This window comes from Gavia stellata, chromosome 9, assembly GCF_030936135.1.
Source record: "Gavia stellata isolate bGavSte3 chromosome 9, bGavSte3.hap2, whole genome shotgun sequence".
Classification (NCBI taxonomy): domain Eukaryota; kingdom Metazoa; phylum Chordata; class Aves; order Gaviiformes; family Gaviidae; genus Gavia; species Gavia stellata.
Genome location: NC_082602.1, coordinates 10,619,510 through 10,691,598, shown reverse-complemented (window position 1 = coordinate 10,691,598; position 72,089 = coordinate 10,619,510). Strand labels below are relative to the sequence as shown.

Here is a 72,089-nt window from a genome sequence, read left to right as displayed (position 1 = left end):
TCTGATCAAGTTGGGAGAAAATTTTGCAGACCAGTGCTAAACTGATTAAATTGGCTTAAGGTGATTAAGTTTACTTGCCAGCTTATGCTGGATAAATACTGCAACAATAAATACTACAACAATTAAATCATGTAAACGTTCCATGAAAGAATACACCAGTTTAAACTGTTTAAAACCTCTTAATTAAATTGATGCAACAACTTCTGGATACACAAAATTAGATTCAGTGACACAGTTCTGTTTTACAAGAGAAAACAGTGGCAGCAAAATTGCTGAGGGTAAATGGCAGAAATTCTGCTGTTAAAAGAAGGAAAGTAACCACAACAGTAAAGCAAGCAAAGATATAACCCAGTTACAGATCATGTATAGGATAAGACAAACAAAAATCTTTTAACTAAAATAATATTACTGAATTGTGGCTGTCTTCCTCTACTCTGCCATATCTGAGAAAAATTCAGTCTCTCAATACTAGTGAACTTTTCTGGGGAGAAAAGGAAAACAGATACCCTGTAAGAGTTTATTAAGATAAAAATATATGTATGAAAATATACTTTATGACAATTTATCAGTATTACAGCAGCAGTATATACTATTAGTAGATATTCCATACCAATCCTTTTGGGTTTTTTTAATAAGTTAAAAACAAAATCCTTTATTGTATTTTTAAAAGTATTTGCTTCCTTGAGCTAATTAATTTTTCTTCTGTTTGCCATCTGTGTGTTCCTATGGTCTCTGTTACTCAGTTATTGCAAAGGTCAATGCTTCAAAGATCAGGATGAAAATTTAGCAGATGGAAATCCTTTTGCAAAGGACAGCTGTTTTCATCTAGCACAAAATGGCTCCTAATTTCCAACAAATAGGATGCTTCCATATCTGCTAGCAGCAAGTGACACAGATCTGCTATTATTGTGCTGTAGGTTATATCTGAAGAGGGCACTGCAAAAGACAGAACAATCCAATTTACTCTTTATTTTCATAATAGCACCTAACATTCAAGTTCCACCACCTCCATGAAAGCTACTCTGGGAAGTGTAGCTCAACACTGAATAGAAAATTAGGTTTTGTTTTAATAATTTTTAAAAACAATGTGCTAAGACTGTTTCTCGTTAAACTAACACCTGCAAGTCATGTAAAACATCTTTCAAGAAGTCAAACAGGATGTATCATGGGAAGCCTGTATGAAACACCTCTCAGTTATTTACATCATAGAAGTGTATCAGATATTTCTAAAAATTGCTAGAAGATTCTATTTTCCATATAAGGAATCCATTTAGTTACTGAATACTTAGTTATATAACATATAATAAATGCTCATACCATTTCACCTCTTCTTGTTGCTACCTCAACTCTGAACTTCTGAGTTTGTCAGACAGCAGCTGAAGTGTTCTCTTTGAGGTGTTTTTTTTTAAGTCTCATACAAGATGAGCAATCATCATATTTCCAGAACAATCTCACTCCAATGCTGAACTGTCAATAATTAAAAATTTTACTTCCATTGAGAACTTTGCTGCCTGTTTCTATCACAATTCATGAAACAGTACCTACTAATCCATTCAGCCAGTCTGCAGGAATATTGAGGAAGATTTTTTCCATCAACTCAGACACGACATGAACATAAATTTCATATCCTCCATCTTCTACTGTCATCAAAGCAGGTCTAGATCAAAAAACAAAAAGACTCTTTCAGGTTATCTGCTATGTTTTTGACTGAAGCAAAATTTCTGAATGAAAGTAATACAATGTAATATTACCTTCCAACATAACAGCAAGAACTAAAAAAACTAAAAAAATCTCTATGCATTCATCTCTGTCAAATCTGTAGAGTGGAATGAGTTTGAGATATATATACTGAATTTACTACTCAATGTTAAAATAACTTCTAAAGCTATCAAGTAAGCCTTACTTTCAGACAACTGCAGAAAACAATGCTTTAGCACTGGTCTTTTCCTGCAAGACAGTGAGAACTGCATTATAATGGAATTAGTGTCATGTCATTTATGGCTTTGAACTTTATATATTTAAAGTATAAATGTTAATATGTAAGTATATGTACCTACAAATATACAAGAGGTAAATAAAGATTTGAAACGCAAAGTAAGGAGACAAGCTTAGGTGTATCACTTGGAATTGTATCATCTGTATTAACACCACCTAATATTGTCTGTCTTAATACACCACTTCATAGCGACTACATAATACCAAGATAGTATCTCTTGTACTATGACAAATAACCAAATGGTTTCACATACCACTAAACAAGAAAAAATCCCTCCTATTCCTAGAAACCATTTTCTACATAGCATATGGTCAATAGTATTCCTATTAGGTCTGAAATGAACCTGGTTAGGGCCTGCTGTCCCATGAGCACGGTCCTTCCAAATTTTGCTGTTTCATATGATTCAAAAGTGATATTGGATGACCAGCAACTGGTAAGTAGTAATCCTTTTTTTAGTACAGGTATTCCCTGTATTTCAAGTGTTTGTCTTCTTTCCAACCTGTTATTATTGATACCGTACCTTTTTATTGTTCCCCAAGTAAGTCCTTGCTATTGGTTTTTGCTGTGAGATGATGATACCTTAGCAGCAATGTTCAACAGGTAGTTTCTGCTTGCTTTCAAGTTTGAGTAATTTTACTAAGCCTAATCATTTATACAGCTGATGCAGCTTCTACCCTACGTATGGTCTTTGACTGCCCTGAGACTATTTACAATTCGACTTGCAAAATGTGCACCATCACAATCCTCACACTTTTTAGAAAATCTGCACTGCTCTGATCAAAGCAGGATGCAATGCTCTTATATCCTGACCGTCCCACAGAAGAAACTAAAATAGTAAGCATCAGGACATATCACAATAGTGTAAATCCTGGTTATAGCAATATTACAACAGTACCAACACAGTATATGTTAAATAAAGTAATAAAATAAGGCAAAATCATCTCCAGTGCACAACTTTTCAATGGGAGATGCTCCCAACAGGATAAAACGTGCTAACTGCAGAGATGGCAGAAATGAGAGAAGGGCAGTCACTTCAAGAGACTAGCAGAGCTGCACTATCAAATAGGACAGTCAGCTGTCAATTGACAACTGGAGACTTATTAATAGATTAATTTAGTTAGCATGATGCAGAACATACCTAACAGCACTAATTTGAATGCCTCTGAGGCATGAAGGCAAATGACTGCAAATACGCCACTTTCCCAGTAGGCAAGTCATTTGACTTGCCATCTGTTAATCTAAAAGCTACTGCTAAATTTCGTAAGATTAAGTGATCAAAAGAGGTAAGAACTCCATGTCTGATTATCTGTGGGATTATTTCAAATCTGTTGGTTTAGACAGAAACCAAGGCCCAGACAATTTGTAGTCGTTAAAGACTGCTGGCTCCTTTCATGAGAGAACGCTTAACAACAGTACACTTATATGCTCAGCTTCCCAAATAATTGTGAGCAATTGCTATTTTACCTATGAAGAAATGTATTTTGGTTTAGACAATTTATGCTGAAGTACAGGAAAATTATTATGACTTCCAGAAATACAAAATTAACGCTTTGGAAACAGTATAATTAACTTAAATATGTTTGCAGAGAAATGTGCTAAGAGATGTTGCAAAATTTAAAGCTTTCAAAACCACAGGCAAATGTGGGCTACAGATGTAACTTGCAAATTAAGTGATGCATTAAGAAAGATTAATTTTGCTTCATTCCTCATTATTATATGCTGACTACCTGTTTCTCAGTTCATACTCTGTTCTCAAAGCCATCTAAGTCTTCTTTCAGATAAGATTTACTTTAACAAGAGTGAACTGTCATGGTGAGAAAGAAAATTCAACACAGCCTTCAAAACAGAGCCTGGCACTGTTAATTTTCTTTCACTAGTGCCATAGAAAATGCAATTTTGTGATTAACTTTATTCCTTAAATGCCACTGTTTTTAATATGGTGAATTTAAATCACTGTAAAACAGTTAGAAACATATTTAAGGATATAACTAAATTTCACTAAAGGCATACATAGTTCTACTAAAATATTCCTTAGCAGCTACCGAGTAAATAGTCCTCAGTACCTGTATACAAAGCTGGTGAAGCATGACAGTGAAATGGGCTTTTCCACTAGTACAGAAAGGTTAGATTGAATCCCTGCTGAGTGTAAGCATCTGGAATTTCCTATTTCATTACTGCTACTCTTAAAATATTCATCTTTTTAAATGACAAACACTCATTGGTATAGACTGAAAAATGAATTATCTGAAGGAAACACTACCATCATACCAAATTCCAGGGAAAAGATGCTAGGAAACTGAAAATTTGGGCAAAAACAGATGTAAGAAACAAGGACCTATCCATGATATCTGAAATCTAGGAGGTGAGCTCTGAAATACAAGATATTTTTCCTTGTCTTAGTTTTCACGATTTCTTCTAGCTTGATATTTGTATTGTCCTAGCTCAAAAAGAATATGGAAATATTTACCCACATTATATGACAGCACTTACGTAAAGCATAAGTTTCTAGGATCTTGTGCATCATTATTACTATCACCATTAAAGTGTTCAGTGTTCTGGGTATCTAACATAGAGAAAAGAAAGCTATCTAAGCATATACACATGCATCTATCTTAAGCTTGTGTCTTCAGCATCTGAAGGAAAAGATGAGCTTCATTACAATCACAGCAGATTAACAAACTGGGCTCCTACATTTCAAAGGGAAAAGATGATAAAGGATGACTTCACTGACCTACAGTATTGAAACCTGAGGCTATGTCTCTTAAATACCAAGATCCTGTCATAATATTTATTTTCCTATCATAGTGTCTATTTCATATCTTAAATATTCACACTCAAACTGAAAAAAAAAACTATGTTATGTTTGTAAGTTACTACATTCCCTGAATCAAAGAAGCAAATTGAATTACAGACTAGTCCTATGTTTTAAGCACTCTGCAGTGTTTAGCATTATTACAATTACTCATACTAAGTAGAAAACAATGTGCATATTTTACTCCCAGGGAGATGCTGGTAGCTATTGCATTGCTAGAAACAGAACATACTGAACTTACTACGTCCTTATATTGAGGGATTAAAAACAATCTGAGATAAGGGGACATGAGTTCGCAAACTACAGAAAAAAATGTAATTTTCTACTAATTGTGCATACAATTTTATAAACAAGACTAACACTAACCATTGACATATCAAGCTATTGAGTAGCACAATAATGATAGGACAGCATATTTGGTTAATAGATTAATTTCATTTTAACAAGATTTGTTTAGCAAGAGAGATTTTTCCCCTGTTAAGATGTAAATGTACTAAGTTATCCTACAATACAGAATTTGGAAATACTACCAAGGAGATGCATTCTTACTAAACTAATCACAGCAAAATTTCAGTGCAAAAATGACAGACTTTTCTTTGAAAAAGTTGTGCATTTAAGTTCCATATCAAAAGATTTTCACATGCTGATGATGCAAACATTAGAAATATTTATCATTTGTCTATCACCTTTTGTGCAAGAGAGTACATTGAAGTCCTTCAGGACCACATGAGGGGTCATAATCTTATGAAAGAGAGGGGGAACATTTCCAGTTAAGAAACTTTGCACTTAATCTTCCCTCACAGGAAAATAAATAGCATATAAACTTAAAGATGCAAGACTATTTTGCATAGAAGAAAAAGACTAAGTCACTACCTTGTTAGACAAGTGGGATACTAGTATTTAAATCAAAGAAACTGTTGAGTATGCAACGATTCATTAAACTCATTATGAAATAGTTTAGCAATAATTTTAGAAATAATTTTGGTAGAAAATTTACATATTTTAGAATTCTATTACATCTATGATTGTCTCAATTAACCTCTACCTACATGTCTTTCAAGTCACTATAACAGTTAGATTTCAAAAGCCCAAGATAAATAAGAATTGAACAATTAGTTAATAATGTTGTTCCTATATCAACTGGATCTGTTTAGTTTATTTTCTCTAAGTAAATGTGCATATACATCTTGTCTCACAGTGCCATCTGCTGATAGTTTAGTATCTCTGCTCTCTATGAGAAAGTTTATTGAAAACATTTGTTAATATTATTTCTGCAAGGGTAAAATTGATTAATCAGTTTAAAAACATGGTTGTGCATTCACACAATTTCAAACTTAGGTCAAAACAAGATGCTCAAGGAGTCTTTGGTCTTCAAGCTTCTACTCCATCTTAGCTTACTGACACAGTACTGGGTAGTATTCAAAGAAATTAAGAAGTTAGATTTAAACAAAGACTATCACCTATAAGTAATGGCAATATAATACAGAAATTCAAGAACAGTTCCTTGAAAATTCATTAGAAAAATAGGAATTGCTAACCACACCTTAATATAGAATTTTATATATGGGGGAACTTAAAATGCAGAGAGTTGTAGTTTACTTCCCTAATAGTACAACTTAATTTTGTTTACCTGTAGAATCTTTTTACTTTGTTGTATGGCAAACATCTAATACATTGCTTGTAGATCATGTTCTCATCTGCCTGTAGTTCCAAACCACATTTAGCACAACCTGAATATGTAATCATAGGCAGAGAAGCCAAAACATGCTCCAGTGAAGTGTCAGCACGGAAGATGAGTTGCTTGTATTGACCAGTTGAAATGGTAAACTTCAGTTCTAAGATATGGGCTTTCACTTGAACAACTCCTACAAAAACAATTTCAATCAAATATGCATTCAGTTTTATTTATAACTGAAAGCAAAAGCAAGGGTTACAGCTGTTCAAAACCAAAATAATTATCAACAAAACTTTATGAATTTTCCTTTAGTAGCACATGCTCATATTCTTAGAGAAGATTTATGTTGTGAAAAAGCATTGTGGTTAAATATTATTTAAAATTGTATAAAAGTACTACTTCATTAGGTTCTGTGGTGGTAGATGCCAATATAGAAGAGCCTGAATAAGAGATCAAGAGATTAGAATTGTGCGAATAATTTCCAATTGCTTTTTCTTCCACACTAATTCAGAGACACTGAAAAGCATAGCTTTAGCTTAGCTTTCCACTAATTATACATAAACTAGAGTTAAATGCTGCAATACCAAACTTATTTAGTTACTTCTTAATGCTTAACACCAACCTTAGCGATCTTCTAGGTTTATCTGGGAGGGGGTGACTGTGTAAAATGTATTCTTGCTCTTCTGTAAGAAGTTTTCAATAGCAGTAGCTATTTTACTCTTGCTTTAGAGAATTCCAGGTTTGGAGAAATACTACTCAAACTTCCTGTTATTAATCACATCATTACTAGACTGGTCAGCATGGACAACAAAAGGCAGCATTTCTCCCTACGTTCCAAAGCTATCTTTGTATGGTACCACATCCCACACCTTTCTCACCTCTGGGCTCACTGAATGAAGGCCGCATTCACAGTTTGGCTGGGTACTGAGCAGCAGCCTCCAGAATAAAGTCAGATTCCCAGAATGGTGCTAACTTTAAAAACGCATTTTACTTGATGAACAGAGTGTCTATTTTGCTTAGTTATGCACTGCACAACAGATACCAGAGCTACAGATAACAACTTTACCTGAGCATTTTTCCTCCAAATGTGCTGAAAGCTTTGTCATCTGCATGAAGGATGTTTTACTTTTCTGAAACTTTTCTCTAAATTCAATTGCCCTTTTGTCATCATCAAACAAGCACTCACAGGATGACCAAGGAGTTGTGTGCAGTTCAAAATCACCCGAGACAGAACTATGTTGGACCAGAAGGTATTTAAAGTCCCATATGTGATCTGCAGAACAAAAAAGCAAGCAGAAGAGTTTACTTTGTATAACTTGGTTAATTTATAGAAAGCCAAAGTCACTTACAAGATTGACAAACAAATCAGCAAGACATTCTCATATGGTCAGCTCTGGCAACTTTATTTCAAGCCTGATGACATGGAGGGCTTTTCCTTTCCTTTCCCTATAAACTTTGCATGAGTCCTCCATAACAGTTTTCATTTCACTTGTACTGAATTCTGCTTTCAAGGCAACTCAACTTTTTCAAAAAGAAACCAGTTCTGAAATTTCTTGTCAGCTCTAAGAAGGAAAAGTTAGCAATGTCTACAAGAAAAAACCTTCATGTTATTAATCAACTTCCATCTTTAATATGTCCCTGTTTTTTATTCTTCTATCGCCATAATGCTCTGATTTAAAAATATTAATTCATTTTTATTACAGAATCAATTGGAAGATGAAAGAAAAATACTTTAAAAATGGAGATTACAGAAGAGTAATATATTTTGGGTTGTCCTTCACTTTCTTATAAGAATCCAGTATTCACCCACTAACTATGTCTGACAGCCATTTAGGCTGTGTTTGCTCAAGCTGAAAGTTGCAGCCAAAATAATTGTTTTTGGAAACAAGGTTAGAAAAATACAGATTTTTTTTTCAATGTATTCAAGTGTCTGTATAAGCATTTTATTAGCATGTTTTAGTATTTTCATATTTTGGATTAGTCTGATTTTTGGTGGTAACTTGCTAAAATTGCAAGCTCCTGAAAAATTTGCTTTCAGAAGCAGTGTTTACTGTAAAATACTCCAAAAAACCCTGAGCGTCAGTCTATTCTCATGCACCTCATATCTGAATAGAGATCCTGCACCCCCAGAACTGAGTATGGTCCAGTCCAAAGCAATATTCAGGCAGTAACACTAGAGCAACAGTGAGCGAAAATCTGAACAGGAGTAAATAAATGGGCACTTAAAGAGAGGATATGTGGAAGTAGAGGACACAGTCTAACTAGCATATAAGATCTGATTGATACCTGAATTTAACCTGTTTTTCCCATCTTCAACATTCCCCTGTTGATTAGAAAAATGGTCACAAAACATGAGTAAACTATAAGCAATCAAGTTTACAGAAGTGTATTTAATGAAATAAATCTTACTTTTTTGGTAATCTAAACCAAATGAGTGTAAAGCATTAATTGAATGTCTGATGACTGTATACTGGAAGCTTGGACTGATTTTTAGCAAGAGATGAAAAATAAATTTAACTTTCACTGGTAACAATTTTTAGATGCTCTAGAGCTGCATAGTCTTATGCACTTTAAGTATGTAGACAGTTTAAGAATTACAAGTCTCCATACCTTCTTCTACAAGACTGATGTTTCTAATCTGCTAGTACAACTAGTAAACACATACTACAGCTGATCTATGACTCCTAGCTCTTCCTGTAACCCACTCACACTATATAGCTGTTGTGAACGCTTTAGTACCATGTGAATTTATCTTTTTTGGTTATCTTACTGGGATCAAATGTTCATGGTTTGTCTGTGATTAAGTATTTGAACAGTTGAGAAATCACTCATCTTAAATTTCAGATAATCCTTTAATCATTAAAATGCCAACTTCTAGATACACAGCACGTCAAATATAAACACTTAATACTACTGAGATCTACATCTTATACTTTTCTGCTTTAAAGTATCAGAAAATGATACATTATTGTGTCTTAGAAATTACCTTTGGTATCTTCTTTTTGCAGCTACAAAAAAATTTTAAATTCTGTATTTTGAAAAGCATAATATTCTAGCATACTAAATTCTGTAAGATTTTAAGCATCTAACAGTATACACCTGCTCAGGGTGAAGTATGCACAAAAATAAGAGCAATGTAGATATTATCTAGTAAAGTTAATTGATTAATGCTTAAGTTGGACCATCTTCTACAAGTAGTTTAAGAGGTAGGTCTTGCAGTTAAATGATTTCTAGGAGTGGAGATTACTTACAAATTGAAGTGGAACTGACAGAATTCAGAGTGTCTACATTTAATAGGTAAAGATTCACTCTGAAGACGTTGAACCTTTCTGGTTTTTATTTTGTACTATATGAAAACTGGCTTTTTAGGCAGACATAATCAGTGCTTCAAGTAATACAGCATTTACCTCCTAAGTGTATCCACTGATCAGAAATATAAACTCTTTAAGTTAACAATTCAGCAAAAACCTAGTTTCACTTACTTTAAAAGAACAAAGCCAGCAATAAAACAATATTCGGTAGTAGTCACTGCTAAAACACAGGCTATGTGATTCTTGCAAGAAATGCTTTTAGTCAGTTACAGCTAGACTTGATAGCAAGACCATTAGGATATAAAGCCTGACACTGTAGCAAGGTAGAAAGCAGAGAATGAAAACCAGAAGCAGAAAAAAACCAGCAACTCATGCTAAACCAGACAATGACAAGGAAGACTCAGCAAACCTGATAACATAGTTAACATTCAAGTTTGGTTTTTTTAATAGTTACATAACTAGGCACCAGTGCATCTTGCGTCTACATTCAAGTTTCTAAATATTCATGCCTTCTCAGTCTTCTAAAGAGAGTGCATTCAAATTCTGTTGCTGATGGCACTGCTTCTGAACAGAGGAGACATGTTAAAATTGGTATCAAATATGTTGCGCCCTTCCAAGGGGAGTAATTAAAAGTTGAATGGAAAAATGTTACCAACTGAGCTTTTTAAAGATATTAATAGCATCACAAAAATCCTTTTACAGCTACCTATAGGTACAAGGACTTTACCTTTTTTCCTTTGAAGTTGAGGGCACCAGGCAGCCCCTGCTCCCCACAGCACCATCTTATAGTGTTGATCTCTGTTCTGCTCTACTGTTAGAATAATTTTTCTTTGGTTGCCACCTCTGTAGCTGTACACAGATTCTGAAAAAGTTTGAGATTATATGACTTCTACAGTAAAAAACAAACACACAAAACCCACATCCCTCAATATTAAGATGAGATCATGCTGCTATCATATTTTATGGTACAATTATAAGCCAAAAAGAATACACCTACAATTTCTTCAGGACAGAATGAAAGCAATCTGATTTCTTCAGCAACATGAATCTAGTTTGAAGGAATGCATAAAGTATACTAATTTACCTTTATCCACCTAAATACTCAGCAACTGGACACCTCCCTTTGAAACAGCAGGTATCTGAGCATCTTTCAGCTCCCACTCATCCTGACTGGTATAAGTAGAAAGAAATTGTACTCAATCTCTCAGCAACAGGCTGTCATAATTGGAAGTTAAAGTTCCTGTAACTTCTGTGGAATACACTGAAAGAAACATTTCTCTAGAAGCTTTCACATAAAACTGTAGGCATGTACAAGCACACTTAGGGGATTAGTAACAGTATATATAAATTGAAACAATTAAGATCTCTACAGCACTCTTATTGAAGATATTGCCTGTAAGTTTCAGTTCCACACTAAATCTACAGCATTTTTCATAAATAATTTTTGAACAAGAACTCCTGCTTTAAATATCTAACAGTTCTGAGATTTATGTACAATAATAAATTATGAAGATTTCTATCTTCAAAATTCTCCATTTATAATGAATAAACATGATATTGACAGTGTGGGTAAAAATTTGAATCTTACTAATACAAGCACTAAATACAAGATGATAGTGGAATATGATCAAATTTATGTGCAAAGTCAAGCACTGAGAAGCAGTGGTACTGTAAAGAAAAGATAATTAGAACAGCTAGGCAGGGAAAAGAGAAAGACTCCCTTTTCCAGGTGGGAACAGTGGTCTTCAACTGCTCAAAGCATGTTAAAAAAACCATGACAAGACACTGCATGAAATACTGAGAATGCCCCAAGATAATTTGGTTTTGTTCATTTCAGAAGGTGGAGAAGATGCTAGGAAGCCATTACAAGGCCTGGTTATGAAGAAACTGAAACAAATTATCAATCTTAACATGGAAAATTGCTTCAGCAAAAGGAATCCTGAAACAACCGCATTCACTATTAGAAGAGGAATGTGTGACAGAAGAATGAACTAAAAAAACCATCAGTACATGGACTGTTAACCATGATTCTTTGGGGAAGAGGAGTCTTTACAATAAAAGTATACAGGAAACTCAGATTTCCAAAACAAATTATATTAATGAGGTAGTTCCCTGTTGTGCCTATGCAGAAGAGATAGGAGTACTGCAGTAAGACATCTTAGTAATTTCACACTGTGCCTTTTCCAGTGTTGAAAATCAAAAAGAACTTGTACAAAAAGGCACACAAATAAGGATTACTAGAAAATATTGCACGTATTTAAGAAACCAGGAATGCTTAGCTTTAAAAATCTATTCTAAGTACGAAAAAAATAGGAAGAAATAAACAAGAAATGTTCCGAATAAAACATTAGAAAAGAGCAACACAGTTCCATTACAAAGAAAGGAAAGTAAATCCTAAACCAGTAGCTTAAAATAATCAACAACTTATTTCATTCTGAAAAGCACATGATTTATAGTGCAATCAAGTTTTCCTTTAATGACAGGATACTTACATGGAAGACAGGTGGCAGGTGAGCTTTGAATTAGTAAAGCTTGCCTGTCCTACATGACATTTTCATAAACCAGCCCCCTTTCTCAAACAGTGGTCTACGGCAAGAATGTACCTCTGAAATTTCAAGAGCCATTAAAAAAACATATTTATGTCCCTCCACCGTAACCGCAGCATCTCCCTCTTTTCAGCACTCCTGCTATACACACCTATCTTCCCTGAAAAGGATTTCAAGCCCACCTTCCTCACATTTAAGATACTCCTGCTGCCATTCCACCTCCCAACACTATATTTCATACCTGCATCTCTCTTCAATCCTCCATCTTAGTGAAGATCAGGTACCACACTATTTGGACCTGTGGAGATGCTCAAGCCATCTCACTGACAAGTCACTACATTAGTAACTGCAGTCTGTGGTGAGTGCTCATTACTTAGTGAAAACACACCAACCCCTCAGTGAGTAGGAACACTGATTATCAGTGCCCTGCAGGATTCTCCCACAGACATGTACCCTGTTGATCAGTGCTAGTGTGCAGTAACCTCTTTTTAGTGGCTGACTACAGTCATCATTTCCTTCTTGTCTCTAACTCCACTTCTCTAACTGCTATGCCCCCATGAGTGAATCATTACAAAGGTTTTACTTGTGAGTCCTATGTCAAACACTGGTGAATGGAATGGAAAACAACCAGAACTGCATTGCAAAATGACCATTTAAGTTTCAGCTATTGTTGAAGTTCTGGAGGTTGAAGTCTAGTGCCTGAACTTACCTGTTAACACAGTAATGTCGATAATTTTCAAGATTGAGTGAACCAATGTATTTGGCTGGAGCTGGTCTAGCTGCATATACTGAACACTATCCAGTCTCTGAACTTGTCTTCGTGGAATGTCTCCAAAGTGTGGAAATTCTGATGATATGTATGCCAATAAACCATTGAGAACACCACCATCCACTATAGGATAAACTTACATAAAAAAACAAAGTTAAAGGGACCCCGTTTTTTTTAAGCTTAGAAGTATAAAATTTATCAGTTGGTACATATTTACACTGACAAAACCAGAAGAGTTTCACTATAATTCTAAGGCAAGAAATTCTTGAGATGTGTAACACATGATCCAAGATTAAACTGTACTTGATCTGCCTCCTCCTGATAACATCCCAAAGTTAAGCTAAGTACAGTATTTAAAATTACACCAAAAATAGGAAAGAAATCTTCTATCATAGCTTGGTAAGAACAGCCATTCTTGATCATTTACCCCAGAACCTGCCTTAAATATCTGGCAATAATGGATATTGGGAAGACAGTAAGAAGTATGCAAGTTCATGCTGATACTTCCACTGTATTTTCCCCTTAGCCTCCAACCCTCCATGGCGCAGTTATCTGTAAAGACTTCTTGCTTAATAGCCTGCAATGGATTACTTTGCCTGAATGTATCTACTTACTCTTTAAGCCTCTAAAATTTTTGCAAAAAATGTAATCCTCATGACATCTCAGATATCTTATGGTTGAGTCCTGGGATAACTGCTGTTTCTTAAACTAAGCTCAATGAATTCAGTTTCAGAGTTCTGAATGGTAACCACCCAACTTTACCATAAACTCCACATGCCTATCTTGTCCACAGGTGTTCCTGTCATACTTTCCTCTAGTGTTTTGTACCTCTCAGTTGCTCACACTTTCATTTTATCCTGTGTATGAGGTATTGCCAACAAAATGGAGTACTTTAAATAGCTATTTTACTGTGATTTTTGTGGAAACTTATGCACTATAATCTTACATTCTTCTGGATTGAGAGCTGAGCAGTTCCCCAGGTTGAGTAACTGACTGGTAAATGTAGATTGCAGCATGATTTCTCCACACCAAATGTTCTCATACATTATTATATCTGCAACAAAAAAGCAACCTTATCAACTCATGTATCAACAATATTGAAGTGTGTCATACACAGAACCATCACATGGATAGGCATGAAAGACAGTTTGAAAGAGATCACAAAGTGATTTTTTTAATCTACCAACACCATTTACAATGAGTCAATTAAATTTTCTCAATAGTTCAATGTAATTCTTAAGTGAATTTAAAATACTCAATAGCCTCATAGCAGGCACTGTATAAGTAAAGTGGGTGACGGTACTGGGTAAATTATTATTGTGCAGCATTTCAGAACGAGTAGTAAAGTACCAGGCTTACCCAGAAACACTTTTGGTGTATTTTGAGATAAGAATGTCTAAGCAGAAAAAGCCCAGCTTTCTTCAATCTCTTTAGAATATCTACCTTTGCAACTACCTATAAGCACTTAAAGAACTCTAAGAGAAATAGGCATCTTGAACTGTAGAAGTATTCAATTTCATATTGTGTAATTTTTTGTATATTGCAAAACTTAAATGGCCAGATCACTATCAAGTTCTGGTCAACTCCAGCCCTAAATTAGATGCAATATCATTTTTGTAGTACTGCATTCTCTTACATGATGTGTTCTCTTAAAGAAGGAGGGTTTTGCTCCCATTAAGTATTAAAGAGTACAAAGGATTTATCAGGAAGAATCTTCTTTATTAACTGACACGTTATGAAGAAGGCAAACTGCAAACAGCATTTTTCTGCAGTCTATGTCAGTTACTAATTCACAACACTATCCATCTCAAGATGCTAGTGCTAAGCTATGAAGTCCTTCCCAGGAGGAAAAGTATTTCTCATCCTGAGTCTGAACATAACATCACAATCTTCCAGTCCACCTGCTGGTCCAACAGCAAAGAATTACAAAAAAGTCTATAAATCAAGTAACTAGTACATCTGTTTTTTAGTAGCACTTTTACCTTTCAGGAACAACTGTTTTGAAACACTGTCATGTTACAGAATACACCTGACTACCTACAGCACTGCTGTAGTGTCAATGCACTGCTGTGTCTCAGACCAAAGACTATACATAAGAAATGGGCAAACTTCTATGGGACAGTCGATGTTCCACTGGCAGGATGACTGAGAATTCAAAGTGATGTTAAGCAATGTAAGTGATGTAAAAAGGACACTTACAAATGCTTAGACATAGTTCCAAATTAGTGGTTACATATTGTTCTTCTTTAAACAGGCATTTTAAAGATCCACATTTTAAAAAGGCAAATAAAGGAATTCTCACCTGTTAGCAGTACAACATCCCCAGGAAAAACAGTCAGTGACCAAAATGCAGCACCACGCCACAGCACTACTTTTCTCTCAATTTCTGACTGGTCAATAACTACTATTGTTGCTACAGGAACTTTACATGAAGATTTTGGTTTAGTCTTCACCTGTATTTCTTTGATATGACAAGGATGTACTATTGTGACCAAAACATTGTACTTCTGATTCTTGCAGCAGCAATTCTTAAGCAGTGATAGTTTCTTTTGAAGTTTCTTGAACTCTGTCATCCTCTCTTGATTCACTCTCATCCCAGGACAAGCTGGAGAAGAATTCAGTTTAGCTCTCTTTGATTTCAGCTGTCTTTTAAACGCTGAGTGAAAAATATGAAAGGAATCTTCACGCTTGCGAGCTCTTTTGGAAGAGCTCTTATGAGAACTGTCTATTTGAGAGCACAATATTCCTGAGCTCAATGGTTCAATATGGATTTCATTTACAAGTTGCTCAGCAGGAACATTAAGTTCTTGAGACTTCTCTGTATTTTCCTGAGCACTTCCTTCTCGTTTTGTAGCTTCAAAGCAAACATTTTCCCCATCACCCTCAGAACTGAAAAGTTCCATGGAACTTACATAATCTTCCTTATATTCATTTTCAGTCACATTAAGGCATGTTCCAACATCAGACTCAAACTGGAAGTGATCATATTGCCTTTCTTCAGGGTTTTTGCCTGCTTCTGTTTCCGGTAATTTTATGATTCTTTTCTGCATCTCATTCCGATTCTGTGCAAAAACAGCCATCTGACTTGAAGTCATTATACTGTGAAATTCAGTATCGGTTGACAGTGCAAGGTCTGAACAATCACCTGGTTCCCCTTTTGGTTTTGACTCTTGATTTTGGGGGAAAAACATATTCAGATATTGGCTTAGATGGTCATGGGGATCACTTCTATGATTTGATTGAACACCTTGTCCCACAGACCTTAGATGTATGCTAATCTGCTTAGTACCGGCAACCAAATCAGAAATGTCAGAGCTGTTAACTTCTAAATGACTGGCTTTTCTTTCAGGAAGGTTTGCACAACAGCCATGTGATTGTTTATCCTGTCTAGCTGATTCTGTGAATTTTTGAGGAAGGTGCAGATCTGCAGCCTGATTTACACTTCCATGTGTGCATTTATCTTTAGATATTTGACAATCAGAATAAATTAAACTTTCAGTCTTTTTAGATGTGCTGGTACAAGTTACTGCCGCAGGTACAAAAGATGTTAAATATTCTTTTGCTACCATTAATATCCCCTGTTCAGACTGCTGAGAGCTGTCAACATTTGTAGGAACTGCTGTGACTATAGAGCTTTCTGCCTGAAACACTACATGGTCAGCACCATTGACTTTTTCAGAAAAAAGACTATGTATTTCACATGAACAGTGGAGTTCTCTCCATTTTTCAGCAGCAGGTGCTGAACTACTTTGCTCTGACACCTCCAAGAGGCTTGGAATACTGGGTGCTCCCACAAAAATATGAATTTGAGGTCTTTTTGACATTTTTGATTGCTGTGTAAGTTTGACTTTAAACAATATGGTTTATGCAATAAACACAACACTAAGTTTTAGTAAACGCCAAGAATTACATTTCTTTTTTTCTTAACAATTTAAAAATACCTAAAATTCAAAGCAGTATTTCATAATTAAACTGGGGAAAACACCACTTTACTACTTAAAGCCTATAAAATTAAGTGTACAAAATAAAAAGTGGAAGTTATTGTGTCAAACTTGCATAGAAAAAGAAATTTACAGTAGGGCTTAATTTCCGATTCTGATACTTGGAAACATGTAGCAGATGCAGAATTATAGTGAAGATAAATTTAAGTTTAGTTATTGAGCAGACTTATCTTCATTTATTATTGCTAATTAAAGTCCAATGTGAATTCACTATTCAATACTTCATTTTAATTCATACGAAATAAATGCCTGTAAGAAACTTTCACAGCATGATTAGGAGATAATTTCACCTCCCAGAAAATTACAATTTCAACTAAATGATTAAAAATACTAGAGCTATTTAAAATCAGTTTAAGAGTTTGCTAGAAATGCAATATTTTACATGCTGTTTTAGCATGAAAATACTGTATTAAGTGATTATTTTACGAAATGGAAGGTTTCAGGATATTACTGATATATTATAATTATTTAATAAGCACTAAGACATCAGTGAAACTTGATAAGATTATTTAGAATTAGCTTTAATTCATTTATATAGTATCATACTTCCCAAGAAGTTACTAGCACTTTCTAGCTTATTAAAAATAAGCCCACCTTACACAGCACAAAAGACCCTTTATTTTTTTAAATTTATGCTATACTGGAATTTTAAAATACTCAGCGACAGCTACAAGTGTTCATTAAAATGCAGACACCAATGTTTTGGGAATGTTGCTAATAGAAGTTCCTGCAACAGGTAATTCTGCAGAGGTAGGAAACAGAACACCAGAAAAGACATTCAGGAGCTAATCCAGCTGCAAACAGAAGAAAAAGAGCATTGAAACAAATACAGCATTGAAAAATATTTAATCTTTTCATTTAGCACTTATTAAATTAACAGCCATTTTCCTAGCAACCCACTAGGGGTCGATAAATCTGCACATTCATAAAGCTCATAGTAACATAGAAAAACTATAAACATCCTCGAACACTGATCTCTGGTATATTATAGGTGTAACTGGAAAAACAATATACAACCACTAAAATCAGATATATCACATCATAATACAAAGAAGCTACAAAACACAGTAACTGGTATCACTCAGTTTTATGCTCATTGCAAAATTAATACTACTTAAGACTGGAGCATCCAAACTTCTGCAGTTGTACCTTTAAATTTAGGCTCATAAGAATACAACTTTTAAAGGACAATTCCCATACCTGTTGAAGTTTTAAGTTATATAATTAAAGAATGGTAATATACAAACAACCAAGAAGGCAGAATTTACAGTTCAACACTAAAATAATGGATCAGGCAAGAAGGGAAAGACAAAGCAAAGTGATAGTGAGGTTGAATCCCTAAAGAAGTGATGTTAAAAATAAGTTTTGTAGATAAAAGGCTGCCCAATACATTATGTAAAAACAACTTCAGTAACAGATCCCCTGTGACAAACAGAAAATGTTACCACTACTTCAAATGAACTTTAGAAGTGTAACCTAACTGAGGAGATTAAATAATTTCTTCCATTTCAAAATGTGTAAGTCTACTGGTAGATTTTTTCATTTATTACCTTGGTTACAGGCATTACATATGGGTAGCTTTCTTAATTAGGTACTCTATAGTATAACAATATAAATGTCTCTTCATAAGGAGGTTCAAGTAAATAAAAGGTTCAAATGAATTTCAGAAGACTTCTTCCACTTACGTGCTATAGCACAGAAGAGGCTGAACAGCAGAATTCTGACTAAAGTCCGTGCCATTTCTAAAGAACCTGCATAGTATGCAGAGACTAATGAAATAAGCAGTCATTTCAAAACTGGGCTTTGGTACAGTGAGCAGCTCCTTCACTTCAATCTTTACCTTCTTCTACAAGGGCTGAACACTAACCTGTCACAGATATAAGATACTATCTTATTCCAGTCTTACTGTTCTCTTACATGCCTTTAACCTGGAAGAGATTTCAGAGGCTTTTCCTAATTCTGCAGAAATTATCAAGCATTTGTGCATCAGGTTTCAGGGAGATAGGTATCTTCATTTAAGTGAACTAAAATATGTTCAGGGAAAATAATTTGCTCACCTGCTTTCTATACCCTCAGAGTAAGCTTATAACAAACAGAGTTGTTCTAAGTTTTCTTATAAGGAAAAACTGAGATTCAGCTACACTGTAGATGAGCCATTGAATACTTCAGTATTGATGAGTTCTTAGGACACTGGAAGGGCAATTTGGTTGCTAAATAGATGAGATCATTCAAACAGTACGCTTAGAGGCCAGCTTACAACCTGGAGTTGCAAGACCTTCCAGAGATTTTGTTTTCATAGAAAAGTTGGTGCTTAAGATGCCATAGTGTAAAGTACTCAACATTAAAATAAAAAACTGTCAAGTGTCCTAGACTACTTCATGTAAATACAATGCAGGGCTTCACATACTGTGACTTTTTGCACTTTATAGCTTAAAACCAGAAAAGAGTAACAAAGGAAAACTTTTAGATAACTATATATTTTGTAGGCTAAACATACCTTTTCAATACTTGAAGTACAGTATAAGTAAGTTTAAGATCCTAGAAACGCAGTTGTGTTTCACTCTACTTCCAGAAATATCCCATATCATATTTCAGATGTATTCTTCCTAAATCAGGGTTGAACAATGAATTAATCAGTTAACACTTGAAGGAAAAATATCACTGAAGAATCATATTCAAGCAGGGGGTTTTTGTAATTCTGTCTACTCCCCCTATCAAACCATGGAAACTAGCTTTGTTTTTAATTCCTGAGCACTACTATATTATTTTTAATGAAAAGCTTTACCAATCTATGAAAACAACAAAATGTAAATCTAAGTGCATCCCAATAGCCCCAAACTTTCTTCTCAGTATATATATATACACACAAAATCTTTACACAGAGTCTGAATTAGACAAAGCTGTCATCTTGGCATACTTTTGGTCTTCATAAAATCTATTTACTATTTTTATCCTTGAGATTCAACCAAATGAAGCCATCTTACATTAAGATAAGATCTTTATCTTGTGGCCAAACAAGAGTTTTAGTTTTAGATTTAAATAAGGGAAAAAAGAAGAAATGGGAAGATAAAGATTACAGCACAATTATGTTTAATGATTTTCATTTATTATGGATTAGTTTTGTGGTTTGCTTTAAGTTATTTTGCTTGCACTACAATATTAAGTAGTATGTGTGGGAAGATTAGAATATAGGAAAAAGTAGGGGGTTTTATGTATATATATCACCGGTTAAGGAAGTAAGGGTACATCACAGAATTATATGATTAATGAAAGAACAGACTATTAAAGATAAAGGAACAAATAACTGGAAGGTTTATGAAGATGAAGCTAGGAACAGGGAAGGTTGTATACCAGAGCCTCAATGTAAGCCACTCTTCGATCAGAAATCCATAGACCACATCCCACTACCTCTCATCTTCTATGAAGGTAAACTACCTACTTGGACAGGTATTGAGATACTATAAATAGGAAAGAAAAAGACAACTACTGTGCCCCTTCCACCTTTTTTTCCTTGATGATTTTATTTTGTGGACCTGGAAGATCTTGGCAGTCTCACAGTATACTCTAAAAAAGCTAATTCCTCTTGTAACTCCAGTATTTTGGACTCAAGTTACAGCAGGCACGACACTGCCAAATATAATTGAAAAATTTCTGTGTTTTCTTCCAGAATAACTAAACTTTACACCTACATTTATAAATACACATTAAGATCTGTGACTAATATTAAGGAGTACTTTCAAATACCTTTTTTAGACAAGTACCTGAGTATTTGCTTTTATAAGCACACCTTATACCTAGGTAGCATTGACATGACAAAAACATACGAATAATAAATGGTGACTTCTTTATTACAGTAATAAAACCCCACCAATGACAAAAACCTGTGAGCTACTGATCACAAAATAAACTGAACACTGCCAAGATCTACTATTGTATACATATAGGGACAGTTGATGCCATTAAGCCACTGAACTTCCCTGAAATAGATTAAATTATATTTACAACAGGATGATGACTCTGCCAACTTCTAGTACAAAAATGAGTTTACTAAAGATGTGAGCCTCTATACAAATGTGTTCTGAATAAATATCTTGTATATAAGAACACACCTGAAATACCTGGTAAGTCACCTCTGCCTGCTTCCTGGTTCACCTAATGAGTCCACTATCGAATGACCTGCTTTGGCAATTTCCAAGTGACTTTTTAGGTCAAAGATACCAAACTCCAGTACCAGGAATCATCAGTACTTATAATCATTTAAGTCCGTAAACCTGTAAATTCTCTGTATGCAAAATTGTTTAAAGAATCTTTGCTATGCTTCTTTAGAATAGTTTTATTACTTATTTAATGAGTTTTGTTCATGAAGTTCTCTGCCTTGTTTTAAAGTCTGAAAGAACAACCCTTATCACAGATCTTAAAAAATGAGAAAAACCTATCATATTAGCGAAATGCCACTGCCACAAAACAAATCCATTTTTATGCTGTAGCTAAATTATCTGTGGGTAGGCAAGGGGTTAACTACAAAGATAACAGGAGCTAAAGCTCATAAAGATATAACTGAAACCTGAATGCACATATCCATTATACCTGTTAATTATTACACCATTTCTTAATTTGTGGAAAGGTGCTCTATTCATAATAGCCAATGAAAGCCTAGCTTTTTATCTCTGAAATGGTCAGAGTCTGATTGACGGGTCAATGATCTATTAAAAAAACAGTAACTACATCAGCAAGTTTTACATTTGCAAGACACTGCAACTAAAGTTTAATATACCTATTACAAGTAATACATTATGGTACACAGAGTATTTTCCCTGACCTAAACAGTAAGACAGGAATTCTAAATTTAAAGGTTTTTAAAATTAACAACTATGTCATTAACAGTTTGTTAATCTCTAGTGATTTGCTACACATAGGACAAAATTAAAAATAACTTAAAAAATCCTCTTCCAATAGTTAAATACTCTAGGAACCCTGTGTGATGCTACATACATACCCTTAAATTACCCTTAAGGTACCTTAGAAGTATTCATTGCTTTTATTCCATATTTCACTATTTATTAATAGTATTCACTCACCATGATAATCACTTAAGCATTAGGCCAGGTAATTTAAAGAGGGAGACACAGCTTCAGCTTCCTATCACTCCTGAATATTAGTGGTAGTCAGATGCTTAAATCCCCATTTTTGAAAGTACATCCAAATAGTTTCATCAAGTCTTTACTTTAGCCCTATACACTGAAAGTAAACCACACTAATTCCACCTCTTGGTAACAGTTTCTTTATGTCTGTTACACACTACCGCTTCAAGCTATAAACAGAATTACAGAAATAACAGACAGCAATGCATCAGAAGACAAAGGATTAGAGCAATACAATGCAAAGGTGTAACTTCTTTTCCCCTTCGGAATTCTTATACAACCCAACACTGAAGTTTCTTCAGTGTAAAAATAGTGTATTTTTTTAACTTGCAGCTTTGACTTGGTACAGCTTGATTATGAACACCCTAACCTATAAGTAGATAATAACTTGATACCTACAACATGCAAAAGCAATTATATTCTCCTTTACCTGCTGAAAAGCTGGCCCTATAGGTAACAAGTAGGTTATTCTTTAAATTCTAAATCTTAACTTCTGCTGTGAGCTTTCCCCTCCCTCATTTGCACGCTTGATTTTATACTTCTATCTGTAAAACAAACAAAATTAAAGGACTGTTCCACTGACCTTATAACAGAAGAAACTGAGTTATTAATAGCCATCTTCAGAGTATTTACTTTCAGCTCAATTCAAGCTGTAGGATTTGTTGTTTGGGGTTTTTCTATGACAATTCATCCCATAGGATGGTAGAATAGAAAATCTACTAAGACACTTGCCAATCAAAGGAAAAATAGAAATAAACCTCCGGATGCAAAATTCTGATTACATCACAGATAACTCTGCCGGCACTTGTACCATTCTGATCAAATCTTCCTTCAAAATTCAGCTTTGTCTTTTTAAAAGCCAAGTACTGTAGCTGTAAAATAACCCTGAAAAACTGAACAAACAGCAAGCAGTGTAGTAACAGTTTCATACACTCAGAATCTGAAACAACTCCAGCATGAAGTGATGAACACATTATGTTTGCATGCAACTTGTGTAAGAAAAGAGAAGGAAGATCTTTATGCCAACAACTCATGCTGGCACTGCAGGTGAATCAATATACCAGCAATGGCACCTATCCACCAAATCAATAAGAATCTTGGTCCATATATATATATGTATTAAGAATCACCCAATGGAAAATAAAAACTGCCAGAAGAAACCAAGCTAAGCAACTCATAGCTGAAGCAATCTTCTACTCTACATAAGAGGAAGGGGGTCTATCATACAGGTTTAAAAGAAGATTATACCTGTAAGTGAATGGCAGCTCAAGGAGACTTAAGTGGATTGCTTTTAACTGGACTAGTGGGAGCTAACAAGAAGTCAAGAGAATACGCATGTGGAAGAAAGTGCATGTACATACAGGCAACTGGGGAAATGGATAGGATAGGTAATGACAGGTCATTTTTGTGATCTTTTGTTTGGTGATGGTGACAATCACCAAATACCTTTTATCTGAATTTTAATACAAGATTTCAGGCAAAGACTGTAGTCCTGTCTATAACTGACCTGATTAACCAAAAGTAATTTTACTCTAAGATGGTTATTTGGCTCACATAAAAATAATGTTTCTGGAATACCATGCAGAGGCAGCTGTTGACCAGACACGGTGGTATAGCAAGAGCCCTGCTAGGCAATATCTAAATCCATGAAAATCACAAGCCTTCATTTGCCTACAGCAGTATCTGTAATGATTAGTATAAAGCTACCTCTAAATGCTATCTGAATATAGATTATTATTGACCATGAAATAATTTCTTTTAGTACTTATTATTTACATTAAATAGCAGCGATGCTAATCCATTCAGTATTTAGTTCTTGTCACTGGCTATTACCAAAGGACTACAATACCATTGGGCCTCAAGACAGGTACAGCTGGTTTACAAATGCATAAAAGCTGTATTCAGCAATATATAGGCATAAAACATGTATCCAAACTTTCTTCCTTATCTGCAGTGCTTTCAGCAACAAAACACCTTCTCTGAATGTGAAACACCTATGATTTAGGCATTGCAATAGAAACCTTCCTAAATACTCCTGCAGCATAAGCAGGGTGATCAATAATTTAAACCATACAGTCTGACCCTTTTCAAAAGCTAAATCAAAATACTGAATAAAAGGCCAGAAACACTAAGTTGTTCTTCATAACTATTACTGAGCTATTAAAATAAGTAACTAAGGCAAGCAATCAAATGGTATTGCTAACATTTAATGTGTACCTACCTGCCTGCAGGATCAAGCAAGACCTGTGGTTTCTAAAGTTGTGCGCTAAAAGGAAAATATTTTCCTTGATCTGAAATGAAGACATTTCTTCTGTAAATACAAGCTTGGATCATATGGAGGCATCTACTCAGCAGCTGCATCAGCCATTTTACTTTAAAAGGATTATTTTTTTGGAACCAACTGATGCAAAAATCTGAACACTGATAATACATTTTCAATTCAGCCACTGAGATGGTCTTCATTGTGTTTGAAAACTGGAGTAAAGGTAGTAGGCTTTTGCAATTAACTTGATAATTCTTTCCTCCCTGCCTTTGTGCCTTACGAGATCTCCTTTTAAGGAAATGTTATTTATTGATTCTTGTTTTGCAATACATAAAACCACATAATTAAGGAGATATGAACATACTGTGGCTGTTACAAACAAAAGAAGTGAAAAGTTCTGAAGAACAGTGACCCTCTGAGCAGGAAAGAAAGATAAAGGTAAAAGGTCAAAGATACACAAAAGTGCTGTGTACATTTTGAAGAACACTCATTCCCCAAACCCTTATTTTTGAGAACTGTTTAAACAACTAAACTGCTATACCTTCTGTCAATAAAGATATTCTTCCAGATATTTCAGTATATTAAAAAACTCACAATATTAGAATGACATAATCACAGCTTTTTTTTTTTAGAAAAATTGTTAAGTCTGCAGAAAATTATCCACAGGTATCATTACCAATGAAAATTTATTTTAGGACTTAAATCTTCTGATAAACTGAGGTTGATAAAACAATACAGGACCTAAGATAAAAGTGAGGCAACTGGTCAAGGAAACATGATCATACTAGCCCTATTTCCATCGGATTAACTGCCTGTAGATTTGATTTATTAGGATCAGAAGATAAAAAAACAAAGATATCAGGCTAGCATCAACTTTTATTTTCTTCTTGTAAAAGTCTTTTCTGTTTTCTTAAACTGTTGGGGTTTTTTTTTTTTGACCAATCAGGAAAATAGAACTTTTTTCTAAACCGGGCAATGATTCGCTGGGTTTTAATTGAATGGATTTCTGTAAAATCTACTTCCAGAACAGCAAATACCTTTCAGCTTGACTTAGTAATACAAATGCCAGAACATCACTATGATATTGTGCAACAGGCATCATAATACTAATCAAGTACATCTTCCTGCACAAATCCAGTGTATTTCTCAAAAAAAAGGATTATTATTTAGGCTCAAATCATGTGAGCTGGTATTTCACGTTACAAAAGTCATTGGAATCCATCTTCCACAACAACTGCATACATCACTGGGATTAACTGGTTATAGCACACAGATAGCCCTAATCAAAGGCTGCTCTCTCAATTGCAGTTGCTTTAGTGGCTGGGGAAAGAGAATTTACTCCCCCGTATTGTATGTGGCTTCCACACTATGGCAGAAAAAAATTATTTAAAATACAAAGCCACTACTATTATTTTCTCACCTTTACAAAAGCCTCACTCAAAAAAGATTCATTAAAAAAATGGATTCATAAACAAAAGTGGATATCATCAATGTTTTGGACAACAGCTTAAGTAAGACTGTGCTTGTGCTTTTGTACTGTGGGAGACAGGGTGTTGAAAAGGTATCATTCATAAGTTTACTTAGGTGGGATAAATCAGTAATTTACTCGTGTTAGTAAAATGCCTTTCACTCTCCACCACAAGTGGCTATGTTAGCAGTAGACTTTAACGAAAGCCACACTTCCTCTTTAAGGCATTTAAGGCAAGTGGGGTATTTTTTCATTTGTTGGCATCACTAAACAATTCAAGTTAGATGTCTGTTAACTGAAAACAACCAGCCACCCACTCAAAGAAGTCATACTAGGAGCACACCAGTCATCACCAGATCAAGACATGGCACCAGACGTCTTCTATTCTTTCCCCACCCTGAGCCACATTCTGCACACTTTATCTGCTTCTGTAGTATGCAACTATCTCCTTCATGGGGTATCATTAGCATCTTTTTGTGAGGTTCAAAGTAACTGGCTATGTGATATACTAAATAGCTGATCTCCCCGATACTTTCGTATCTCAGGAAGATGAAAGCTGGCTCCACACAAAATTTCTATAAATCTAAAGTCTCAAAAGGAAAGTTCGTAAGACATGCTGCTGACATAAGCATTGTATTTTAAACAAAACCCTTGACAGATGTTAACTACATGACAATACTGACTTTTATATCCAAATATCTAGTATTTCTGTTCTTGAAAATGCAAAGAAATTTCAAGGTTATTTTAGGATCTTCCTATTGCACACACTACACACACACCCCTCCCAAAGAATACACTTCAGCCTTAACAACTGAAAGAGATATGCTCTTCTGTCTAGAAGTTGAGAGGTTTAAGATTTTTTTCAGAGAAAGCTCCCTTAAGGAAATAAAACGTTCAGACTTGGGCCAAGCTGGCTCCATACAATAGTGAATAGCTCTACAGAGATCACAGATAGTTCACTGCACACTCTTGCTCCTTATTGTGGCTACAGAAGCAACATATCTACCAACTTCTTTATCAAACTGTATGAATGTCAGCCAAGCAAATGCTCTTTCGCAGGTATTATGGCTAAGGAGTAAAGTTGTTAATCTACTAGAGCACTGCAGAAAAATGAATGTAAAAATTCCAGAGTATTTTAAGTTAGTGAAAACTACAGCAAAACTTCTGGAAACAGAAAGAAAATTTCAAAGTCCTTTAGCATTTACCCAGCAAAAAATTAAGATATGATACATAAAGGAAATTAGCATTAGCTTTTTAATATATAATCCTTTACATTTCAATGGTTTAGATAGATGTTAGTTTAGCAAACTGGTTAAGCTTTAACAGAGAACAGGTGACACCGAGTAACTATCAACACAGCTGACTGAGCCAAAGGTGCCTTTTAGATGCAAATTTCCCTATTTCAAAGAGGTAACTTTTCTCTCAGACTTTAAGACAGCAATGCACTTAGACTAGTTATTCAAAATAATTTGATTGATTATACTTCAAAAAAATTGTAGATCACAATTTCTATCCTACTATGCCCATAAAAGTTAAATGAAATCATCACAATTGAACAAAATCTGTGAATAAAATGCTTGAAACATTGATTTATGGACTGTACATATATGTACCCTTTTCCAGCCAAGTATATGCAGACTTAACATGCTCACATACACCAGCAACCCACTTAGAGGAACTCACCTTTCTTCAGAGAGAAGCTGGTAGTCTAGATGATCAATCTTACCACCAAACTATGTTGACAAAACCAACAATACAAAAACATGAAGGAACCATGAAATTTTAAGTTGTGTAGCTTTCAAAGCTCCTGAAGTGTGAAGAGTTAAGGATGGAAACTAAGAGGTTTATCTATTTATCTACTTGTCTTCATGCAGAAGCTGCTCCAAGCTGAGGTAGAAGTATAAATTACTTCTGAGTATAATTCAATACGAGGAAAGACTAGAGATTTAACAAATGCTCACCTCAGTTTACTTAATACTTTGTGTACTGGAACTGTAATCCTGTTTGCAAATTCTTCTGTCTGCCAAAGTTGCAAATTTTATACTTTACGAGGATAGAAACAATATGACTGATAGTGTACACAAGACCAATGTGGCTACTAGTGTACTAACATAATTTTTATCCACATAACCATGTGAGCTGCTATACAAAGCTAAAATCACAGTAGTCTCCAGAAAAATATTTTTAAAAACACTAGAAGTTGTTTCTATATAGAACAGAAATGATAGTGTCAATGTTAGAAAAGTATCTTTTTAAGAGTTCTGTTTAATGTCCCAATACACAAATGAGTTTTGTACTAAAGAAGCTCTGAATAGTCTTTACTAACCTGCCCTTATTCTATGTCAACTGACATACTTTTACAGAAAGACAGTTACAACTACGTATGACTCATGGTACTTCAGCTTCATGTGCACACAGGTTAATTTTACCTTCTGTAAAGACCTGAAAGAGGAAAATTAGAGGTAAAATAAATTATGATTAATGCAAGGAGGTGAAGAGATACAGGGAACTTGCTATCCATTCCATATCAAACTATTCCATGTATTTAGCCAATGATTTGAGTAACTATGTATTTTACTTGCTTGTGTTAGGAAGCACAAGCAATATAAATAATCAGCTATTGTAGTATTTAGCATATAACAGCTAATGAGTAAATAACACATTGGTTTTGTCCTTTGCATAAATTTCACATTAAGACCTGTTTATATGAGCTTACTTTAAAAGATTTTAAAATTACCAGATAAAGCAGAAAAACACAAAGCTATTACATTAAACATATGACCTATTATCTCTTCTCCAGAGATTAGTAACCTTTACAACCGAGCAGAGAGAAAGGAATTTCAAAAGCAGCACAGTTTGTTCTGTCTTAGCTAATGTTCTGAGTTACCTGATGTCTCATTGCAAGGACTATACTGATGTTTGCACTATATATGTAAAGCTTTATCTTGCAGCTAAAACTAATATACCATCCAAATTAATGGCAGTTTAGAAGCCATGCTCTCATAACAACAAACATTAAATGAAATACGGCAACATTTCATGTTAACCATTATGAAACACTGGAGCAGAAGAAGAATTTAAGGGATAAATTAAAAATACATAAAAACAAACTGCTAAGCTATCACATTTGTCAGCACAAATCTAAAAAGCAACAAATGGAGATTCATTTTATGGTATGGAAATCAGATTAAAAAAATAATTGAAGGCATATTCCCCAAAATAAAGACAGTAGCCGTTCATTAAATAGAAGGTATTCAGTGACAAGTGAGAACCAAGATATTAACCTGTTAATTGAAAGCTTTTCTCAACAGGAACTTGTATGACATTACAATATATAATACAATATATTATGAACTGCAGCTGCCAACGGAAAAACCATGCAGAAAACTAAACAGTCAGATCAGAGTGAGAAAAAATTAGTAAGCGATGGGTTATGGATGGAAGGCTTTCATCATTACAGAATAAGCAAGTTCAAGTACTTGATTTGATGAAGCTGGGGCGAAAAACATCCAAAGCAGTGTCCATTCAAATTATATTCCTCATTAAAAAGACAAATATAGAAGAGGGAAGAGGAACATCATTATGTATGAAAGAATTAAGAAGTGTGTAATCATACTGTGTAGTTCTTACTTCTGTTACACATTATGATGTTACTTGATGCTCCCTTCTCAATTTGGCAAACAAGTAAGTTTTACTCCACCAGATCTCAAGGAAGTTAAAATTCTAATCCCAAATGGGAACCAGCTGTCAAGTCCCTTTACCCATGCCTATCCCTTTAACTTGGGAAACCCAGTGTTTAGAATACAAGTACTTACATTTTTAAATCCAGGTAATTTTTAAGTCTGAAGCCCTGATCCTGAAAGTTACTCTATGCACATACCATTCTCCAAGTATCCCTGAAATGACACACTATTTAATGGACTTCTCAGATTTTCACTGGGCATGTAAAAATGGAGAGAGGCTGTCCATAAGTAGCATCCTCCACTGCTGAGCAATGCAAAGCCACTTGTACTGTACTGCTGTATACAATGGTGGTGTTATGCAAAGTTTTTTTCCTCCCCAATCAGAGCCCAGCTTCTTAAGACTGTAAACATCATAAAATGAAAGACCATTAAAAAATGTCTTGACTCAAAACTTATCTTTCAAGAGCAGAAAAATCTCTCTTGCAGACAACATTAGTATTTTAAAGTGGTGAGGAAACCTTACTTGAGACTTTGAAAGAATGGGCTTTGATCTATTCAACTACTTACCTTCTATGAATCAAAATAAAGTTCAGTGGGGACTGAAGCTGTTCCCATTTAAAAGTTATCTAGGGTTTTCCACATTACATTAGATTTCTACTCTAGTTCCAGGCTCCATGATAGAAATTTGCCACCACACTTCATACTAATAACAGTACTCACGATAATTCAAGAGTAGTCTAATCCCATTATCCAAAGAAGGAAATACTGACTTTCTCAGGTCAAGAACTAGATGTCAAGAGTAGTGCTATTGGAAGAAAGCTTGTCATTGATCTTTAAGACAAGTAGCGCTTTACAAGCATTGATGGAATAAGGGGTTTGATCTTGACTGATTATCCTACTGTAGGAATGAGTCTCGTGCCTCAGAAGTCAGAGCTCTGTCCACTGGGGTTACATTGCTGCACAGAGGAAGACTGAGGAATAGCTTAACTGCAATGTCTGTATTCCCAGCAGGTCAATTAGAGTTAGCAGTCCACACAGTTAAAGATCTGATGAAGTCACCTTGGTCCATCTCATCTCCAGATTTTGTACTCTCTTATGATCTAAGATGGGAAAACAAAATAGAAAAAAACAAGTGCAGACAAAGCTCAAGAAATTACACTGCTGTAGAGAAGCTGATCTGACGTTCTCAGCAAGAAGGCACGCTCATATCTACACTGGCACATTCCGAAAGAACTCATGCAATTTTCAGTACTTACTTCCTTTGTTTGTTGAGTAATATCACATTACTTGGCATTTTAGAAATTTATAACCAAATATAGTCATAGGTCGAGTTTATTACCTTCTCTTCACCTGTCATCATCCAATTTGCTGGATGAAGACTTGCTGAAAGACTGTTTTTCAGACACATTAAACACATGGCATGGAAATAACTGAAATAAAATCTGATGGAAAAACACATATATAATGTATTTGACAATCACTCCTTCTACCCAAACTGACACATTAAAGTAACTTATGAAGGCAGCTACAGATAGCATTTATTCCAAGACAACTTCTGCAAATTCCATGAGTTTCTCATTGAGAATAAATACTGTCCATGCTCTGTAATTTCTGACCTATATTCATTCAGATATTAGGACCATAGAAGTTTGCATAACCAGCTCAGTTCCAAATGATACTTAATGTATTGTCCTCCCCATACCTTTAAGAAGTAGGGTATAAACTATCATCTGTTTTTCTTACAGGAACTGAGGCTAGGAAAGACTAAGTAATTTACTTTGGCTCACACAGTAAGCTGAAACAAGTGGGGAACTCACTCTGTGCAAATCTTTCATACTCATTCTTTAAACATTGCACTATCATTCCCCAATGTGTAATCCTTTGCCTTTGTGACAAGTCACAAAACTAATCTTTTCATTTCAACTTTTCAGCTTACATATTGAGATTTTAACATTCATTATCTCTGTGCAGAACCTACCCACACAACTAAGCCTTAATTTTCAAAACGTTAAGAATTACTTTAAAATCTAAGTCCTGAGGCAGTGCACTATTTTCTGATGTGACTTTAAGACTCATTCTGGGGAAAAAAAGGAGATGAGTGTACAATGTTTTGCCAAATAGATATATTTTTCTTTTAGTTAACAGGCCCATTAATTTCTTTGACTTAAAATAACCTTCACTGAATTAGCCATGTAATAAACAAGAATAAATTAAACCTAAAACTAAATAACACTAATGGACTTGCACTACAAGTATGGGTTCGCTGGTAGGTGAGGCGTAAAGTATACAGGGAGAACAGAACAGTGAAGGAGACTGGCTTCTTTTTCCTTCCTTCTCCTCTATTACCTTCATGAGATATTTGTCACACGAGGAAGAAGTTTAATTTCTGCTTATATAGCCCAATGTTACATTTATTTATAACTGCCACAATGCTAATGTAGACTATAAAAGCGAGATGAATATATAGCATACACTCTGTTCAAGAAAGTTGATCTCTAATAACTGTGAACAATCTAAAAGCATAAATTATTGAGCTTGCCAGTTAGTTTTCCTTTACTAAATTAAAGACAAATATCAGCTTATCTGAAAAACTGGTAAGACAAAACAAAAGAAATCAAGATAAGCTTTTACAAATTCCATGATGATTTTAACTCATTTAGTCAAATGACAGCAACGTAACACTCCTGAAATCAGAAAATCTGTTACCAACAATGTGCAGAGGCTCTACCTTACCAGTATTTCAAAATAAGCTTACTGCCAATATCCCTTGGATGCTCCTCACATCTCTGGACACCACTAGGCCCATCCCACCTTTGCTCCTCAAGATGTCTGCTGCTCCCACACCAGCACCAAGTAACAATGACAGCAACAATGCCTCTAAAAGATATTCCAAGATACATAGATTTTGTCTGTCCAGATTTTGCCACAACTCCATAAGCTGGCACTTATGTCTGACTCTGCATGGCGATACATTTAATATGATTGCCATATGGGCACCTAAACACCACATATAACGTGTCATTTTAATGAGCTCCATTTCCACAGAGGGACATTATTAATCAACCAAGTCATTTAACTAGAAGACAGACAAAAAAAGACTGGGAAAATACTTAACTTTTTTTTAAAATACAGTGTTTAAAAATTGTTCAAGTGTGCTCAAGACGGGACAATTTAATTAAAACAGAAGCATTTGTTATTCTGACCTATTCTCCCATTCTGATGTTCCTCTGGGGTAAGCTATATAACAGTGACTTTTAGCATTGGCTTTCCACATCCAATGGGCACCATGAACAATCTTGAGGTCTGTGAAAGATGGCTAAGAAAAGATATCACATACACATTTTTTAGCATCCAGCATAAACAGTGATTTTTTTTTAGGAAATCCATAATGTGTTGAAAAATACCAGCCAACATACTCCTCGACTTTTCTGATGAACAATGCCAATTTCAATTGTACCAACAAACTTGAGAGGCAATTCTTAATTCTTTTTTATCTGGGCTTCATCCACCAACATCCTTCACAAGGGATTAAGCATTTGAACATATTTTAACAATATGGATTTCCATAACCAGTCTTCCAAAGTGAGAGAGGATAAAGTTGATTTTGTTAACAGAAATGCAAACAAAAGCACTACAGAAGACTAGTATTCTCTAGTTCATAAGAGCTTTAATGTTTGTTATTTAAACAATACACACTTTGTTTATGTCAACAACTTGTGATTGTCAATTGGAGTACTGAAGCAAGAAAAAACTGGTTTGCAGTCTCTGATGCTGTGATTCCAGGCTGTTAAGATCCTAGGTGTAATTTTCAGCCAGACAAGGCCACCCAAGAGTTGCAAAAACCATCAATTTCAATTGTAAATGTTACTTTCAAACAATTATTAGTAGAAATTATGGTTTGCCAGGAGTGAACTGTCTGTTGTTTGCTATGTTGACTAAAATAGACAGCAATTCTCTAAAAAACAGTATAATTTCCAGGAAATAAACTGACTAAAGTACTTACTTTCCCTCCTAACCCAATCTAAGGGAACAAAGCTTGCACACTCATAGTGCATCTAGAGGTTTTTATGCCTGTATACCTGTCAGCTTTCCCATTATTAGCTTTTTTCACCAGCTAATTTCACATTTAAGTTAGATGGGAATTTCAAATATATTAGGTTCAATAACTGTATCATCCCCTCTTTCGTCTTTTAAACTAGAAATGATGAAAAACCAAGTGAAAGCTAAAGATTATTCCACAAAGACACAAAACAGCTGCTTCAACAGATTCTCACTGATACAGGAACTGAGAAAGAAAAAGCCTTCACATTGACCTGCAAAAGCCTCTGTCACTTCATGAAGGACCATGTTGACTGAAAGGTTACTGAAATCAGCTTAATTTGTTACTGACTTCAGTAAGCTTCAGATCAGATCTGCAGCCTCCAAAGTTATTTTGTCCTACCCATTTGAAAACCTGAAGTGGCATTACAGGAAATAAGTGTTATACAAAACATATTTTATATTTCTCTGTTATATTATCTGGCAATGCCTATTAGTAATATATTGACAGTAAAGTACCAAAACATGTCACAGAATTTTTTTGCATATCTATAGACTGTCTAAACAAGAGATGAGGACATTATCTCCTATATACATGAAGAGCTTTTTATATCTGTTCTATCACAGAGCTGAAGTAACCAGTTGGCAACCTCAGTCATCATGCACAGCAACAATATAAACAGATAGAGACAGAAGGTCTTTAAAGCTGATAAACATAAGCACCACCACTTTTCATGGCAATCAAAGCTGTATTTACTCATGAGGCAGTTGTCAGAATTTATTCAATGTTTTCTGACTTCTGCAGCAGAATGATTAACATTTTAAAAGCTCACAAAACTGCCCTCTGATACTTGCTCTGAAACATTGGTAGATTAGTCTACTTACTGAGTGTTTTTCAAGTAGCTTTCTCTGAGAGAATTAGGAACTGCTGTCAAATCTACATTCTGGAAAACAACCTAATAATTCTATTGCCAGAATTGTAAGAATAAGAACAATATCTTGTTGCAGTAGTTCTGGAAAAGTAAAAAATCTTATGATTGTTTAAATAATTTAAATATTATTTTGCTCAGTTACTGATTGTTTTTGTAGCAATGCCTCAAGTATAAAAAACAAGACTCTCATTTTAGACTACCATTTCCTAAAGAAAGTCCCTACTAGGCTAAACCTACCAACTTCCTACTTGTGCACTTACAAGTTTCACTCCCTACTTTTACAGTGCTACTGACAAGCAAAAAAGTTACTACTTACATATGAACAAGGTGTTAGCAGCTTATACTTAAATTTAGCAATCATGAAAATATTTAAATTTAATGCAAAATAACACATAAAAATAATGTTAAATAATCAGACAACAGGTACCTAAGCATCTCACTAATAACACAAAGTAGTGAAAGCTTTAAAGTCTTTATCTCAACAGGAAATAATCCAAATATCTCTTCTCCAACTCTGCAGTATTACAGAAAGCACATCTCAGATTTGCAGCATATGCAAATCTAACTTCTGCAGTCTGCCTGGAAAACCACCAAATTCAGGTTCTTTTGTATCAAGGCAAAGGGGGCAAATAAAGAAAACCTACCAGTCTGCTCTCCAACTTCGGTATGGCTGAACACAGCTGAAGCTATTTATAAAGGAAAGAAAAACTATTTCACAGACCTCAGTTAAGGGATTCATAGGTCTTCACCAGAATTTTAAATTCAGCTGGCTCCCCCTTAGTCTCCAAACCAACAGATATAAGTATTGATACCTTATGCTGCCAGTGAAATGACTTTTCATCAGCTTTAGTCTCTAACTGGTTGTAAAGAGATAACTGAAATCAAGATTTCTAGTTCAGAGTTCATTTTGTAAAAGTGCTTAAATAGACAGGTCACAAATTAAAGAAATCTTCTGGGATTCACCTAATTCATGTGTTACCTGCAATAGCATCTTATAGAGCCAGCCTCTAGCAACACTGAAGCTAGACAACTGTGCCACACTTCTCATTTCATCCCTGTTATACCATGTACTGGCTTGGCATAAAAGGGAAGAATATGATCACAAAATGTGGCACTTAAAGTATAATAACTTGGCTCACAAATTTGGAATTAAAATTAAACTCGGATTACATTAATCACTCCTTAGATTCTTCAGGCTGTAGTATATTTTATAAAAATATACATATTTAAAAGAACACATGCCTTATCAACATTAGCCCCCATTATTCTGAAGACTGAATGCTCCGACAATATTTTCCTGAAGATAAAGAAACAGCCATCTCTACTTCCCCATCCCATGCCAAAAATAATTATACATGAAGTTTTACCTTAAAGCAATGTGAAGATGGAAAATACAGTCGATAAAATTTGAGAATATCTCAAGCTAAATATCTGCAAAAGAATTAGATTGCTATTTGGTAGTATTTTAGCATCCTTTGGCACAATACGCAGGCAGCTCCAGTGCAGTAGGATCACTGTGAAGTCCTACATAATTGCTGCCTGCCTGCATACCCTCTATTTAAAAGAAACATGCACAGGATTTCAACCAAGAGGAATATGAATAGGACTACAGTTTGTATTCCTGAAAGCTTCATACCCTCCCATTTTTCCAGTAGCTATTATTCCAACCATCCACAGATCTGTTAACTTAGAGGCTTAACAGTTTTTCTTCAAGAACAGTCTGGGATAAGCCAATAATCCCATCTCTCAGCTATTTAGTTACACTACCAAGGTCTACATAAAGCAATACGGCACAACTCCTAAGTCCAAGAAAAATAAGCATTTTTTTGCAACTTCTGGTAAAATGAGGAAGGGAAACGTAGTTGCTCATATAGGCAATTCAAAGAGGAACAAGAACTTGCTTCAACTTAAATAATATTCTAAATTATCCCACTGGGCTAGAACCTCAGTTTTACAGTTTGCCACATTATTTCTGGAATCACTAGAAAAAAATATCTTCATATGTGAGCATTACCAATATTTGGACTTTATCTCAACCAATTCTTTCAGCAAAGGGTAAGAACTGCCAAATGCTTCATGTGATATGGCTGACAGCTTAAAATGAAGCTTGCTGAAACAATTGTAATTCCATTTGCAGAGTATTTCAAAATCCATTTCTGTTCCCAGAAGAAAATTTGTTTACCACAGAAAGGCATCAATTCTCTGTCCAACTTTCCTCCTGAGCACGTTGTCTAATGGATGTTCAGACTCTGAAGTCTCTGAACTGGAGGCAATCCTGCCGTTACCCTGTATTCAAATGCGCTTAGCCAGGCAAAGGGCAGAGTTATTCTGAGCCTTGTGAGGATCCCTAATTTCCAGCTTCTCTGCTCTCTCTCACCTTCTTTGGTGAGCTGGTAAGGAGACTAGGATGCAAACTGGGGACAGCTATCCTTGCTTCTGATAGAATCCAGTACAAGTACATCCTAAGAACATTTTAGCCAAATTGACAAACTTTGATAGAGAACATTAAGCTGAACCTAACCGACCTTTTAATTTTAATAAAAAATATATTTTCCACTTATGACACCACTATTAATGATGTTAGACATAGGAAAAGACTATCCTAGTCACCTACACATTCTCAAATAGGTAATACTTCAATAATATCATGGAATAAAGCAGGAAGTACTGGATTCCTGTCTGAGATCATGTTTTTCAATAAAACTTTAAAATTTGACACATAATAAATTTGACTCCACTTGCTATGAAATTGATAATTTACACCTTAAAATTGTGGACTGCTTCAGGAAGGCACAATATAGTATTTATTATTGTTCTTATATATAATAATGTGTTAAAATCATATATAAAGATGTTTTAGAAGCTTAGGAAATTTAATTGTTTGTCTCCCTCACCTATACTTCAAAGATTTTAAATAAAGACTTATACCAATCTACCACGTATACACAGTTAAATATGACCATGTTGCAGAGTCCATGAATCATACAAACAATTCCTACCACACAGGTACTAAGTTTTCTCTGCGTATCTCCCTCTTCAGATGCAGGCCTAAGACCAACATTCAATATGAAACTAACAAAGTTAGTGAAACTTCTGGTTGTAAAGACAAAAAGTTACCTTTCTATCCATCCAACGGATTTTTTTTTTTCTGATTGATGCTACTCAAATGTGAATCATCTGATGGCACCCCATATGCAATACAAGAACAAAGAAGATACAGCTCATCTTTTATTATTGCAACTACCACTTTCATACCTGCTAGTACTCATTCTAAAGCATGTGAATTTTAATTTCCTCTGCCAAATAGATTTTGCTTCAGCTGCTCACCACTTACCATATATGAATACTGCAATAGGGTATTTGACTCCTGTTCTTACTCTTCTTTAATACCCTCAGGCAGCATGGTTACTCTTGCCTCCAGAAGGGATCTGAAGCAAACACAAATATGGTAGGGACCTGCTGAGGTTGGTAAAATGCCTGTAAACTGCACACATTATTTAATTCATGAAAACATGCAAACAAAAATCCCTAGTTAACTTTTCATTTACAATATTTAAGGACTATGAAATTTACATAGTGATTTAGTTATTCTTAGCATTAAGCACACAGCTTGTTGAATATTTTGCTGAAATCCAGTCTTTAGAGAAAAAGGCTGGTGCTGCCATTGCTCCAAATACGACTGTGTGACTGAACACATGGAGAGATCCACTTTGTTCTCACACTGTCATGTCCCATACTCAGTCTCAAATACATTCACAAATGTGTTCTGCAAATATAGCCTGATACTGCAAGCAGCTGATAATTAAGTAAAGCTCATAAATCAGAGAAGCCACAGCTGAAGGCAGGACAGGAGCTAAGCATGTTAACCTTATTTTGATCTAAGTCTCCACACTTGAGCAAACTCGTTAATCATATTTTTCATTTAACCTTTGTGTCTGTGAAATGGTATTCTAACATACAGAACAAGGTGAAAATAATTATCTGATAAGGACTAATTCCCACAATACTTTCTCACCACCTTCTTTCCTACACATCTACAAAAGTTAAGAACTTGTATAGAAGTTGAGCTTTAGCTCATGAGAACCTGGAGATGACAAATCAAATAGTAGCTCAAAACTGATACAACCACTGAGAACACTGCAATTCTGTGAACTGAAAATGAACACCACAACAGAAGTTGTCTATGAACCACCTACAGCACGGACAGAAAAACATAAACCCATAAATTTGTTTCTGAAGCCCTGTGGGAACATCCAAGTCACAAACTGGCCTAAGAACAAGCTCGTCCCTCGCTTTTGTTTCCCTATCACCTACTATCAAGGATTTTTGCTCTCTAGGCTACAGTTATAAAACATGCTCATTACAGATAAGAGGCAAAAATTCTCCTTATTAGTGGTCCTTATGACAACTCCTCAGGAATCTTAGGATAGAAAAACAACATGAAAACACGGTAAAATTTGAGTATCAGTTGCCTGAAAAGTTTATGTGTATTGAAAGAGTCTGACTAAACTTCCTGCTGTCAAATACACACAAAAGTTACATTACTTTCCCACAAGCCTCACAGCACAGCCCTCGGATGTCCATAGTGGTCAGAGAGATTCCCATAGCGATAAAGCAACTTCCTGGTTACTCCTGCCCTAAGGGCACCGGTCTCCCACATGCCTAAACAAAAAAACACCCCTGTATTTTCCAATTAGCAGTCCAATCCTACAGAAAGTGAACAAATCACTTACTTCCTCTAAAACAAACCTGGTAAAAATGCTGCAATACACTATCTCCATGTTCTGAAAGCAGTTTAAAGCAATATTCTCAGAGATGCACTCAAAAGCCTGAGCTACGTAACAACCTCCCCTCAATGGACCATCCAGTTAAAAGTGACATGCTACCAATGTAACACCTGAGTAGACAAAGCAGCTGCGTTCGCATACAACAGGTACTAACTCGGAGCCTCTTTCCCCCCTTAACAGGACAGTCAGTTAAACACATGTGGATAGGCTGGGTTTTCCTAAAAGGCTCCCTTCAAAAGGGGTTTTCACACAAACTGCAATTCTTCTGAAGAATTTTGTATACTCCGTGTGGAAGTACCCTTACCGATAGCTGTACTTGCAGTGTGAGACCACGGGTTTTGCCCAGCTAAAGGGCAGCGTGCCATAGCCAGGCCAAGCCTCCCTCGCCCAGAGCACTCCAGTTCCCCCGCCGGGCACAAGGTGTCGGAAGCCGGCTAGAGGCTCACGCTTGTGCTTTAGTGGGGACTACTTGCCGCCGGGTTCTTCCCCAGCGCAGGGCAGGGGAACCGAGCACAAGCTGAAGAGCACCTCGCCAGCGAGGGACGGCGGAGCCCCGGCAGACACCAGCCCTCCGCGCGGCAGCGGCCGTTACGGTCACGCGGCGGGAGAGACGGCCCATAACCGCGCAGGGACCCGCAGCTCCGCACAGAGGAAAGGGAAGCGGTCCGGGCGGAAAACTGAGGCGAGGCGGGACCGCCCGCTACACGCCTACCTGCCCGCCCCTTCCCGCCGCCGACCTACCGAAGCCCGTGGGGGAGCGGCCCTCACGCCTAAGCCCGCACGCGAGGCCGCAGCCGCCCGCAACCAGCGCGCGCGCAACACCACCCTCCGCCCGGGAGCGCCTTTGTAGGGAGGGGCGGGCAGGCGTGCACCGCCCCCAGCGCGCATGCTCGCCACTCCCCCTCCGTCCCGCCCATAGCGAGACTCCCGCGCGCCGCGCCCCCTTCCCCTCCGCGAATCCCGCCGGGGGTGGGGCGGAGAGGAAGGGGCGCAGGCGCAGTCGCGAGGCGCGGCGTCTTGCCGCCCCCCCCAGCGCCCCTTCTGGCCCCCCCGCCCCCCTCCCCCACCGCGAGGCCGTTTAAAGGCGGCGGCGGCGGCGCCCCGCGCCTGTTGTGGCAGCAGCACCGCGCCGGGCGCCGCCACCGCGCTCCTCCCGTCTGCGCGCGTAGCGGAAGCACCGGCGGCCGCCGCCATGTACCGCTACTTAGGGGAGCTGCTGGCGTCCCGCCTGGCCGCCGGCTCGGTGCTGGCGGGCGCGGAGCCGGGCGGGCCGGCGGCAGCGGCAGCAGCAGCAGCCGGGGGGGCGGCGGCGGCAGCATGGGGCGGGGGCCGGTGCCCGCGGCGGCACTACTGCGAGGCGGCGAAGAAGGAGGACGACCCCAACTTCTTCAAGATGGTGGAGGGGTTCTTCGACCGCGGCGCCAGCATCGTGGAGGACAAGCTGGTGGAGGGGCTGCGCACCCGCGAGAGCATGGAGGACCGGCGCCACCGTGTCCGCGGCATCCTCCGCATCATCAAGCCCTGCAACCATGTGCTCAGCGTCTCCTTCCCCATCAAGCGCGACAACGGCGAGTGGGAGGTGATCGAGGGCTACCGGGCGCAGCACAGCCAGCACCGCACGCCCTGCAAGGGAGGTGAGACCCGCCGCACGCCCCCCCACCCCGGTGCCCAGGCCCGCGCGGCCGGGCCCGCAGCGGCGCTCCCCTGCCCGTCCCCTGCCCGTCCCCTGCCCAGCAGTCGCTCTCCCGCCGCGGGGCGGGCGCGTCCCGCGCCCCGCTCTCTGAGGTACCGGGGGGGCGACGCTTGGCTCCCGGCTGCCCGCCCGGCCAGCGACCGGTAAGAACCGTTCCGGGGAGGACGGGCAGCAGCCTCCCTCTGTCACCGGCGGTATCCGATCTCCGAAGGGAAGGCGGGGCAGAGCCGTACCTGTGCGGCCCTTGGGCGCTCTGCGGCCCGGGCTCCCCGCGAGTGACCTCCTGCTGAGCCCAGGGGCGAGGTCGCACGGCGGCCGGTCGCGCAGCCTTCGCTGCAGACACCGCTGGTCTGGCGTCGGGCAAGGCCAAGGGTGCGAGGGCAGCCTGTCTGATTATTCGGTGCGACCCAAACCTCAGTGGCGTTCATTGGAAAACGTGTGGGGACTCCGTGCCTGAAGTGTCAGCTCTCGAGACGGGAGCTGGAGGAGCCGTCCCTTAACATGCTGCCTGCTGTGTTCATGAAACCCGAATGCTCGCCCAGAAAACGTCTGTAGAGAAAAATAACAAGTTTTCCCAGTTACCGGCTGGATACATAGGAAGAGCCGAAAGTGATTTTTCTAGGGAAAGCTGACTTGGCACAGGTGAGGCCAACGGCCCGCCCGTGCAAGGGGACTGGGAGGGTGAATCCCACAGGAGCTGAGCAGAGCTGAGCTCGTGTGGGACCAGCTCTGATCTCAGAGGAATCAAACTCCCTTTTAGTCCTGGATAGATGGCATTTCCTTGAAAAACAAATACAGATGTCCTGCGGCATAACTTATTCAGGAGCTCTGATCTTTGTGGACAGTTAAGTATGGGAGACCATTTCAGGACTGCCTCAAACCAGAGCTTCTATAGTCTGTAAACAGATTTCTTTTTCTTCAGTATAGACCAACTTTGTGGTAAATAATGATGGTTGCAGAAAGCAAAGTTTTCTCTGTGATTTCTTATCAATGGAGACCTCTGACTTCTAGAATAGAGTAGGAAGGGTGTTCTTAGGTAAATGTGTTCTTGATAATCAGTTCAGCTGGTGTATATATATGACATGGGAATTTTTCTCTTTGCAGCACAAATGGTCTGTCCTGTTAATGTGGTTTGTAAGTTCCCAAAATCAAATATGCATTGAGCATCCTGTGATGTGTTTAATTCTTACCCAAAAGAGGCCAATTCCAAATAACTTCTGGTGATTACTTGGAACAAGAGCTACCGGCATCAGACTTAGTTGTAGCTGAAGCTGGGTATGGCTGAAGCTTACCCTGTGTGGAGCTACTATTTCTCTGCCATTGCTATAATTTCTTTTAAAGTACAGATGGTTATTACGCTTCGGTTTTGTCACTGTTTAGGTTAAGTTACTTTTTGCTGCTGCTTACAAGAAGTCCTTTTCTGTACAGCCTGTGTTAATCTTAAGATCCCTGCTTGCAAAACAAAATACAGTTCAGTGGCAAATGAAGTAACAAGATAGTATTTAACATATGATAACCTGTAATATTTCACATTAGTGTTGCTCAGAACTGAAAGAATTAATGTTTTCACAATAAAGAATTATAAAATACTCTGTACAAGAACAAACCCCACCAATTTGGTGATTGGATACCTTCTGTTCTGATACCTACATTTCTAAGTCCTCAACAGAATTTCATGATTTTTCAGTAGCGTTTCTTATGCCTGTCTGCACTGACACTGGAACAAACACTGCAACATTTATGGAAAGTTACAACTGTAAATTTCAAGGCAGTTGGAAATGACAGCTAAAGAAAATACTAAGTCTCAGCAGTTTGTCCTTTTCTTCCTGTGCCGCTCCACACCCCGCTGTGGGTTTAGGGAAGGAATTGCAAATGATATTTCCTTTCCACTCTTTTCAGCGTAGTGATCATAAATGGATTTCACCTTCTAATGCTCTCTAGGAATTTGCTTACTATCAGATGACAGATCTGGCTTTGTAGTAAATTTAAATGGGACGTGTGATAAGTGTAGATTGCTTGAAACCTGCTATGAAAACAGGTGGGAGGAAGTAAAACACTCAAACTGTAAAGAGGGGCGGTAGAGATATTTCTGCCTTTATGGTGCATTGGATCCACTGGAAATGCACCAACAACTTGAGCTTTTGTCTAAAAGTGATTTTTAAACTAGAATTCTAGTAGATTCCACAGGGGAAAAAACCCCGCAAAGCCTGGTGAAATACAACACAAACTCCATAGTAGTATGATATGGGAAAACTTGCTGACGTGAGTGTCTCACACACACTCTGTGGGTTTCAGAGTCCGATGCAAGTAATTCACGCCAGCAAGAAACACCAAGGGACATAAGGCCACCTTTTATGAGTTGGCATCTGGAAGGCTTGCAGAGCAGTAGGAGGAACACAGCTTCCAGATCATTTCAGATGCAGAACTGTGAACTTTAAGTTTGCACTTACTGAAAAGTAAAGTTTGATAAAATAAGGTTCCCCGTACCAATTTTTTTTAAGGATCTGTATTTTGTAACAAGAAAGGGGTAGCCTTTAGTTACTGCTAGGTAATCGCTGGCAAGTAGGGTTGCTTTGTCATCTCTGTCATTCTTTCAAAGAGCATTGTACTTTAAATGCTCATCTCTTGTATTTCATGAGGTTTACATGTTATATCAATTGTAATCAAATTTGGCTTTACATCTTTAAGTATATTTGCAGAAAAAGTACATGGTATGCCCATTTATTACTTACTAATAAGCTGAAGGATAAGATGCTGTTTGAAGAATATTAAATACTGTGCTGTATGCAGATTAGACAAATGATCAAAGTGCACTTTAAGATTCAAGTATGGAATGCAGGAAAACAAATGTTTTTAGGTCTTTTAAAGGCAGTCTTCCTTTACTTTTGTGCCTCATTTCTTTTTATACTCCCATACCAAAATACTTAATTAGTGATTGTATGTTACTTCTGTATACTGCTTTTGTTTATAAGGTCATTTAACCATGAACTGATGAAGAATTTGTACTGTAAATCAAACTAAAAAATCTTGATTTAAATGCTGTAAACCTGGAGACAGCTCAATTACTTGAGGAAACAGAGAATAAATAAACATTTTAATTATCTGCACTTTAGCAGCACCTTCTGTTTCTACTAAATGTTTTTAGCTTAATGTTATAGCAGTTAGATTATGTTCCTTCTGACACAGATATCATCTTCAATTTCTTTGCCTGCTTATTCTCTTCTAGGGTGAAACCTCAACCCCTGCTTAGTAGTCTAGCCCAAATCTGGAAGGGGCCAAACTTCTTAATGCGAGGTTCATCTTTAAGAAGCAAGTTTAAAACTCACGTGTGCCTGCAGATGATACTGCTGGTAGAAATGCAGCAGTTCCTTGACTGCTAGTCCTTCTGTACCTCCTTCTCTGCTGTCTTCTCTGTTGCCTGCAAGAAATAACTCAGTAGAGTGAATGCCAGAAGAGGTCTGATTTGAAAATAAGGCTTCTGACTGGATGGATGACTGGCCTGGTACAGAAATGGAATGGCAGACCACATGGGTTGGGCTGGATGAGGGCAAATTCAAGATCGGTCTTACATTTTTTGTGTAGACAAACTTCTACACCTTGGTGGGAAACTTGACTGTCGTATTTCTATTCAAGAAGTATGATGCTCTTAATACCCCAGTTCCAACAACCTAAAGCATAGTTAATAAAAATAGGAAGTTATTTAATGGCTTATCCTACTCTCCTCTCTCCCCCCAAAACAGCTGTAGAAACACAATTCAACTAGGTTGTGTCAGACGCAGTTGTCATTAGACGGTCGCGCAGGTGATTCTTCATTGGGTCAAGAGGAACTTTTCAGGAAAACTGGCACTAAGTACTGAAACACGCTTTCTTTTCAGTTTATAACTTGTGGGTTTTCTCCACCTCATTGCGAGAACCTAGAAATAACATTTCTTGTTGCATCCTGTGGTGCTTACCTATTTAATTATTGTAGAAATGAATCCTTAGTTCTACTTCGGGGCTTGCAAACCTGTGCAATTCAAGAAGGTGGTGATTTTCTTCTGGTGTGCTTCTCTTCCGTGCTTTAGGAATCTTTACAAAATGCTCATGAATATACCTGTTTAAGTGGTAGGCCTTCCAGTATGTCCAGCGTGTAAGTCCAGGTTTTAAAGACACTGTTTTCTGCAATGTAACTGTTTGCTGGAAAGGAAAATTACTTAGAAGCCTCCTCATCCCATTGAGAACATGGAGATAAGCAGTTTTCTTGTGTGTTGGAACTCAAGTTGCTTACAATCCAAACTTAGTATTTATACGGCTGGACTGATGCTGTGTGGTAGCTGCAGTAATGCTGTGGGTCAGATCACTCTTTCCCTTGCTTATGCAGTGACTTGCGTGCTAGTGGCCAGCACTAACAGGAAACCACAGCTGCTCTTGTTCACTGCACTGACAGCTGCCTAAAGAACTAAAACAAACCAAACAGGGTACAGGAAATGAGATGGCTGAATACACATGACTCTGTTGAAAAGTACTCTATCTCTTCCTACTTAAAATAATGAATCTTCATAAATAATTAAATCAGGTTCTATGAAAGGTATAAACCTGGTTAAGCTGCTTTTTCATGTGGTTGCTGACAGCTGTTTTCATTAATAGGTCAGTTTCGGAGAATAGATTAGTGAAAATAACCAATGTGCAAATGTGAATAAGCTTATTGAGTTCCTACCTGCTTAGTAGTATGGAAATGATTCCATGTTTGTTAGGCAGCATTTACTGCAGGGATAAAGCTATTAAGTGGTTTTAAAACTTTTTAAAGCCTTTTCATGTTAACCGACTGTCCAACAGGTCTGTTACCAATTAAACCAAATGAATCAGAGTTGGGAAACAGCCTAACCTTTTGTTTATGCTCACCCAAATTGCCTTAACCCAGTCTCAATGGCTTCCTCAGTTCTGAAAGGCTTTAACACCATCTTTAGTTCCAGGCTAGATTTAGTCTGACTTTCGCTTACACAGAGATTTTAAAAAACTTTGTCATACATTACTTCAAAGTTCACTATCTGTATATAAAGACAGATGATTCTTACTTTATTTGCTCAGTTGACTTGGAGGTGAATAAATCTGGTTTCCTGTATGGTGCTGCTGTGACTGGTTAGTGGAAGGAACTATTCTGCATTACAAAACTTTCCTATCTTCTGGTTTTGGCTGCTTTTCTTCTGCCTGTCAGGATTTATCCTCCTCACTTGACTACTTACGAGTTCACGTTAATGAGCTTCTTGCTGCATAAGGTGACATTTATTCATGCTATCCTTGCCACAGTTTTCCAATTGCAGAGGCCTAAGGCTGATGCTAATCTCAGTGCCCAGTCACCAAATAGCCTCTGTTGTACACATTACCTTGTCTAAAACAGTGTATATATACATCATGATGGTAACCTTACTTGCAAAAGAAGCAGCTTTACATGCAAGAGTTGGACCAGTACAACCTCATGTGTTGTCTTGGCTGCTGTGATGTTGTTTATTCCCCTTTGTAAGCAGGGGAAGTAAGAAGTAGTGCTATAAGGTATCTTCACTTCAGCAGAGCTCTGTTCATCCTGGGGTTGTATTGGTGGCTTTGCTTTTTTAAGTCATGCATGGATGAAAGTTCAGAGGTCGTGTCTTTGGCCCAGGGGTCTTAAAGGGTAAGACATGGAAATGTACCCTAGGGACCATGCAACAGACGGAACTGTAACATAGACCATCTGTAACCAGAAATAACCATAGAAACTGATCTAACTCCAAAGGAATATGAGAGTTTTACAGAAAAAAAGGTAATTAGCCAAACTGTGATAACACCACTTGCAGTGTTACAGCTAAAGCTTATACGAGTGCCTTATTTTCATAGGTTTCTGTTTTCTTATTGTAGAGCATACTGAACTTTACAATTAGTACAACTGTGGATATATATTTAAATTGCAAATTGAAAAAACAGGGCAAGGAATGGGTGTCGTATGCTTTTGCTGTCCTTTAATAAAGTGGTTGCAATTCTCAGTGAACCATATCTGTTTCGTGCTTTTACCTCTGATATTCTTGCAGGAGGCTATGCTTCGCTCTTCTGGCTACAAATCTTTTCAGTCTCAGCTTTTTCAAATAATCAGCTCATATTGTTTGTGCAGTAGCCAGCTTTGTCCTTGATCTTAAATAGTTGTTTTCCCTTGCTGCTGTTGGCTACTTGTCTATTTATAGAGAGATCATACCTCTCTCAGCATTGGGCTTTCTGGATAAACACGTGTTGGAGAGAGCAAGGAGGGGAATCTCTTGCGAGACAGTGTCCCTCCTGTTCTCTGGGTCAACCTAGCAGGTATTCGTTGTTGCATGAATTGCAACAGCTCCATCTTGTTAGGAAATAAACTCATAGGCAGAGCACGGAATTTGCCTGCTTCATGTCAGTGCTATGGTGGTTTATTGTTTTGTGGCTGCTATGGCATTTGGACTAGCCAGGGCCAACTTGTGTGTTATTTGTGCCCTCTGCACACACCCATGCACGTGGTATTAATATTGGCATGGAAGTAGTGTTACTGCATCTCTCTGTATCAGTCCTTGTTACTACAGTGTTGAGTGCAGTTTAATGAGCAACCTAATCCTTTAGGTAGGGTTGAGGTAGTTCTATAGGTGAGAATCTACTTCACAGCTGTATTCTAAGTGCATTAATGCAGGTAATATGTGCTTGCCTGGTGGTATACTAAACTTGCCATATTTGCATTTAAAACACAAGATCTTACTAATGTACCACACTTATTTTTTAATAGAGAATATTCTTGGCTTTTCTCTGCATGGAATGTAATAAATGTATATGTTCAAGTATATTTCAAGTGTAAGTACAGCTTTTTAAAAGTATACAAGAAGTATTTTCTGGTTGAGTACCTTAATGGTCACTGAACGGATACTTGTGGTTAAATCAGAATGGTGGGATGTGTCCATAGGGGAATCTCTTTCCTGCCCCAGGTTATAGCTGGCTAATGCTGTGTGGGAAGAGATAAATATTTTTATCTCCTGTCTTGGTAGTTAGTGAATTGAATTTAGGAATGTTCTTGTTTTCCAGCAGTGAATTACTCGTCTCGCTTTGTTAGGTTTGTCTGGAATTTCTTCGTCTTCAATAATTACAAGTTTGTCATTGTGCTGTTTACCACACTTTCCAAATGGTTAAATAAGGCTAAACAGTTTCCTTGTAGGGAAGGCTGAATTGTTTTTCTGGATTTGGAAAAATGTACTTGTTCTGAAAGAGCCTAAGGGTTGCTTGGAACATCGGTTCCTACTGTATTAGGTGTCAATGATCACGTAGAGTTTGGTAGTAGTATAATCACAGTCTCACTTGCTTACTTCCCAAACTTCATCTAAATTAAAAGGTTATATGTAATCCAGAGTTAAAACATTAGGGAACCAAGGCATTACAATAAATGCTGGAGCTGGTGTATGGATTTTGCTTGGGAATTTTGCTGAGTAGTTTGAACAAGGTGAGTGTCTTTACTGAAGCTCCATTAGACTCTGGATGTAATGTCAGCCTTTGGACAGGCTCAGGCAGCTGTTAACCTGTAGAGCCACTGCAGAATCCAGTGTTGCTTATTGGGAGATTAATATGGCTGTAGTGTCAGTCCTAAAAAGTTTCAAATGAGATCGTGAAATCTGTTTTGCAGAATGCTGTATGGATAGTGTAGGATAGCTGCTGCCCTGAAACGCTTGTTCTGATGAGCAAGCATTTTGCAAATAGAGGTAAGCAGAACAAATGCACCATCTTAACAAGAACTGTCATCTGTAAAGGACCCTAATGAGTTTCAAAGGTCAAAAGATGATCATAACTAGAAGAAAACACCAAAGTCAAAGCAGGACAAAAGCCTCAGTTAATATTAATAATTCAGACTGAGATGCAAATCTGTTCCAGGTTCTGGGGAATTTGAGAGACTTGCTAAGATTTGCGAGATACTTAGTGCAGGAGGAGTAGTTTACCAAGTGTTTTGCTCTGAAATGTTACTATGGCAACTTTAGTTTTGAGACTTGTCTTTGAATACTTCACGCTCATTAGTGGTGAGGGCATATGTAGATACTACCATTTAAGATCACTGCACTAGAAAATCAGGAAATAATTACACTAACTTTCCTAAATGTAGATTTTTAGGCATACTAGAAAGGCAGTAATCATCCTTGAAAAGTTGGTGGGTTTGTACACCATGTTTTCTAAGGAAGCATGATAAACACACTGAACATCACAAAACATACTGAAATCTGTACAACGTAAAATCTGGTAGGATGTGTAGCCAGTTTTCTTTGAAATCAAGATCTTTGTTACATGCCTGTTAGTATGCTCCTTAATACAAACCTGCTGATTAAAATGGTAACTGACTGCTGTTATAGAATCCAAACTACAGTCTTGCTGATGATTACTATGTTGACATTTGCTTAAAAAATACTGTGTTTCAAGAGCTTAGTTGCCTCCATTTGGAAAAGTGAAAAATAACCCATAGCATCTATCTAAGAAGCTAAGCTTAAATCATAAGCAAATTTTACTTTAGCCAAAATTATTAGGCTCAGTGCAAGAGGTAAAATCCAAAATACAGATCATAAAAAGGAAGTTTTAAAAATGTAGATGATGCAATGTGGTGATAAAGCCTTCTCTTTATACTGACCAGTAATGAAACAAAATTAAAATGAAAACATTTCCTCATCTAGAAGGCCTTGTGCATAGAAAAACAAAGTCTCTCTTAGCATACTGTTTAACTTCTTGGGGTGTGGCAAGGAAAGAGAATTCTCAGCTAGAACAAGAATTTGTATGTTTTCCAGTGAAAAGTATTTTCCATGGCAGTGAGTCATACTGTAACTTGAGGCTTTCTTCAAACTATTTTTTGTAGCTGGTTTGCTGTAAAAGTCACAAGTTTCCAGAGACTTACTGTGTGGGACCTGCCAGGGTTTAAAAAAATTATAATCTTGCTGCCTACCAGTGACTTTCATTTGCTTATGTATTAAGAAACTTAAAAAAAAAAAAACCAACACAGTATTTTATCTGTGTATATAGTCCATTTTTAGACTCAGGGTATTGAATACATAGTTACACTGCCAAAAGAGCCATACAAATGCATGGCAATACTCTCCTCCTGCCAAATTAGGAAGCTGTCAAACTAGATTTCACTGATGTCCAAATAGAATAGAAATTAAGTCTTTTATCTTTGTGCATCCCCTTGCAGATGGAATGTACAGCATTCTCAGATGCCTGCTTCTCATCAGTCCTAACAGCTAAGCACAAATAACTTCCCTGTCAAGAGGTGGGCCTCCTTTAGAGTAATTACAATTCCTGGAAAACGGTAACTGCCCAAACTGTGAAAAGGAATGAAATGTTCGTGTATCTTAAATGTTATCCACTCGTGTCACAGAAGGGAAAAAGTCGTCACACCTGTCAGGGAACCTGGAATCCACACCTTGGACTATGCCTGACACTGTAATAAAAGTTTTTAGCAGATAAACTTGAGCAAAGTGTCTAGTGAAGTCAGCACAACTCTCAGAATTGACTTAAGAAGGTAAAGCTAGCAGACTAGCCATTTCAATTCAAGCCGTTTAAAAGGTTAGAAAAGAAGCTAAATCTTTTTCAAAAATAGCAAGTCTCAATAGCAAGCTCAAAAATAGCAAGACTTAGCCTCAAGTCTAAAAGTTTTCCCTGTTTTGGTGTATGTACATGGGTGACAAATAGGCATCTCAGCTGAAAGCCTTTCAGTACTTTGTTAGTCTTGGGGCTTTTTCCCTAGTTCCCGTGGTATGAAAGTTTAATATTTATTACAGTAAAATTTATAGTAACCCTTGACTGCAATACAAGGAAACTGGAGATGTAACTGTTCTGCATGTGTTTGAGTCTTCTAGTTAAACTGCTGCTTGTTCACCTTTTCAGATCCCATCTTCAATATGATGTGCAGAAGAGGCTGCTCCTTGTGTATTTTGCTTCCCTGTTAAAACTGTACAAAATAACTATCCCTAACTATTTAGCCCACTGCTGTTTTCTGTATATCAATAAACAACATTTTGTGTGCCTGCAGGAGTATAGTTATAGTAAAACTGCTTTGTGTATGCAACTTGAAGTCTGAATAAATATATGGGTTGAATAAATACACAGTGACCTAGTTCAGCCGGGGGTGGCGGGGCAGAGTTCATTTCTGCCCAGCATAGATCGGGGCTTCAGACTTGGCTGGCTTGAGCAATGCTCCGAGGAGACCTGTCCCCAGAGTACCTGCTCAACCAAGGGGGAACAGTGTCCCCAGGCAGGACAGTCAGTGCCATAGGTGGTGTTTGTGCTTGCTCGGGGCTTGACGGAAGGATAACCATTCCTCTGAAGGATCGGAGTAAGAAGTGTTAAAAAAACACGTACATTGTAACTTTGACTGGTCTGTTGGGGTCTAATATATTCCACTTAAATTTTGAATAATACTTCCTGTTAGAAGGTTCTCAAAAGCCCAGACATTAACACCTTATAGCTACCTAAGTCAGAAACTAGTTAGTTTGCTTTTGGAGATCACTCTTCCCCCGTATAGACACTAAATTTAAATTCTGTTCTGCAGAGGCATGGTACTTTCTTTTACTGATTGAACTCACATAAGAAAGCAGCACTTGGCCCTCAGCTTTATTTGAGCAGCACTCAGTTCCTTTGAAACTGGGATTGTTTCCAGAGCATTCAGGAATAGCTTTCATAGCAGCACAGTGCTTTAGTTTGGATAATGTATGCTGGCCTTTTTTCACTCCTGAGGACCTGAATATGGTCTTCTCTTTACATAATAGGAAATTTGTGGTGCCTTGTCCTAGCATCTAAAGGACACTCTGTGCCTGCTACAAACCACCATGCAACTTGGCACAACCTACAGCTAAGGATTTGGGGAGTAGAGGTGGGGATAATAAATTCTTCGTGGCTCTCTTACATGCTTAGTGATGTAGGAGAAACTTGGACAGAAGCTAACATAAAGCTGTAGGGTGGGTTTTTTTTGCTGTGGCCACATGACTTTGGGCACTGTGTTGATCTTAAATGTCACATTTAGGCTTCTGCAGTTCTGTATATGTGCCCTGTCAGTTTGGTTAAGTATTTTCTACTCTGCAACTACCTCCAGAATACATGAATTTTAACTGAGTTCAATCAATTTATTGGACACCTACAACCCATTTTTTAGAAGACTGGTAAGAGTCAGGCAGGTGACAGATCTCCCTACTTTTGTGTAATCATTTTCCACTCAGGTTTGAACTGCCTTGATGGCTGGGATCACCCATGTTGCATCCAAGCCGCTATCAGACCACAACAATTTGCATTTGCAACTTGTAGTTCTGCTGAATGACTCAGAACAGGGAATGCAGGTGTGGGCTGGTTTGTGGGTGCGGGATGGGTGGCCTGGTCACACAAGCTTGCTGGGGTAGAGTTATTCCATCAAAATGTCTTGAACAAATGTGAATTAGTGGAGTGGCTTGCTGCTTTCTCTTATGTGGCTGTGCCTAGCAGCCAGAGCTCTGAAGCTACATATGGTTTTGTTGGACCACAGCCAATGTATGGCAAGGCTCATAACTTAACAGGAGCTTGCATTACTCTAGCAAAGAGATCTTGGTTATAACCTGTACTGATAAGTTACATTCAGGAACAAAGTTCATCTCGTATTTTGAATTATTGAAGTCCAAAGCTAAAGATCTTACAGGATGCTGATAAGCTTTATCAGCCTTTTGAAAACTCTACTCAGTTATCTATCAGCGTGGCTCATCGTCCTCCCAAGGAATATTCACTTTTGTTCCAAGATTGAGTGCTGCTGTTAAACTACTTAAGAGAGAATTGCTGAAGTCTTGAATTTCTGTTAAATAAAAGATAGATACCTAAGTAGGAGAATGGGGGTTTGTTCTTTAAGCCTTAAAGCAAATAAGTTGATACATTAAATACTTGCATGTTGTAGATGGCTAGTCTAGAATTAACTTTACCAATTTATAAATACCTGTGAAGTTGTTCAGTGAATTCCTTTCTTTCTCATGTGTCTTTTGCAGGTATTCGTTACAGTTTGGATGTTAGTGTGGATGAAGTGAAAGCCTTAGCATCTCTAATGACATACAAATGTGCTGTGGTTGGTAAGTGATAATTTTTCATGCAAGGATACAATCTTTAATTTCAGTCAGTGCTGATGCAATTTACAGAAAAGCATCTAAAGGATTAAATTAAGTTTTACACACTAATCTGACTAAAATCCGTAGCAAGATGAGAAAAAATATATAGTGATCAAAACAGTAATACATATTCCCTCTGCTGTTACTGTAGATACTTGAATAAAGTTACATTTTCATTTGAAAAGTCCAACTTCTGCTAGTTACCCCCTCCTGTAAAAGTACTGCTTTTGAAAGCAAATCAAAGTATGACAAACTTGGGTTAGGAGGGGGCTAATTTTAGGGGGAACAGATGGAGGCTGTAAAGGATTCAGGTAGGGGAGCTGTGGAGAGAGTGGATAGAACTCCTTTACAGGACATGAAGAATAATTCATACACGGCTGCTAAATTGTGGGGGAGTTTGGAGAGACTCTGCACATTATGTATAAGAAAACAAAATACTTCTTAATATGTATTAAGACACTTCACTTAGGACTCCCAAAGTAAAATTTTTGAGCTAAACCAGTAAAATACAAACTGTAAAACTTACTGTTTCTACAAGCGCCAAGTACAAGAGCTTGATGCATAGAAAATTTAAATCATCAACTTCTGAGTTTCAAAGACCATTTTCAAGCTGCCCTTGAAAGACTTCCCATTTTTATAGGAGTACCTAGATGAGATTATAGCTTACTCTTGTGAAGCCCTAAATGTGGCAAACCCAAATTCACTGCTAAAATCAAAGATATAAATCCTCACACATTACTGATGCATTCTGCCTTTATTGTTGAAAAAGTAAAATTATTTTCCTTTGCATTCTTGTAGATGTGCCATTTGGTGGGGCAAAGGCTGGTGTCAAGATCAATCCCAAGAACTACACAGTAAGCTTAATCATAGATAAAAATTTGGTTACCTGCAGTACTGAAGCCAGCCAGTTAAAAAAGCTCTTTTAAGGGCATTATTGACCACTTAAAACTTCCTGCCACTTCTGGCTCTGTAAAGGCTGAATTTAGCTTGTGCATGCAATAGGTAGGAAAAGAATTCTTAAAAGGTGTGTGTTTCAGAGGTGGAATACTTCAATTATTTAATTTATGAGTTTTTTTCTTAGAAGATTACAAGTAATTTGGAACCTGAAATTTTTTAAAGTTGATACTGTTAATAAAGGCTTAAATTAAATTGCTCTTAGAAAAAAGTTAATGGTTTTGTTTATTTTGACAAATAGTTTTATGCTCCATTAAACCTTTCTATGCAGTGTTCCAGTGTGAATAATAACTAACTTGGCTTATAAAAAGTTTACTGCAGGCTTGCCTTCTTGCCCTAATTAAAATAACTTGTACAGAAAGACATACTAGAACATGTAACAGGTATTCTAAGCTCAAAACTCCTGTAAGGATTTGTGTGAAGTCGTTCTACTGTGTTGATTGTACAACCAGCAGGCTGGCTATTGATGTTGCTAGTTATAAATCTCTCAGATAGGATATCAGATTTGTTTGCGGGAAATCTCTGCCACAAGTACAGGTGGTTCTTCCCGTGCCACACTCCCAACTTGTTGTGGATCAGAATGTACGGAAAGAAAGCCAAATGTTTCTTTGTGCTGCCTGAATACCAAGGGTCCGTTAGGGAGTGGCATATAAATTATATAAATATATGAATCATCCTTTCTTCTAAAAGAAAAGGGCGTCTGTTCATGTTTGGGCATTAATTCTAGCAAATATTCATAAACACTAATGATTTCTTGTGATATTTATTGCATTTTCTCTATAGGACAATGAATTGGAAAAGATCACAAGAAGGTTTACCATGGAGCTAGCAAAAAAGGGCTTTATTGGTATGTTGTACAATTTTACTACTAAAATTTAGGAATCTGATTTATTGTGCATTGGCAGTGTCTGCTAGATAGTATCCTTAAATAACTGTATTTTTGAGAGCTGTAAATAATTTGGGTATAGAACTTTCAGCAAAGAGCCACAAAGAATTGAGTCATTGCATCTTAGTGCATTTTAAAGGGAACTGTGTCTTAACTTTTTTTCTTGTGTCTGTTCTGTGTGAAAAGCCACAAAAGTTGAGCTCACAGAATCCAAAATGAATCATATTTCTCTTCGAGGTAGATTATAAAATTGTGACTAAGTTTGTTGCAATTTTAATCTCTAATATCAAGCTCTTCACTATTACTGTTTCCTGTAGCCTCAGTTGAGGCTTTTGGCAGATATCTGAGGAAACAGAGGAAGGAAATAGAAGATCCACCCCAGAGAAATTTGATGGCTTCACCCATGGCAACCACAGGCTGCAAGAGAAGCATAGGCAAGAAGCATAGGTGCCTGTTGTAACAGAACCTCAGCTTCTGTAATGTTAGTAGGTGTTCCATTCAGACTCTCAACCCTGAGTTGTTCTGATAGCTTGCTGTCTGGAGTTGCTGTCTGCAAGTCTCCTCTGGAGAAAGCTGAATATTACTAGCTTGACTTGTAATTAAATGGAGGATCTTTACCTGGAGGAGGTTCTTATTCAACTGAATAATAAGGCCTGTAACTAGTTAAAGGTCTGTCATGTATTCCTGATGTCTGACTGCTCCTGGGAATGTATATCCATTTATCTGCATTTTCTTGCTCTTCAGCCAGAGTGTTTGTCATCTGGTCTTTCAGCCAGAGTGTTTCTCATCTAAATTAAGCTTCTGTATAAACACACTTGTTAATGTTACACGTGACTAGGGGAATACTGTATGCTATGCCAGCTATAGTAATTGTTAGTTCAGTGACAATTAAAATGGTTTGATTAAATTTGTCTTCCTTTTTGGCTCTATGGTTGGTGCTATGCAGCTTTCACAAACCTTTTAAAAACACTTGGGAAAAAAAGGAGTAGAGGCAGAGTTGCATTTAAAATCTTGCTGAGCAAGTCCCTCTGATCTTAAATAGGTTGAGCAAATGCTATTTTAGGTTATCTAGAAAAAACAGACAGAATTTGCTTTTATTACAACAGATGTGTGAAAGATCTTTCAAAGGTTTATTTCATCAAGAAAGATGTAATATCTCTTTCTTGAAGTGAGGGGTAAAATCAAATACATGTGCTACAGTGCAATGACTAGGAACAGCCTATCTTCAATTTCTAAACTCACCCAGGAACAAAAAGGAAATTCTAATGCAAAAAAACCCCATTAACATCATGGTATATAGAAATCATACCTAGATAGCGCCCTTCCTGTTGTTATGGCAATGATAGTAAAAAAAAAAAATATAAATATGCTTTTGATGCACTATCTTACTCTGACTTTTTATTGACAAACTGACCTACCTTCATTTTACTGAATGACTCGTGTGAAAAGTTGGAGGTTTTGACAGTGTTGTACAAATGCGTGATACAGCATCTAAAACTGAATTGAATCCAGAAGAATCTGTTGATTGCATAATAAACTGAGGCTCAAACAGGAAAACAGTTCTTCTCTGCCAAGCCCTGCACAGTTCCCAAGGGAATAATGGTTGAAGATAACTATTCATGTTTGAGCCTTAAAAACTGTTTTCACTGTTGCCAACAGGACCTGGTGTTGATGTGCCCGCTCCTGATATGAGCACAGGGGAGAGGGAGATGTCCTGGATTGCTGACACCTATGCTAGTACTATAGGACACTATGTAAGTTTTGAGCAGAGGCTTTCAAGTAGAAAAGCTTTCTTGGTCTTTGCAGAAATCCTTTTATGTAGAAATTTATTACCATGCTGCTTAATCGTATAATTTTATTTAATTATGTGGATCTAAATATATTCTTGCAAACTGTAACAACTTAATTGGTGTGAGGTTTTTAGAATACAGTTAAGGAAAAATAGCTTTAAAGTTAATGTTTTTATAGGAAGCTTAATTCAAGTTTGATACAATACTGATTGCAACTGTTCAGCTAAATGAAAATACACTCTTTTAAAAGGTCTCATACTTAGTCTAAAATTGGTTTCTATTTCTACCATTTCCCTCTGTTTTTCATTAGTACTATAATTACTAATTTAAAGTTGTTAAACAGTTAGTTCATATAGTCTTCAAGTACTGAAATCTTTCAATTTCAGACTACTGAATTTACAAGTGTTATTAAATAAATGCTCTGGTTTTGCGCATTCAAGAGACCATGTAAATTAAGTTTGCGTGCTATTGGTATAACCTGTAAAGTTCTCTGTGGTCCCCTAAAAGTAACAAGTAATCAGGGTAAACTTCAGCAAATTCTCCAAAATGTAAAGCAAAAGGACACTGATACAATTTATTGCCCAGAAGGCAATAAAAAATTAAGTTTGTTTTTAAAAATTAGTTTTTAATTATAGCCCTTAATTTGGCCTTTGTCCTTATGTTGCTGGGGTTACTTGTACCTGTATTGGCTGTACCAAAACCATGACTATTGCTCAAACATTTTTGTTGTATATGTTTGACAGGTTGGACAAAAGTTTACAGACATTGTATTGTCTGTTGTATTACAGACAACATATTTCTTAAGGCTCTACTGTCCATGCTACCCAAACTTTCTAGCTTCTCTTTCAGACATTCTTTCTGCTACTCCAGCAGGTCATACCTTGCTAAGGAGTCTTGCCATAGCTTTGTATTAGTGTGTTGATATGCTAAGCTATTGTATGTTTGCCTATCTCAGCTCCTTTTGAATTGAAGAGAGTCCTTTCACTTTCTGCAGTCCCTTCCACCAGTTCCTCAGAAATAGGGCAAGCTGTACACCCCCAGCAAGAAGGCATTAGAGCCACCCAACATGTATTTCTCTTTGGCATGTCTGTTCAGGATGCGCCTGGCTTTCCTGAGACAGTCTCTTGGCAGAATACATGTCTCGTGCTGTCTGATGCCTTTAACAATAGGAGGAGGGGATGGCACAGGTTCTTCTAGATCTGAAATACAGTCTAAGGTATCATATGGAGGGGGGGGGAAGGAATGCTTGAGTAATAGGCTGTGGCATACTGATTAGCTGAGTTAAATCACTTTTACACAGAGCTGTCTGTTAGGTAGGGATATAGATTCATCGAATCATTTAGGTTGGAAAAGACCTTTAAGATCAAGTCCAACCGTAAACCTAACCCTGCCAAGTCTAAACCATGTCCCTAAGCGCCTCATCCACAACATGTCTCTTAAATACCTCCAGGGATGGTGACTCAACCACTTCCCTGGGCAGCCTGTTCCAATGTCTGACAACCCTTTTGGTGAAGAAATTTTTCCTAATATCCAGTCTAAACCTCCCCCCTGAGGCAACTTGAGGCCATTTCCTCTTGTCCTGTTGCTAGTCACTTGGGAGAAGAGGCCAACACCCACCTCTCTGCAACCCCCTTTCAGGTAGTTGTAGAGAGCGATGAGGTCTCCCCTCAGCCTCCTCTTCTCCAGACTGAACAACCCCAGCTCCCTCAGCCGCTCCTCATCAGACTTGTGCTCCAGACCCCTCACCAGCTTCGTCGCCCTTCTCTGGACACACTCCAGCACCTCAATGTCCTTCTTGTAGGGAGGGGCCCAAAACTGAACACAGTATTCAAGGTATCAGTGTAAAACATTACTTGCTTTTTGTCATTCACGTATGTAAATTTTTTATTTAGAACTTTAAACCTGATAAAAATCCCAAATTATGACTTCGAAAAGACTTCAGTATGCAGAGTGGCAACTTGCTCCCTCAGTCATAACTTAAAATTCTAACATTTAAGAAAACTACTGCCTCAAAGCATTTTAAATTTTAACATTTAAATCATTGCACTAAAATGCATATTTCACTGTGGTACAACAGTGTCGCTATATTATGACTGACACAGAATGCCTACTGCACATGACCTGCTTTAAGATTTGCTGTATTTGTTAATAGCTTACATACAGTTCTATACAAAAACTTCAGGTTTTTTAATAGGTGGAAAACTAAACACTGATACAGGAGAAGATTTTTAAATGGCTGAAGTTCTTTCCACTTTGTCATCTCAGCTTGTTGTGTAGTCCTACACATACACACGCTTCAGTGACAAAAGAAAACAGACCAACAACTACTGAGGATAAAAACACAATTTGAATTATGCTACAACAGCTTCTTTTATTTCTAGGCCCTCTCTGCATGGCAGTATCTTATTCTTGAAGAATAAAAAACCTGAGAGGATTTAGGTACATAATTGAAATAAGGAAAAAAATTAAATCAGTTGACTGAATTTTGCTGGGTTGGTTGTTTGTAGGTGGAAGAGAGAACAGTAGCCATAGTGGAACTTACGAGCTATTGTGGAGAATGACCAGGTATAGAGAAGGAAGGTGGGAACTCTGGCAAGGCTGCAAAAAGTGGAATAACCTAGCAAAACCAGTTTGTAGAGGAAGATGTTTCAGATAACTATCTGTTTGAGACACCAAGAACAAAAATAAAGGTGATTAAGGAACTGCCAAATACATAAAAGCGACCATGGGGGAAAGAGGGAAGGGAACCAAGAGGAGAAAATGACTGAAACTAGCCATAATTCAGAAAACAGATGGAAGCTATGCGAGGGACTACATTCAATTGAGTGGAAAGATAACTCTTCAGTGAGAAATCTGCAGAACTGATGAGTCAGTGTGGTTGCACACAGATGTGTTCAGGGGGCTTGGAGTGGAAAGGAAAAGCCAAATAACAGATACAGATAGGGGAAGTCTGCTCGAAACCTAACATACAGAGCCAGGAAGCTGGAGAGACAAGGACAATATTATCGCAGCGTGGAAAGGGGTTAAGAAACAAGCAAAAGCTCAGTGTCTGAACTTTGCCAGCTAAGTTCATAGACTATTATTACTAATATAGGAGTTTTTAATGCTAGCCATAAGCCATTTTACAAGCTTCTCCTTAAAAGCCCTAGTCTCTCTTTTTGTCCCAAGGTGTGTTAAACATTTTTTTGATTGACTTAAAACGAGAGTTTTTAGGACTTTGACATTGACTGTGGTTTGTATATGTGACTTCAAGAAGACCCGGACCTGCCCCCTCTCCTCATGCTCTGTTTTCTTGCCAAACCATGCAAGTCTTTAATAACTACCATGTTAACTGTTGCAGAAAATCCATCTTGAGTTGCTGGATCACTGAATTATATATGGCTAAAGTTTTTGATTAAATTAATCCTTTCCACTTTTCTGTACTTCCTGACACATCCAGCTGACTTTTGGAACACGTGAAGGGACTTCAATAAATACATTCTTATGTCTGGTGGGAGGCTGTATTTCTTCAAGTAGTTATAAAACATACATCCTCCTTTGCATGAAGGCTAAAATGTAGTTTCAATCTGAAACAGAATGAAAACCTAAAAATACATCAAAATGCCAGGCCCAGTTGTTCCTAGCAAAACACTGCCACAGATCTTGTTTATAGTCGATATGCCACCAGAGGGAGCATACAGCTTAATGAGAGCAATGCAGCTATATTTCGGGAAACTGAATTAGGAATTTTGTGGCAAGACCAGCATCACTTTTATTGCTTTTAAAGAGGGGTTATCTTTGGCTTTATAAGGTTAACTCACTATAATTTTCAAATAATTAATAGTTTTCATTTCCATTATGGCTCTAGTCATCTGCCATTCTGCCTCCACTTACTTTTGTCTGTTCCTTTCCTTCCTCTCACCAAGCATCTTGCACTCACGCCACAGGCATGCAAATGCATTTGGCACAAGTGATGGAGAGGAGGGAGCCTCCCAGTGAATATGTGGCTGGTGGAATAGAAACCCATCCGGCTGCTGGCAGACTCATTTCAGTGGATTCCCTTTCATCCCTACTCTTTCACTTGTGTTGGATGCCAAGCCACTGTGTGACCTGTGCTCCCAGGCTGTGGGAGCATGGGAACCAGTGGTGACAGAAGAGGGACACCCAAACAGTGTCTAGTTTAGAAGAAGTTTTTTCAAGTTATTAATTTCAATTTGAAAAAATAACTCTGGTTTTAAATAGTCTATTTTATCTTGGCTAGCTGTCTACCAGATGGAAAATTTAATTTTATTACTACCAAATTAATGATAGAGGCTTGATTGTATATATTGCTTTTCTGAATAAAAGTAGTAAATACTTAGCTAACTTCTCCCATATGACCTTTGTACTGTAGATTTGCCTCTGAGATGAACAACAGGAAAGTATTAGGCCTGTATTGTTGTTTCAGAATAACTGAATTTGGTGAAAAGGAACACTAAGCACTGTTTAAAGATGATTAAAAACCAGTCGAGGATATGTCTGAGCCCTTTAAAAGATTAAAACATCAAGAATGATGATGGAAATTATGGCTGTAATAAGAGCTAATTTTCAGAAACATATCCCTCAAAACTTTTTGATTTGTCAAAGGTCTGCTTCTTGCTAACAATGCAACATGGATGTCACCATAATTAATTAGCCACAGACTGAAGTTAACATATGCACTTAAATACAACAAAAAATTACAGAGCATGACCAATATTGCATTATGCAACTTTCGCGACATCTACTAGAGTACTTCTGAGAAGGTGTTCACATAAACTCAGGAAGGAAATAATCTTTACAAACTAAATGTATATAAACTATATCATGTCCTGACTCATAGGATTCCTGTTTTCCCTTATCTCTAAAGTGTACAAAACTTCTTGTTCCAGGTGTTTGATTAATTCCATAGCTCACAAGTCCTTCACTGTTTTGCAGGATATTAACGCACACGCATGTGTAACTGGTAAACCCATCAGCCAGGGTGGGATCCATGGACGTATATCTGCAACTGGTCGTGGGCTTTTCCATGGAATTGAAAATTTCATCAATGAAGCATCATATATGAGTATATTAGGAATGACTCCTGGATTCGGGGATAAAACATTTGCTGTTCAGGTACCTTCTTTGCTTCAACTGCAGGGAAAAAGTAGTAAACAAACTTCCAGTAGAGCTGCTTTTAAAAAGGGCTGTAGCAGTAAATCCTGTTAGGGTTTTATGATTTCCAGGTTAACCTTTACTCTCAAACTTCAGAAACACTTTTCAAGCAACATAGGTGCCCTTTATTTTGGACTGTTTTATAAAAACTGAACTTTCGATGGCACTCTACAGGCACAAAGCCGAATTTCCAGTCTTTATAAACTTAGGCTACAAAGAAAAAAGTTAAATACTATTACAGGAGTTCTTTAAACTAAGGTATTGCATACTTTTCAATGAGCTGTGACACTGTTTCTGCCTAAAATTTGTTGCACTGTTGTGTAATAAAAAAATTTAGATAGAGAAGGAGTTGGGGGTTATGTTCTTGTTCCGGTATGGAATGAGCAGTTGGAAAGATAGAAAACAATACCTTATCCTGAATTTCTAGGGTTGAATGTACATTTTTGGTTTTCATGAGACTTTAGGATTTATGTAGTTGAATTTTGAAGGGGTTTGATATTCAGTTATAATGCATTATCGTTCTTAAAATTTCAAAGAAATAATTTGTTCTGTTCAGCTTTGAACAGTATGTTAAATGGAGGATTTGACGGATTGCTTTGTTTTGTTGTTTTTAGTACCAATGCACTGGTTGTTAGAAATAGCAGAGTAATTGTAACCTCCAAGTTGTCCTCTAGTTAACCAGTGGGCTGAAACAAACCTCTCTGCCCTGCACGGACCCAGCAGCACACTCATCTCCCTGCACTTTGGCATTTTCATGCCTGGCAGAGGGCTAACCAACAGGCACTTAAGCATAACTTAGAGTGAAAATAAGGCCATAAGAATAGCTGAAGATTTTTCTAGGAAAACGAGGATACATCGCAAAGAAACCTAATGCATGACAAACTGTTGTATCGAAGTTTGCTTCTAATATGTAAACAAAAATCCTAAATATAATTGGAGCTATGTTATACAGGAATTTAATATTCAGCTTTTTTCCAGCATAGAATCTTGCTACAAACTTTTGACATGGATCATGTGACTTTTTAGTCTGCCGTGTGCGTTCCTTTACTTCCAGAATGTTGAATAATGGCCTGGAGTTAGGTTTTCTACATGAGTAAGGATGTAAAAAGTTCTAATTAAATACAAGATTATCTAAATTTAAATTTAGGCAATCTGTTTTGTATAGAGCCACTTTAGAAATGTATTAGACATAGCTTCCTACTAGTTTGTATGTTTTAATGTGAAAAATTAATTTCTTGGCCTGCAAATGTTACTCAAACCTTTGAATAGTCATACAAAAATCCATGAATCCCTCTAAGACAGTGCCATTTATAAAACAGATACGCCTAATATTCCTATGTTGATAAATACCATCGGTTTGACGCTTTCTTAGTAGCATTAATGCTTCCCTCCTGTATTTCCAGTATACAAAATTTAGCACAACTGTACATTGCTGGCTACAATGCATTATTTCTACAATGGTATTCAGACCAGAATAGCAATGCATGTAGATTTCTTCCATCTTTCCTATACACATCATCCAATGCCAAGTTATGCCAATAGATGAAGAGCTGTTTAAAGCTATTCAAAGCTACGTAAGCCTTAGCAGTAATCATCATTTTCACTGAAGGGTTAACTACTTTTCCCTTTCTCTTTCCACCTGCAGGGATTTGGTAATGTGGGCTTGCATTCTATGAGATACTTGCATCGTTTTGGAGCAAAGTGCGTTGCTGTTGGAGAGTTTAATGGTTCTATCTGGAATCCTGATGGGATTGACCCAAAGGAACTAGAAGATTACAAATTGGTATGAAACTTAGCTGAGCAGAAATAGTTTCATTTTTGTCAGCTTTGCAAGCACATAGGAGGACTGTAGCTGGTGTTAATTTGTGATTTTTAAATCATGCTGCAATTAGTGCTTATAAAATCGTTTAGGAATGTTGATTCTTCTGGCTTTATGCCCAGCATGAATGCAGGTGGTTAACACTAACTGATCTTGTGGCTTTGGCTGTCTCTTTGGTTTATATGTTCTTTTTTTAACCTTTGACCCGACTCTCAGAAAAATGGCAAGGGCTTGCATGTGTGCAGGCCAATTGCTTTGGTTTCAGAATTGGAGTCCGTTATTATTTTGCCTTTCTTCTGGCTAAGCTAGGAAGGATGTATCAAGAAACCAGAGCAAGGAGGTTCCTAAAGGATTCCTCATTGAGAAGCATATGGACATTTAAGACTTCAAAGTGCACTTTTGCTGCTTCTTACTTATTGGATGTTTCTGAAAAAATGAAAGCCTGTCTGGCAGTGCAACTTGTATATGTAGTTTATAATGAAAACTGGATATAGTCTTTTCATTTCAGTTTCCAAGTGAAGCAGTCTTGAGGGGACAGTTCAGAGGCACTAAAATACAATTTCCCACTTACTCTTTCTAAGGGGCTTAAGTGATGTTTCTTCTTTTACACAGGGAGCTTTTGAATGTCATTATCACCCCTTTCTCAAAAGAATGAAATACTCCAGAGCCCAAATGGTGTCTTTGGCCAGAGGGCAGTCACGCCTCAGTCATGGCAACTTGGACTGTTATCCAAGCTTTGTAGCTTGCTTTTTATGCCTAGCCTAAGTAAAGATAGGAATTGTGTTATATGCTGTCTTTCTAGTACTGTTGCTTCTCCCGTCTTTCTTTTTTGAAAGTTAGAAGAAGGGAAGGAAGTCAAACAAGTACACACACACACTAAAAACACCCTGGTTTGTTTCCTTCAAACAGCAACATGGGACAATCATGGGCTTCCCTAAAGCACAGACACTTGAGGGCAGTATTCTGGAAACAGACTGCGACATTCTCATCCCTGCTGCCAGCGAGAAGCAGTTGACTAAGGCCAACGCTCACAAGGTTAAAGCAAAAGTAAGTTGGAGAGTTCAAATGCAAATGAAAAGTGAAGAAAGCCTGTTTAAATACTAGTATTCAATAATTAGCATGGATGGAAACTAACATCTACCTGCTGTGGTTCCTTTCAGATTATTGCTGAAGGTGCCAATGGGCCTACGACTCCCGAAGCTGACAAAATCTTCTTGGAGCGGAATATCATGGTTATCCCTGTAAGGTTCTATTATGACCTTTGATTTTCATTACAAGGATAATATTTCTGTAAATTATAGCAAAGACATTATTTATTGAAGGTTTTTATTAATAGCCATTCATTCTTCTAAAGTGGTTTTTAAGAACTGATGTCAGGGAAATGGGTGTCAGTGCTGCTTAAGATTGGTAGCAATTACTTAAAGATCTCACGACAACTGTAAATGACCAAAGATAACTATTACATCAAGGCTACATATTCAGAAAAGAGAACCATCCACAATTAGTTCTTAAATCTGTAGTTTTGCATTTTGGAGTATTAGCTGGCATTTGCTCAATTAAATAGTCCACTAAGCAAAGGAAGAAGGCAGAGTAAATAAATACACTGGCTAATTTGTTTGTAAACATTGTGTCTCTGGGTGATGTTCTGACAGAACTGTGTATCATAGATTGTGTAGCATAAATGTTGCCTACAGTGATAATTTGAAAGTATAAGACCTATGCAGGTATAATGATATCCTATTCCCAGAGAAAGGGTGTCCTGATCAAGTGATACTGCTAGAAAGAGTGGCTGATCTTCAGCCTTTACTCACTGAGATAGCCTAAGAACACGTCAACTTTCTTGATTAAAAACTTGTGCTAAAATAAAACAAAGTGGTCAGTCAAGCACACCTGAACTTCACGTTTCTAAAGTCAAGTCCTCTTCTAAATCAGTAGAAGTAATCCCTGGACTGCAGAAGAGGATAAATGTTGTCATCTAAGAATAACAACCGGATTGTCTTCTGTACTGCAGTTCAAACTAATACTTTGTACATAACACTTCCACTTGCTTTTCCTTTATACAATAGAGCTGTCTTTGTCACATGGTCACAATACAAGACATTTACTATTTCTGTGCAGGATCTTTACCTGAACGCTGGTGGTGTAACAGTGTCCTATTTTGAGTGGCTGAAAAACTTGAACCACGTCAGCTATGGCCGCTTGACTTTTAAATATGAAAGGGATTCAAACTATCACTTGCTCAGTAAGTGTTCAGTTCTGCTTTCACTGTTTAATTGATAGATTGGCCTAGCAAGCACCAAATGTGGGACAAAACTATTTTAAATTCACCTTAATTTCCCACAAATCTATTATTGCTGCATGCTGAAGAGTAGGAAAGATTTGATAGGTTAACTGACTTGCAACTTTAATGGCTTAACTGAAAAAGTATGCATTTAACTTACCTTTTAATTCCTAAAGTGATGCTTTCCTCAGTTTTTTGAAAATACGGAACTCAAACCACTTATGTGAAATATTTATTACCTAATAAACATCTTTCAGCTGTACACTTGGTATTTGAGAAGTATTCAAAGTTCAAGTGGGTAACATTGTTCTGCATGTGCAACAATAGAGGATTTCTATAAAGGGCAATAATCTAATTGGTACAGGTGCTGTAAAAATCTACTTATGGCCTACAGCTCCACTTAGGGCCGTTCTGTGCTTCCCAGTTTCTGGGCCAGAATAACAATTACATGGAGAGAGGAAGCTTAATGGGAGAAGAACTGCAGGATATTGCTCCATTTTAAACAATACTCTGTAGAAAATGTGAGAATCTCAGGACATTGGACTTGACAAAACATACATCTGAATGTTTTTCAATGTAACCTTTTCTCATAAATGATGCCTTTCAAAGTATTTCCAAAGTGGTTGAGGGTTACGGCAATTCTAATTTAAATCCCTTTCTTAACTTCAAGATTGTGCCATCTCAAATACTCTGGGATGTTGTTTAGGAAAGCTTGCTAATTAAATTACAAGAATTAAGGTGAAGTAAGCGTCAATTCAAAATACTGGAACACTTCTCATATCTTAAGGAAAAAAACTAAAATTCCACATTGGGCTTTTTTCTTAGCACGTAGTGTGCATGCAAAGTGCAATAGGAGATAATTGATTGCTTTAACTTCAGGAAATACTTTGTCTAATGCTATCTATCAAGTTAGGAAAGTTAATCCATGTTGCTCTATCAACTTTAAGAGTTTAGCAAAGTGGGATCAGTAAATCTACATTTGCTTGCCATATGACTACTATAGCAATATTGCTGCTAATACTGGAGGCATTCATCTATAAAAACAGATAAATCAACATCTTTCCCTTCCCTTAGAAAACAAAAATAAGATGACTCCCTTTGCCCCCAGCCCCTATAGTCTGCATTTTATGCCACTGAATGCTGAAAGTCCTGGCATCAGCTCCTTTGTTAGGGAGCACATTCCTTTCCTTGTCAGTTACCTTGCCTCTGCTTTTTTTCCTTTCTAGTGTCTGTCCAGGAAAGCTTAGAGAGAAAATTTGGGAAACATGGTGGAACTATTCCAGTTGTGCCTACAGCAGAATTTCAAGATAGGATATCGGTAAGTAGTTGCTGTTGGGGTTTTTTTACTGTTACTATAGCTGTATTCTGATACTGTAACTGCAATCTAAATTTTACCATTGTAGCTATTATGGAGCGTTTTGCCCCAAGCAAGGCGTTAGTCAGTTAGCCTGATGGCCAAACAAAGCAAGCAAATGATCTGAACTGCTTAGGAATACTGGAAGTAAGCTGTTTTTTCTTTCTTTTACTTCAGCCCATGAAAAATACTTCCAATATTGTTAAAAAGCTATAGTTTTAATACAGATGCATTTTGTATTTGTAACTAGTGTTAGGTTGCATGTTGCCATTCATGTAGTGGAGTTTTTCAGAGCAACAGGCTATCTCCATTGTCTAGGGTTTTTTTAACCTTTTACATTTTAGACAATGTGAGGTTTTTTTTACCAGGGAGGGTGCAGGGAATGACTCTTTTTGCAGGCCGGTAAGGAAAACTTAAAAACCTGTGGTTTTTCCTGATGCTTTTGTTTGCTTTGAAATACTTGATATTTCTGCTGGCTAACCTGATAAATACATAGATTCTATAATTTCTTTGAACCCTAGCTATCAAAGCCTATGGAGGTTTCGTAGTGGGAAATACTGCGTCAAACATTACCAGAATTTGTTCTGGAGATCTTGTTGATAATAGTTTGCCCAGATCTCCAAAAAACTTTCAACAAGGTCCCATACCACAGACAGTTTGGTACTCTGTTTCTGTAATATAGACAAGAGCTGACTGAAAAACTGTGGAATGTTCTTCTAAGACTGAATTAATGAGCAAGGAAATGTCAGGTAAAAGTCATTATCTAATGCATAGCAATACATGGTGGGTAAATTTTCATATAAAATGATAGGTTGTGAGCTCATCTATTTGCATTCAAATGGAAGATCTGGAGGTAATGACAAAATATAAGCTTAGAAATCCATAGCAATCAAAAAGCAAATCCAGTGTTAGAGATTGTTCTGAAGGGAAAATAATAAGACTGACTAATGACACCACAATATAAACCCAGAGTGTGTCTGCCTTCTGAATACTGTGTGCAGGTAAGGTCTCTGTATCTTAAAACACTGTAGATGTGGAGAAAGTGCAGAGAAAGACCACAAGAATAATCAAAGATATGGAAGCTTCTCATATGTGGAACAACGAACTAACCTAGGTCCTATTGGCCTGAAATAGTCCTGGGGTGGAGACGGTAATCTATAGAATGAGTGGTGTGAAAATGGATGGGTAAGGATAGATTGTTTGCTGGAAGGAACGGTGAAGAAGAATGAGGTGCTGTCAAACAAAAGCAGCGGAGTAAGGAGTAGAGTGAAGAATGGGGATGGTTCCTAGCACAGCAGACAGTTAAGATGTGGAATACCCTGCCGAGGGATGTATGGAAGTTAAAAAGGGTTGGTCGGTTTGTTTTTTAACACGTGTTCAGGAGGAGATGGGACAAATGATTGGGGGAAACAATCCAGTGAGTTGTGAAAAACATTAAACCATGCTTCCTCAGGAAGAAATTGAGGGAAATGCATGTAAACTTGGGCCACTGTCAGATGACAGAAATAGACTTTAGCCTGATCCAGTATGATGCTAGCATTTTCATAAATGTTAGGCTGAATGAATAGCATGGTAGATAGGTTCTGTGCCTTAAAGTGATTTCTATGATCTCTTAAACACAAGCCATAGAAAACTGGCCTAGTAATTTCTACATCCAGCCCAAACTGGTATTTGAGGAAAAGCATGTATTTTGTGAAGACAGGTCTTGAATTACTAGTAAGTTACAACAGTCAGGATGATGGAACATTGAAGCTGATAGCCTTAATCAGAATGACTGAGTATCTTAAATTATTTATTGTTCCATGTATTTAAATTTTAATGGGAACAAAGTTGTTATGGAGGTGCTCAGGGCTAATACAGTGTTGAGTATGTGAACTGGGGATCCATGCCCTTCCTAAACCCTGATGGTCTTCAAAACAATGGGAAGTAGTTTCTATAGGTTATTAACTCTGGGGAGCTTTTTTGTTTAACATTTACTGTGTGTTTTGAAGGCTGAAAACAGTAGTTACAACATCAATAAAAAATGTTAGCATCATTCATCTAGAAGCTAGGCATATAAAAGACTCCAGTGCTTACATCTGAGGTTTTAGAATTGAATTAACCACAATTAGCTCTTCAAGTAACACAGTAAAGGTGATTTGGTTTCTTACACCAGTCATTAGAAGAAAATGAGTGAGCAAGCTTCAGATATTATGGGAATCCAACCTGTCGTTGTCTCTAATATATGACTACTACCTTTTTGTCTTTCGAATTAAACCCTGATTTTATTTCCTGTTGTTGCAGGGTGCGTCTGAGAAAGACATTGTCCACTCTGGGTTGGCTTATACGATGGAGCGTTCTGCCCGGGTAAATATTGTATTAGTAAATGTACTTATAGGAAAAAGAACTTATGTGGCTTTGCGACAGTTTTTGAATGTGTGGTGCGGAATTTCTTTGCAATTAAAGGAGTAGATAAACAGTTCATGATAATGGAAGTCACTGTGAGTATGAGGTATTTCTGCTCTATGGCCAACTTTAACTGAGTATAGTAAACATTAGACACTAATACATGAAATCAGGAAGCATTTTCTAGTGGAAGCTGTAGTAATTAGAAACTTTTTAGTTGTCCTCTTGTACCTGACTAATCTGGGACATGTACTTAAGAGTGCTTTGCCATCAGCAGTTTTAGATTAATCCCTTTATGCAGTATTTTTAATTAGTGGGGCAAAGACTACTTGAGAACATCAAGCCTCTCCCTGTATCTGAGGTACATCTGGATCCAAGACCTGAAAAGAGGCAATATAGTAATCTGGGAAAGATTTTCCTCCCTTTCAGATCTCAGCTGTAAAGGGAAACAAGAAACTTTAGGCTTGATCCTCAATGGATCTGAGCTCTGATACCAATCTAGCAGCTCTTACACTCCTAACTTAGATCCTCTAAGCAAAATCTAGTGTAGTTCCTATGGAGAAACTTGCAGAAATCACATGCAACCTTTTCTGTTTCAGCAAATCATGCGTACTGCCATGAAGTACAACCTGGGTCTGGACCTGAGAACAGCTGCCTATGTCAATGCAATTGAGAAAGTCTTCAAAGTGTACAATGAGGCTGGCCTGACCTTTACATAAATAGGCCTTTATCGCTCCTTGTTGTATCCCATCCCTCCCGCCGTTAACATACCCTCTTCTTGAAAAAGCTTATCACAAGTTTACATATAACCACAAAATTTTCTTTTCTTCTGACATTATAGTGGATTCTATTCTCAGTTAGTTTCAGTCCAAACTAGTCTTTTTTTACAATAAAAATCCATGGATTAGGAAATTGTATACAAATATGTATCTGAAAGATAACAGTTCATCTGCACTTGTGGGGGCCATTCTGGGTATTTCGCCTACAAAACAAAATGGTACATTTTATGTATGAAAGAGTGGTCTTGCCACCTGAGCCACTTCTCAGACTTCAGATCAGATACTGTACTAGATGAGCACTTAGCTCATTATTACTTCATGCACTTTTGTTTAATGATGTAATTTTGGCTTTGGCACTTTCAGTAAGGCCTTGTATGATCAATGCTGTGGCATTGTCAGAGGAAGAATGGGCCTCCAGCAGGGATTAACTTTGATAGGAGTCTAATTTTTATTTGTAGTAAAGCTTCAGGCCTGATTCTCTTTAGGCAATGTTTTTTCTTTATCTGTGCTGCTGTTACAGGACTGCCTTTTATTGCTTGTTCAAGTTAGCTTCACTATTACCATGAAGTATGTAGAGGTGACAGACTGATATTTTTATAAGCTGAAACTATTGAGCAACTCTAGTTATGTTTTTAATCAAGTACCTACATAACTATTCTGACTATAGGTTGCTTCCTTTTTTTAAAAAAAGGGATAGTCTGAATTTGGTAAGCAATCATACTTAAGTTTTTTGAAATTCTTTTTCAGTCTTGTCTTTTCAGAGGCTTTCTGAAAATTAGATACTGCCTCAGTGAACAGCTAAAGTGAAACTGAACCCAGAAATCATTGGCCAAACTACAGAGGAGCTAGAATACTGCTGTAAACTTAATCCACTGTCTTAACACACACACACTGCCTTTTTTTTTTGTCATCAGGAGGTCTTGAAAGTTTTGCACATATTAGAGTACAACAAAATGGACCTCAACACAATATTGGATCAAGCACAGTTTTTAAAGTATAAGGCTTTTGTCCAGTGGAGTCCCCTTGAAGTGCCAGATGTTATTTATGTAATGAATATGAATGGTTTTTTAAAAGACAACTAGCCCCTCCCAGAAACTCATGGTTTTTTTTCTAACTACTTTGTAACTGCATGACATAACCTGGAGAGAAGAGCAGTTATTAAAAAAAGTTGACCTTTCCAAACCTACTATGCTGGTGTATTACTGTTTTCTATTTCATTCAATAGCTTTCCATAGTTACAATCAGTCTGTGAATCTTCACAGCACGCTCGTTTATTCATTATGTGCCTACTGATAAAATGCTGTCTCTGAGTTATCCTATGGGGCTCGTTAATACAGATCTCTGTCTCTTGAACCTGCCTGTCAGTGAGACTTTAAGTTGGGTATATTTGGTAAATCATTTCAGGTCTTTACTGTGTCCTCTCAAATTTGTGTGAAGAACTATTCTAGTAGTTAGCATGGAGCAA

At 37.4% G+C, this 72,089-nt stretch overlaps 2 protein-coding genes across 2 annotated transcripts in view; one reads left to right on the top strand and one right to left on the bottom strand.

Moving 5' to 3' along the window:
* SHLD2 (shieldin complex subunit 2) overlaps nt 1–16,962 on the bottom strand; it is a 17,548-nt gene extending 586 nt beyond the window's left edge. Inside the window, exons 1-8 of the mRNA XM_009819474.2 lie at nt 15,412–16,962; nt 14,056–14,163; nt 13,050–13,244; nt 10,522–10,656; nt 7,550–7,756; nt 6,439–6,673; nt 1,542–1,657; nt 1–936 (exon numbers count right to left, since the gene is read on the bottom strand). The exon at nt 1–936 is cut by the window's left edge and continues 586 nt beyond it. Of these exons, the coding sequence (XP_009817776.2) occupies nt 764–936; nt 1,542–1,657; nt 6,439–6,673; nt 7,550–7,756; nt 10,522–10,656; nt 13,050–13,244; nt 14,056–14,163; nt 15,412–16,933 (2,691 nt within the window). The 5' untranslated portion in view covers nt 16,934–16,962 and the 3' untranslated portion in view covers nt 1–763. The remainder of the gene's footprint in view (nt 937–1,541; nt 1,658–6,438; nt 6,674–7,549; nt 7,757–10,521; nt 10,657–13,049; nt 13,245–14,055; nt 14,164–15,411) is intronic.
* Nucleotides 16,963–40,614: 23,652 nt separating this feature from the next.
* GLUD1 (glutamate dehydrogenase 1) lies at nt 40,615–71,810 on the top strand. The gene is made up of 13 exons (XM_059820847.1): nt 40,615–41,056; nt 53,106–53,186; nt 54,021–54,076; nt 54,960–55,023; nt 56,722–56,816; nt 61,788–61,967; nt 63,652–63,789; nt 64,735–64,872; nt 64,986–65,066; nt 65,944–66,067; nt 67,333–67,424; nt 69,744–69,806; nt 70,445–71,810. Exons 1-13 carry the CDS (start codon nt 40,615–40,617, stop codon nt 70,562–70,564), a joined length of 1,674 nt encoding a protein of 557 aa, XP_059676830.1. The 3' UTR covers nt 70,565–71,810.
* The last annotated feature ends 279 nt before the right edge of the window (nt 71,811–72,089 follow it).

Bases quoted from the DNA above. Each gene is read 5' to 3' on its own strand.
- GLUD1 (XM_059820847.1), top strand. From the start codon at position 40,615: ATGTACCGCTACTTAGGGGAGCTGCTGGCGTCCCGCCTGGCCGCCGGC. The intron at 63,790-64,734 runs GTATGAAACTTA...TCCTTCAAACAG, and splicing joins AACTAGAAGATTACAAATTG to CAACATGGGACAATCATGGG. The intron at 67,425-69,743 runs GTAAGTAGTTGC...CTGTTGTTGCAG, and splicing joins AATTTCAAGATAGGATATCG to GGTGCGTCTGAGAAAGACAT.